This window comes from Mauremys reevesii, linkage group 10, assembly GCF_016161935.1.
Source record: "Mauremys reevesii isolate NIE-2019 linkage group 10, ASM1616193v1, whole genome shotgun sequence".
Taxonomy (NCBI): domain Eukaryota; kingdom Metazoa; phylum Chordata; order Testudines; family Geoemydidae; genus Mauremys; species Mauremys reevesii.
Window position 1 is genome coordinate 34,651,607 of NC_052632.1, and position 72,089 is coordinate 34,723,695.

Consider the following 72,089-nt stretch of genomic DNA (forward strand, 5'->3'; position numbering starts at 1 on the left):
AAGACCATTTTTTGCCCCAGATCCCTAAGTGGCCCCCTCAAGGATTAAACTCATAACCCTGAGTTTAGCAGGCCAATGCTCAAACCACTGAGCTATCTCTCCCCCTTGCTGTAAATCAATTTCCCTTTTCTGAGTTATAAAGGCTACTGGAACGTTTTGGAAGTAAGGCTATTTAAAGGAGAGTTTTTCACATTTTATTTAGATTTCACCAATGAACAGAGTGTATAAATATGTTTATCATATATTGATTTGGGCTCCATAAACCAAACACAGAGTTTTGATGCATTTTAAGGAAATAAATACCGTAGCAATTGTTTCTCTTGAAACAGCAAAATTGTGCAATGTGAACTGCAGGATCTTATGGAAACACGTCTTTCCCAAGGTGGCATAATTTTAATAATTTTAATAATGATCCTGGTGCACTCTGAGGAAAACTGGCAAGTTGTAGAAATAAATACATTTCTCTATAAAATGTTTAAACATATTGAAAAAAGAGCCAATATTTCATCAAAAGTAATGAAATTAAAAAAGAAAAGAATGTCTTCTAGAAAATTCCTAACATCATGATAACACAGGCCAAATTCTGCTCTCAGTTCACCAGTATATATCCTGACTAACGCAACTGACTTCATTGGTATTGCTTTGGATTTACACTAGTGGAACTGGGAGCAGAATCAGGTTCAGCATCCGTGTAAGCATTTTACAGTTTTAAATGAGAGTTAAGGGCTCGCAGCAGCAGAGTGGTTTTGAAAAAGTGGCTGGAGAAATAGCCCAACAGTCCCAAGGACACAAACAAAGATGAATATCCAGAGAAACAGTCTGTCCACTACCATGGCAACATATTTCCAATCTTCAATGACCTGGAAGAAAAAGCCAGTTAAAGATTCATAGCAATTTACCATGTTCATCTCCATCTCTTTTGTTGATGCTCAATATTTGTAGTTTGTATATGAAAATAAGAGAAAATAAATCTTAAGGTTCAGGATCACCACAGGGGTCCCGGACAGTTGGTGAATAACACTAGAAATAGTTTACACCTTGCTCTGAAGCATCAGGTATTGATCACTACTGAATGCTTGGTGCCAGACTGGATAGTCCGTCAGCATAATCCAGTAAACTCCTGTGTGTGAATTTTAATTTGCTGATACTATTCATCCCAATTAACAGGAATGAACAATACTTACTGCTTTTAAGAAAAGAACTCTGTAGTTGATCTTGATTCTCAGTATGCAAGTGTTTTAATACACGTTAGCACTGCTGGTTGTACTCAAATCCCTGTCCAGTGTGGATGAGATCCTGGACCCACTGAAGTCACAATGGGAAGTATGCCATTGACTTTAATGGGGCCAGGATTTTACCCCCTCTCCTTACATTCAGTTCTTACACTACAGTGACTGCAGGCATACTAGTGAGTTGTAAAGCGAAAGTGTTAATCTTTTTAAATCACTTTTCTTTTTTCCTTTATAATTGACTCTAGTTACACATGGGAACTCTTCCTCTTAACGACTTTACAGTACTTCCCAATTGACTCCTGCCTTGTACTAGACCATTACATATTTTCCCCCTCAATGCCCACGTGTACCTCCCATTGCTGCTAATGAGTGTTACATGCTTCTGAGAAGAGAATATACTGTAAGTACATGAACAGTCGTTATCAGACCATGAAATTAATGGAAAAAGCAGAGATTAGAATTCTGAATCTAGAAAACAATGGTTTGTAACTAGGCACTTTAAGTTAATGTCAACGGACTTGTGTGCAGAAAGCATTTAATTAATGTCTAACTTACAATACCTTGGATAATTGCTCTTTAGTCTAGGGTGAGGACAGGGAGTTTGTGAATCATAGGACTGGAAGGGACCTTGGGAGGTCATCTAGTCCAGTACCCTGCACTCTTTTTTTAATATCCAGTACAAGTTCTTTACAAAAGCACAGATAGTATTGAAACACCTTTTCAGCATTTTTCAGCATTTGCGCACATCAAGTCCATTTCAGTTTGTTTAAACTTAAGGCTATGTTTACAGATTTAGCATCTGATCTTTCTTTTTTCTGTTGACCAGTAATTAGTTCCTTGAAAATGCAAGAAAGTCACCAGTGTGGCTTCATGAGGGGCTCCTGCAAGATCTGAAGTTAAAAAGGAGCCAGGCTTTCAGACTACTTAACCTGTATATTAAAAAGAGAAGAGGAAGACAGAGCAGTAATGGAGAACCTAAGGCTAGATTGGGAGTTGGGGAAGAGGAGGGTAGGACATTTTTCATGGTTGCAGGGTAGGTGTTGGGGAAATTCATGGGTGTTCATCTGAGCTTTCTGAGTTTTGCTGAACATTATTCAATGGATACTTCTCTGAACTTTAATGTACTAGCTAATGGAATGTGTCTGTATGTACCACTACAGGATGGCAGCGGAACTGCTCAAATGTGTGTCATGGGTCCTATACTGCTTATAGCTGATGGAGAGTCTCCTTTTGCTCAAGTGAAAGAAGCCTCAGCTTTTGCAGTATGAATATCATGGTTCTAGCCACACTCTTGCCAGAAAGTTCTGAATGGTTTTGGGAGGCAGCATAATGACCACCATGTGTCAACCACCCAAACAGGGTATGGAGAGCTAATTGATAGAGGGCACTTTTAGTGCAAAATAATAGTGTTCCTAGAAGGGGTTTGTGCCAATCTAACTAAATGCATTTCTAAACCCATTTAGTTAAACTACTTTGTGTAGCCCAGCCCTAAGTAACTTACTCTAGCACAGGGGCGGGCAAACTTTTTGGCCTAAGGGCCACATCGGGTTTCCAAAATTGTATGGAGGCCTGGTTAGGAGAGGCTGTGCCTCCTCAAACAGCCAGGCATGTCCTGGCCCCCGACCCCTGCCTCCTATCCGACTCCCCCTGCTTCTTGCCCCCTGACAGCCCCCCTGACTCCTGCCCCATCCAACCCCCCCGTTCCCTGTCCCCTGACCGCCCCCGGAGCCCCTGACTGCTCCACCACTGCCCCATCCAACCCCCCTCTCCTTCCTGCCCCCCAGAACCCCTGCCCCCATTCAACCCCTCTGTTCCCCGCCCTCTGACCGACCCAACCCCTATCCATACCCCCGCCCCAGACCCCCAAACTCCCCTGCCCTCTATCCAACCCCGCTCCCTGCCCCCTTACCACATTGCCCGGAGCACTGGCGGCTAGTGGCGCTACAGCCACACCGCCCAGAGCACCAGGACAGGCAGCCTCACCTCCTGGCTGGAGCCAGCCATGCCACCACGCAGCACAGAGCACTGGGTCGGGCCGCGGCTCCGCAGCTGCACTTTCCGGTAGGAGCATGCAGCCTGCTGCCCAGAGCATTGGGCCAGGGTCTAGTCTTCCCAGCCGGAAGCTCAAGGGCTGGGCAGGAGGGTCCTGCCAGCTGTAGTTTGCCCACCTCTGCTCTAGCAGAACCCAGCCATGCTCATGGCTGGCTTACCTGCAGTCCATTCATTATGGGCCCAATTATATGGTGTTTCCTCTGAACAGGTATTGAATGTTAACCCTCTCCCTGCCACACACTAGCTGGGGTCTACACCCCGTTACCTTGCTGATGTGAAAACACAGTTTGTTTAACGTTAACTCATCTCCATCTCCCTTCACCCCAAAGCAATAAATGTTTGTGGGCTTCAGATTCTTGCCTGGCACACTGTTTTTTAGAACAATATCAGCTTTATCAAATTGTTATTCATAGGAAATTTATAGGAAAAGAAATGTATTATACTACACAGTGATTGACTATGAAAATTATAGCTAGGATCTCTATAAAAATTAACACTAAGGAAGAGGGTTGTGTTCTTATTTCTCTTCTGAAGAAGAATACACTTATTTGAGACATCAAAGGAAAGAAAACTGGGGTTTGGAAAGATGGGAATGATTTCTCCTGCTACTTACACTCTGGTCGTTGTCCTCATTTTTCATGTGGTCTGCTATAAAACTGACTCCATCAATTGCTTCTTGGACTTCTGGAGAAAACTTCATTGAAGATCTTAACCTAAAATCTTGATGGCCACTGATGTTATCCAGATTCTCAGTAACTTTCAAATCGTATTTTTTGGCAGAGGCTGTGTTCACAAAGTAGGTGGAGTTTTTGTACAGGTTGGCTGGATCAGTGCATAGATGATCAGATTTATTCTTTCTGTGCTTGCTTAACCTTTGCCTTGCAGAGTTATTCTCTGGGCGTCTCATGAACAGAAAAGTTGGAAGTTTCTGAAGGAAAACCACCTTTACCCATGGGGGCATAGTGTGGGTGCTGGGAGATCTGTGATGGACATTCAGTACACAGACACTGGTAACTATTGAGAATGTTACTAATACCATTGTAAACATCAGATACTTCCCAATCAGTGGGACATCCAGTGATGTTGGAGGGACAATTTTGGAGATCAGCAATAAGAACACAGTCAAGGCAAGCAGTACAGATATGCATAAGGTCATCTTTTCCCCACAGTCTGAAGGCAAGTAGAACACCAGGATAGCCAATGATGTAATAAGCACACAGGGAATTATAAGATTGATGGTATAAAAAAGAGGTTTCCTTTTAATAATAAAGTCGTATGTCACATCAACATACTTTGGGTCTAAGGGGTTTACAGTCCTTCTTCCTGGAAGTGCTACAATATCCCATTCTCCGCTTGGTGTAAAGTCATCCATGCTTGCCATGGAAGTTTTAAGTACCATATCAATTTCTGTGTGATCATATGTCCAAGAGCGGAACTTCAGTGTGCAGTTTTGTTGATCAAATGGGAAATGCTTCACCTCAATCTTGCAGGCACTCTTGTAGATGGCTGGAGGCAACCAGAAAATGCTTCCATTGTTCTTTACAATCACATTTGTGTACAGGGAAACTTCATATGTACCATCCGCGCTGAGAAAATGGGAGAAAAAATAAAGAAACGGTGAAGAGACAGAACATGGGTTCAAAATACAGAAAAGGACAAACTAGTACATTCTCAGCCCCCTCTGCTGAATCCAAAAGAGGTCCCACTATCTCTGCTAGAATTAAACTTCTGTCCCCTTTCAGTGATAAAACCCAATCCTCAGGTATCTATAATTTGACAATGAAAATTACGTACACATTTTTCAACCTTTTGCCAATATTTAGACAATATAATTTATTAATGATAACGTGCATGTCTAGGGCCTGTTTCATCCAATAATCACAAAATATTTTATAAACAATTAATTATGCATTATTACACCCCATTGGGATGTGTACAGAGATGTAAAGCTAAGATCACCCATCACCAAAATGCAGCCACCTTTGCTTTGGAACAGAGCCATTAACAGCACATGGCAACAGTTTTAAACAGTTTTGAGCAGGAAGTGAAGAAGAATGCTTTATTCACTTGGGAATACAGGGGGAACAGAGGCAGAATGAATGCAATTACATGAGCTGTAATTTAGGCAGGATAATTTTGATTACAGCTCCTGCTCTTACTCCTGTGGGATTTTTAGTGCCCACAAATTCTCTTGGTTTTGTGTCTCATCCAAAAGACTCAAGCTGTACCAGAAGAGTGTCCTCCATCACTGAGGTGGGTCACTGGTTCAGTGGGAAGAGTGTTCCCTAAGTAATGCTGAACATCACTTCCTGACGCACTTTAGTGCTTCTTGGACTAACAGCTTGATGCCGCTTAGCTTATGATATTTGGTAGGGCAGCAATGCAAAATGGCATGACTACAAATAAATACTCCTGAAAGTATAATCAGTCTGAGATTTAATGGAAAAGGCTGTTAAAATGATCTCAAGGTTATTTTGCTTAGATATGTCATTCACTCAAGCAGCGCTATTTCCCAAATAAGTATCTGTTGATAAACTTAACTGATCCTGTTATTGAAGGACACGGTGAGACTAGAAAAGAGTAACTATTCATCACTTTATTTCTCTGTAAATTAACAAACATGAATAAAACCTTGAGTAGGACAGTCATTTTTAATAAAATTGGGTTAGTCAATTTTTAAAGTTAGATAAGAGAAAATATAGTAAGAGAGAAATTGTCTGAACTACAGTACTTTTTATATTTTTCCTTTTCATTTTTATTAAAGAAAATAAGGGGGGAAATATATAATTTAGAGGCAATCTGTCTTGAGCAAAAAAATCAGATCAGATTCACCACTGATGTAAATAGCTCCATTGACTTCAACTGAGTTGCACCTACTTACTGAAGCAGAAATTATATGCCATAATTTTTAGAAATAGGCATAAGTAATTATTTACTGTTAATAAAGAGCCATGAAAGTATTAACATTTTTCTTCTAAGTAAAGTGTGAAACAAATAAACAGCCAAATAAATTCTGCACATCAATACAGCATGTGACACAGAGTACTGATGTGCAGAGTATATATATAATTATATAAATATATAGAATTCTCCTAGTCTGTTACAGTTTAAAGGTGCGAGTCTGACAACTCCAGAGAACAGAAGTCAACTGAGACCACCAAAGCCATGTTATGTAGGTAATTAACAGCCACCAGAGGCAAGCATGTTTGAATCACTGACAGCTTGGGGCAATTACAACTAGCAGCATAGAAGTGTAAGGCTCTTTAATCCATTGCCAGTCCTGGTACTGAGCAACATAGAAACTCTTTACCTTATTCATTTTATCTCTTCATGCTAGTTCTATCGGCCTGGATCTACAAAGGACTCTAGGTGTGACCCTAAGCATCACAACGCAGAACTTTTAGGTGTCTAGAAAATCACAGAAACAACACTGTGACCCACAAAACCTGAGTTAGGCACCTGCCACTCTATACAATGAATGGGGAGAGAGAGGGTCCTTAGAATACAATTCACAAAAGCCAGCATGCTAGGTGGGAAGCCACCTATACTAGGCACTGGGAGATGCTGACCAGACCAGAGGAGTGTGTCCTCTGCCCTGCTTTGCTCTCAGAGAGAGGTTCTTAAGTCTGGGCTGCAGGGAGCCGCCTATCTGTGCTAGTGATCCATGAAGTGGGAGGAAGACATGTTCTGGCACCTAAACTGAGTGCAGGACCTGATCCGATATGTGGGCTCAGCGGTCACCTAATTCCACACAAAACAGCTGGGAGGATAAGGAGGAAGACCACCCGTATAACCTTTAGCCCAATGGTTAGGGTAATCACCCTGGATGTGGGAGACAACTGGTTCTAGTTCCCCCTCTTCCTGATGAGAAGGGATTTGAACAGGGATCTACCACTTTTCCTTGGAGAGATTTTTTCACTGTGAAGTATACAATATTATTCATTTAAATAATATTCTAAGCTTACTGTAAGCTTATTTTCCCTGCAAAAGAAAAAGATTTGGGTTTTTTTTCCTTGCTAAATCAATAGGATTTTTGTTTCTGTTTAAAATCTTTGCAACATTTTCTGTATCAAGACTTACTTATTGTAAAGCACAATGTCTGGCAGCCAGATGTGCTTAGAAGGGATTCTCAGCTTATTTATGCCTTCATAGTCAGAGGGCTGCCAAGCCAAACGATAGTCAGTCCATTCCTAGAGAAAGTATTGTACAGCAGTGATGTAAGTTATTTTGTGTCAGTCAAGTCATACTGACAACAAGAAAGCAATGTGTTGATACATGGCAATAGCATCCGCACGGGATGGTTACCTGGTTTAGCCAGACATTTGTGGTCATGATCTGTTCACGTTCATTCTAAAGAAGGAAAAAACATTTATAAATCTATACTGTATAAAGTTAGTCCTATTATTAGGATTTATTCATTAATCTTTCAGGAATACCTCAAACTCCTGGCTGCCTAAAACCATTGCATATAATGTAAAATCTACCTTTTATAACATTAGAAATCTTTCTGTGTCTACTGGTCTATCACTAAAATGCACAATTCTGACTATATTAATAATCACATAAAATATGACATGGTACAGTATTTCACGCAATTATGTTATTCATTATAACTATTAACTAAGATGGACTTGGGTATGTGCAGATTTAAGAAGCTGTTTTAAAACCCCAAGAACAAGTAATGGGTAAAGTAATAGTCTTCTGACAATCTTTTTCTATTAATCAGGCCAATGGAATTGTTATTTTGGATTATACCACTATTGGGGCTAGTACAGGTGGGGGCTCTCATCCACTCTGAACTGGATGACCTGCACCTAGGAGTATTAAAAGAATTGGCGAGGAGCTCTCTGAACGACTACTGTTGATTTTTAACAAATCTTGGACTACTGAGAAAGTTCCAGAGGACTGGAGAAAAGCTAATGCTGTACCAATATTTGAAAAGGATAAATGGGATGACCTGGATGAGTGCAGGTCAGTTAGCCTGAAAATGATCCTAGGCAAAATCATAGAAAGGCGGATATAGAACTCAGTCAGTACAGAATTAATGGATGGTAGCAAAATTAATGTCAATCAACATGATTTTATGAGTAATAGGTCTTGTCAAGCAAACTTGACATAGATTTTTTTGATGAGATTACATGTTTGGTTGATAAAAATAACTGTTGACGTAATATACTTAAAATTCTGCAAGGCATTTGACTTAGTCCCACATGTCATTCTGATAAAAATAAACAGCGATCCTAGCAATATGCAGAATCAATGAGGCCCATATTAAATGGATTAAAAACTGGTTAACTGATAGATTGCCAAAACTAATTGTAAATAGGGAATTCTGATTCTGTGGGGATGTTTCTAGTGGGATTTCAGGGGGATCTGTTCTTGGCCCTACGATGATTTGGAAGAAAATATAAAGTCATTGCAGATAAAATTTACAGATGACATAAAATGAGTGAAGTGGTAAATAAAATGAGGATAGATAAATTATAAAGAAAGATTTCTATCAAGCTGAGATTCCTGAAGCCACACCAGCTTTGACATTACCATAAGAACCAGAATGATCCCAGCAATAGATCTAAGGCTTATTCTCACTGCAGTTTTGTGTTGATTCAACAATGTAAATAATTCTACCACTGATCCAAGAGCAGCAGCAGACTTAATGACATGGATGATGAAAAACAATAAAGCTGAGAGAAGAACAAAGGAGTGTAAAGCAGAGTGACCTGTGACAGTTACTAATGTCTGAGTGAGGCTGGCAGGGAGAGGACACTGTCAAATAGCTGAGACCCCAAATATTGTTGCACATGAAAATGGCGAGAAGTATTCAGATTCTAAATATATTTATTTTAAAAATCCATCACGCCATTGAAGAGATTCTATTTTCAAACTGTTGAAGGGGTATTCCAAACAATAAACAGTAGTAAACTCCTCCCTCCACTATTCCAAGAGGCTTGATGTCTTGGGAGACTGGTAATGGGTAACAGACCTTTTCACTACTGGGTTACTGATTCACATCTAGACCAGGTAAATAATGACTGCAAGAAGCTGTTAACATATGATGGTCACTCAGTGTTCTATCTAAAATCATTACATAAGAATGGTGATACTGAGTCAGACCAATGATCCACCTAATCCAGTATCCTATCTCTGACAATTGCCAGTGTCAAATGCTTCAGAGGGAATGAACAAAATAGAGCAATTTAGAGTAATCCATCCAGTCCCAGCTTCTGCCAGTTGGAAGTTTAGGAACACCCAGAGCATGGGGTTTCATGATCATCTTGGCTAATAGTCATTGATGGACCAGTCCTCCATTAACTTATGTAATTCTTTTTTAACCCAGTTATACTTGGCCTATGCAACATCCCATGGCAATGAGTTCCACAGGTTGAATTTGTGTTGTGTGAAGTACTTCCTCTTGTTTGTTTAAACCGTCGTTTATTAATTTAATCAGGTGGCCCCTAGTCTTTTTAATCTCTTGTATGGAAGTTGTTCCACACCCATAATCATTTTTGTTGCCTTCTCTGCGCCTTTTCCAATTCTAATGTATCTTTTTAAAGATGGGGTGACCAGAACTGCACAAATTATTCAAGGTGTGATAGTTCCTGTTTTATTATCTATCTCTTTCCTAATGGTTCCTAACATTGTTAGCTTTTTTGACTGCTGCTGCCTATTGAGTGAAAGTTTTCAGAGAACTATCTACGATGACTCCAAGATCTCTTTCTTGAGTGGTAACAGCTAAATTAGATTGTATGTATGGTTGGGATTATTTTTTCCAATATGCATTACTTTGCATTTATCAACACAGAATTTCATCTGCCTTTTTTTGCCCAGTCAATTTAGTGAGATCCCTTTGCAGTCTGCTTTGGACTTAACTGTCAAGTAATTTTATATCGTCTGCAAATTTTGCCACGCACTGTTCACTCCCTTTTCCAGATCACTTATGAATATGTTGAACAGCACAGGTCCCAGTACAGATCCTTGTGGAACCCTGCTATTTACCTCTTTCCTTTGTGAAAACTGACCATTTATTCCTACCCTTTGTTTCCTATCTTTTAACCAGTTATTGAGCCATGGAATGATCTCCCCTCTTATCCCATGACTGCTTAGTTTGCTTAAAAACCTTTGGTGAGTGACCTTGTTGAAGGCTTTCTGAAAGTCAAAGTACTCTATGTAGATTGGATCACTCTTGTCTACATGCTTGTTGACTTCTCCAAAAAATTCTGATAGATTGGTGAGGCATAATTTCTATTTAGTAAAGGCATGTTGACTCTTCCCCAACATTTCATGTTTATCTGTGCATATAATAATTTTTTTCTTTACTGTACTTTCAAACAATTTGCCTGGTACCGTAGTTAGGCTTACCAGCCTGTAATTGCCAGGATCACCTCAGGAGCCTTTTTTAAAAATAGGCATTACATTAGCTATCTTCCAGTCATCTGGTGTGGAAGCTGATTTAAGTGATTAGTTACATACCACAATAAGTAGTTGTGTGACTTCATATGTGAGTTCCTTCAGAACTCTTGGGTGAACACCATCTGGTCCTAGCGACTTATTACTGTTTAATTTATCAGTTTGTTCCAAAATGTCTTGTATTGACACCTCAGTCTGGGACAGTTCCTCAGATTTGTCACCTAAAAATAATGGCTTGGGTGTGAGGATCTCCCCCACATCCTCTGCTGTGAAGTGGTAGATGGTCTCAGTCCAGTTCCTGGTGGACACATCACAAAAAGCCAACATAACTCACATGTTAAGAGTAACAAGAAGGGTTTCTTCAGGTATGTTAGCAACAAGAAGAAGGTCAAGGAAAGTGTGGGTCCCTTACTGAGGGAGGCAACCTAGTGACCGAGGCTGTGGAAAAAGCTAATGTACTCAATGCTTTTTTGCTTCTGTCTTCATGAACAAGGTCAGCTCCCAGACTACTGCACAGGGCAGCACAGTATGGGGAGGAGGTGACCAGCCCTCTGTGGAGAAAGAAGTCGTCCATGACTATTTAGAAAAGCCGGACGAGCACAAGTCCATGGGGCCGGATGCACTGCATCCGAGGGTGCTAAAGGAATTGGTGGATGTGATTGCAGAGCGATTGGCCATTATCTTATTCATAGATTCATAGATTCTAGGACTGGAAGGGACTTTGAGAGGTCATTGAGTCCAGTCCCCTGCCCTCATGGCAGGTCCAAATACTGTCTAGACCATCCCTGATAGACATTTATCTAACCTACTCTTAAATATCTCCAGAGATGGAGATTCTACAACCTCCCTAGGCAATTTATTCCAGTGTTTAACCACCCTGACAGGAACTTTTTCCTAATGTCCAACCTAAACCTCCCTTGCTGCAGTTTAAGCCCATTGCTTCTTGTTCTATCCTTAGGGGCTAAGATGAACAAGTTTTCTCCCTCCTCCTTATTGACACCCTTTTAGATACCTGAAAACTGCTATCATGTCCCCTCTCAGTCTTCTCTTTTCCAAACTAAACAAACCCAATTCTTTCAGCCTTCCATCATAGGTCATGTTCTCTAGACCTTTAATCATTCTTGCTGCTCTTCTCTGGACCCTCTCCAATTTCTCCACATCTTTCTTGAAGTGCGGTGCCCAGAACTGGACACAATACTCCAGTTGAGGCCTAACCAGCGCAGAGTAGAGCAGAAGAATGACTTCTCATATCTTGCTCACAACACAACTATTAATGCATCCCAGAATCACGTTTTTTGACTCATATTTAGCTTGTGGTCCACTATAAGCCCTAGATCCCTTTCTGCCATACTCCTTCCTAGACAGTCTCTTCCCATTCTGTATGTGTGAAACTGATTGTTCCTTCCTAAGTGGAGCACTTTGCATTTGTCTTTATTAAACTTCATCCTGTTTACCTCAGACCATTTCTCCAATTTGTCCAGATCATTTCGAATTATGACCCTATCCTCCAAAGCAGTTGCAATCCCTCCCAGTTTGGTATCGTCTGCAAACTTAATAAGTATACTTTCTATGCCAATATCTAAGTCATTGATGAAGATATTGAACAGAGCCGGTCCCATAACAGACCCCTGCAGAACCCCACTTGTTATACCTTTCCAGCAGGATTGGGAACCGTTTATAACTACTCTCTGAGTATCCGATGAAGTGGGCTGTAGCCCACAAAAGCTTATGCTCAAATAAACGTGTTAGTCTCTAAGGTGCCACAAGTACTCCTGTTCTTTTTTCTCTGAGTATGGTTATCTAGCCAGTTCTGCACCCACCTTATAGTAGCCCCATCTAAGTTGTATTTGCCTAGTTTATTGATAAGACTATCATGTGAGACGGTATCAAATGTCTTACTAAAGTCTAGGTATACCACATCCACCACCTCTCCCTTATCCACAAGACTCGTTATCCTATCAAAGAAAGCTGTCAGATAGGTTTGACATGATTTGTTCTTTATAAATCCATGCTGGCTATTCTCTATCACCTTTCCGCCTTGCAAGTGTTTGCAGATGATTTCCTTAACCACTTGCTCCATTATCTTCCCTGGCACGGAAGTTAAACTAATTGGTCTGTAGTTTCCTGGGTTGTTTTTATTTCCCTTTTTATAGCTGGGCACTATATTTGCCCTTTTCCAGTCTTCTGGAATCTCTTCTGTCTCCCATGATTTTCCAAAGATAATAGCTAGAGGCTCAGATACCTCCTCTATTAGCTCCTTAAGTATTCTAGGATGCATTTCATCAGGCCTTGGTGACTTGCAGGCATCTAACTTTTCTAAGTGATTTTTAACCTGTTCCTTTTTTATTTTATCTTCTAAACCTACCCCTTTCCCATTAGCATTCATTATGTTAGGCATTCCTTCAGACTTCTCAGTGAAGACCAAAACAAAGAAGTCATTAAGCATCTCTGCCATTTCCAAGTTTCCTGTTACTGTTTCTCCCTCCTCACTGAGCAGTGGGCCTACCCTGTCCTTGGTCTTCCTCTTGCTTCTAATGTATTGATAAAAAGTCATCTTGTTTCCCTTTATTACTGTGGCTAGTTTGAGCTCATTTTGTGCCTTTGCCTTTCTAATCTTTCCCCTGCATTCCTGTGTTGTTTGCCTATATTCATCCTTTGTAATTTGTCCTAGTTTCCATTTTTATACTCCTTTTTTATTTTTTAGATCATGCAGGATCTTGCGGTTTAGCCAAGGTGGTCTTTTGCTACATTTTCTATCTTTCCTACCCAGCGGAATAGCTTGCTTTTGGGCCCTTAATAGTGTCACTTTGAAAAACTTCCAACTCTCCTCAGCTGTTTTTCCCCTCAGTTTTGATTCCCATGGGACCTTACCTATCAGCTCTCTGAGCTTACCAAAATCCACCTTCCTGAAATCCATTGTCTCTATTTTGCTGTATTCCCTTCTACCCTTCCTTAGAATTGTGAATTCTATGATTTCATGATCACTTTCACCCAAGCTGCCTTCTACTTTCAAATTCTCAACAAGTTCCTCCCCATTTATTAAAATCAAATCTAGAACAGCTCCCCCCCAGTAGCTTTTTCAACCTTCTGAAATAAAAAGTTGTCTGCAATGCAGTCCAAGAACTTATTGGATAGTCTGTGCCCCACTGTGTTATTTCCCCAACATATATCTGGATAGTTGAAGTCCCCCATCACCACGAAATCTTGGGCTTTGGATGATTTTGTTAGTTGTTTAAAAAAAGCCTCATCCACCTCTTCCACCTGGTTAGGTGGCCTGTAGTAGACTCCTAGCATGTCATCACCCTTGTTTTTTTTACCCCTTTTAGCCTAACCCAGAGACTCTCAACACCTCTGTCTCCTATGTCCATCTCCACCTCAGTCCAAGTGTGTACATTTTTAATACATAAGGCAACACCTCCTCCCTTTTCCCCCTGTCTATCCTTCCTGAGCAAGCTGTATCCATCCACACCAACATTCCAATCATGTGTATTATCCCACCAAGTTTTGGTTATGCCAATAATGTCATAGTTGTATTTATTTATTAGCACTTCCAGTTCTTCCTGCTTATTACCCATACTTCTCGCATCTAAGATACTGGTTTGATCTTGCCTCCCAGTTTTGCCCTGACCCTCCTTTCTCTCTGCCATTATAACCCACGCTCCCTCCTATTTCTGACCCATCTTTGAAAACTCATGGCGATTGGGGGAGGTCCCAGATGACTGGAAAAAAGCTGATGTAGTGCCCATCTTTAAAAAAGAGAAGAAGAAGGATCCGGGGAACTACAGGCCAATCAGCCTCACCTCAGTCCCTGGAAAAATCATGGAGCAGGTCCTCAAGGAATCAATTCTGAAGCACTTAGAGGAGAGGAAAGTGATCAGAAACAGTCAGCATGGATTCACCAAGGGCAAGTCATGCCTGACTAATCTAATTGCCTTCTATGACAAGATAACTGGCTCTGTGGATGAGGGGAAAACAGTGGACCTGTTATTCCTTGTCTTTTACAAAGCTTTTGATACCGTCTCCCACAGTATTCTTGCCGGCAAGTTAAAGAAGTATGGGCTGGAGAAATGGAAGATAAGGTGGATAGAAAGCTGGCTAGATCATTGGGCTCAATGGGTAGTGATCAATGGCTCCATGTCTAGTTGGCAGCCGGTATCAAGCGGAGTTCCCCAAGTGTCAGTCCTGGGGCCGGTTTTGTTCAATATCTTCATTAAGGATCTGGAGGATGGTGTGGATTGCACCCTCAGCAAGTTTGCAGATGGCACTAAACTGGGAGGAGTGGTAGATACGCTGGAGGGTAGGGATAGGATACAAAGGGACCTAGACAAATTAGAGGATTGGGCCAAAGGAAATCTGATGAGGTTCAACAAGGACAAGTGCAGAGTCCTGCACTTAGGATGGAAGAATCCCATGCACTGCTACAGACTAGGGACTGAGTGGCTAGGCAGCAGTTCTGCAGAAAATAGGGTGACCAGACAGCAAATGTGAAAAATTGGGACGAGGGTGGGAGGTAATAGGAGCCTATATAAGAAAGACCAAAAAATCAGGACATCTGGTAACCTTAGCAGAAAAGGACCTAGGGGTTACAGTGGACAAGAAGCTGGATATGAGTCAACAGTGTGCCCTTGTTGCCAAGAAGGCTAACAGCATTTTGGGCTGTATAAGTAGGAGCATTGCCAGCAGAGCAAGGGACGTGATAATTCCCCTCTATTCGGCATTGGTGAGGCCTCATCTGGAGTACTGTGTCCAGTTTTGGGCCCCACACTACAAGAAGGATGTGGAAAAACTGGAAAGAGTCCAGTGGAGGGCTACAAAAATGATTGGGGGCTGGAGCACATGACTTATGAGGAGAGGCTGAGGGAACTGGTCTTATTTAGTCTGCAGAAGAGAAGAATGAGGGGGGATTTGATAGCTGCTTTCAACTACCTGAAAGGGGTTCCAAAGAGGATGGATCTAGACTGTTCTCAGTGGTACCAGATGATAGAACAAGGAGTAGTCGTCTCAAGTTGCAGTGGGGGAGGTTTAGGTTGGATATTAGGAAAAGCTTTTTCACTAGGAGGGTGGTGAAGCACTAGAATGGGTTACCTAGGGAGGTGGTGGAATCTCCTTCCTTAGAAGTTTTTAAGGTCAGGCTTGACAAAGCCCTGGCTGGGATGATTTAGTCGGGGATTGGTCCTGCTTTGTGCATGGGGTTGGACTAGATGACCTCCTGAGGTCCCTTCCAACCTGATATTCTATTATTCTAATGTGTACCCTAGTAGGAAGTCTCAACAAGATGTCAAAGACTGAATGGATATGGAGACCTATCTGGTTTCTTGTCTGTAGAGGTGATTACTCTAGCTGTGGGAAGAGGCTCATTAGTGGAAGCCTCCTCTGCTCCTTCTTATGCTCTACCCATTCTGTGGATAAACAGAAGTCTCCTCAATTCTGCACCTTTCCCCAGCATTAAATTCATGGGTACATACTCTCTAGAAATAGGTGAGTCGCTACCTGGCAACTAAATTGACCAAATCTCATTGACTCTGTTTTTCTTGTTAGTTGGCTGTAAACACAAAGGGGTCCTTTAAATTAAGTAGCTTGGCAGCCAGCATAAAAGCAATTTGGATGGAAGATAAGGACAAAAAGGTAATCAAGCTGTCCTTAGATGTTGCTGCAGACCTGCAGGGCAACAGCAGAAAGTGGAGCTGGAGTGGCTTTTCAGATAAGAGACACCAGAGAAAAGGGCCAAAAATACAAAGATAAACTAAATCAGTTAAGACTCAGTATTGTCCCTTAGCAATATTGCTAACTGCCTTTAAATTCCCAGCGATTGTCCTGGGTTAGCCTGGTCTCACTAATCTCAATGTCATATTTATCTCTAGAAATTGAGTCTGTGTCTTCAAATTAACAATGTTAGGTAAATAGAATACTTATAAGTAATAGCTAGATTATTATTTGTTTTTATTTTCGTTCTTGGTCTTCTGTTTATTTTATTGTCTGTTCTGCTTGGGACTCAGTTGGATTCAATAAATCCATTCCTTCCTTCATTATTCGTCTGATGCCATACTAGTTGGTCAGTGAGACTCTTGATCTCTCATTTTACAGGAAGATTTATCATAAAGATGCTCTAGATTAAATCATGTGAGGCCCTGTATGGGCCTGGATCCTGGAAGCCATTTCAGGATAGGAAGCAGGGTTGTAGGGTTGTTGTGTTACTGTGACAATGTGAGTGGAGGCTATGCATGAGCAATAGTACAGTAACACCTCTCTTAAAGTCGTCCCGCTTAACGTTGTTTTGTTGTTGTTGCTGATCAATTAGGGAGCATACTCTGGTGCTTGCAGAGTAGGGGAAGCTGCCCTGGAACCTAACCCCCTCTATTTACATTAATTCTTATGGGGAAATTGGATTCGCTTAACATCGTTTCACTTAAAGTCGCATTTTCCAGGAACATAACTACAACGTTAAGTGAGGAGTTACTGTACATTTCAGGCTCCCTGCACTCTGCTCCCCATAGGGTATGTCTACAGTGCAAATTAAGGTATAATTGTGGGGTAGGTAGGCATACCCAAACTAGATTTAATCTTGATAGCATGGGTAATGATGGCAGTGAAAACTTGATGGCATGGGCTAGCCACCTCAGTATATGCCTGCTGCTGACCCTGGGTATGTACTCAGGTTGTTAGCATATGCTGGGGTCCATGCCACTGTGTCTTCACTGCTGTTGGTATGGGAGCTAGTTAAATTAGAGCTAGAGCAGGTATACCGTACAATTGCACTGTAATTTAGTGAGTAGCTGTATCCTAAGACTGTGTCTACACTAGGAAAGGGTGTTTTTAACATATGTTAACTAATGTGTTAAGATCTTATGTAGACAATACAATTTAACTTGTGAAGTAGTCCAGGAAACTACAGCTTGCCTTCTCTTCCCTAAGATCTTAACATGTTATCTAAGGTGTTAAAAACTTCTTTTTCTAGTGTAGATATCGCCTAAGAGTTTGTCCGCACTAATGTTTTTTAATGTTAGGTAAATGATTGCCAATTCATTTGCATTAGATAACATGTTTGTATGGTCAGGTCTGGATACTTCACAAATACTTGTGGTTTACCTTATCCTGAGCTCTAGGAATAAATATCTGTGGAGTGTTCAAGGTAGCTAATTTTATCTGTCTGTGCATTGATACCATGCTCATCACCACAGTGTCTGATAAAAGGAAAACACACTGCTTTACTCCTACACAGAACCATAGTATGGCCTTATTTCATTTGCACCCGGCCGTTCAGATATACTGGGTGGAAGAGAGAACCAGATTGGTCATGAGACACCAAAGTGATCGGGGGGCAGAGGGTAAGTTGTTCCAGAAGTTGTGAAAAGCCTTGTGTCTTTATACAAGCTGCAGAGGCAGTTGTTGAGAGCCTCTCTAATAGTACAGCAAGCTGTGTCAAGAAGGTGGAAGTCGCATCTGGGCTAAATATCGCCAAGTGTAGGCACTTTGGCAAATTTAGAGCAGATATCTTACTGCATGAAGGACAAGGAAGAGCCTTTGGATAGGATTCCTTCCACACTTAAGAGTTATATCATTAGCAATATAGTATGTATAAGCTTTCTGGGTCTGGAGCTCCCCTCCCTGTGAGCAGATGTGGGCATGTGTGTCTCTGGCACAGCTTGGATGACAGGGAGGGGGCAGTGGCTTTGCTGCACATACCTTCTCTCTGTTCGAGCATGTGGAAGGCTCCCTGGCATGGCTGGGCCTCCAAAGACGGGAGGGAAAGATTCTGGAGGACTTCTGCTAGGAAATCCCTGAAGATGGAGCTAATGCTCCTAAAAAGCACCATTTACTCTCTTAGGAAGCATCTGTCCCTATAGAAGAAGTGGTTGAAGTTGATCAAATGGCAATGCTGTGCCTAATCAATTCTTGCCACCATGTGGGAGGAAGGCTCTGGAGGAGCTGCCTAACCCAAATGATGGGCTGAGATCTATGCACTTAATGTTTACCCTATTGCTCCTGGGTTCTGTGGGGTTTGCAGACCATGCTCCCCCCTATTCTGTGAGTCTGCACCCTTTATTCTTTGTGGGAGGACCATGGGGACACTCTGGAAGGGAAATCTCTCAATATGTCCAGATGGAATCTCCTAGCAGAGGGGAACATTTGACCTATAATCCCTTTGTTTATATTACAATATCTGTTGGGTAAGGACTTCCGTATATTCAAGCATATCCATTCATGCAGCTTCCTGTCACTTCCATCGGTGTCTTTCCCCTTCCTCTCTTATATCAAAATTAGAAATATGTCACTTTCCAACTTCAAAGTACCTTATAATTAATCACTAGTTCATCAGGTCACTCCTATCCCCATTTTACAGCTCGGGAGACTGAGGCAGAATTCAAGACATCATCCCTATTTATGGGCCAGATGCTCTTCCCACTGCAGTCAATAACAAAACCTCCATTGCCTTTATTGGTACAGCATCCCGCCCTAGAATAGCTCTTAGGTAGTGTGTACAAACCCCACCTGGGCAACAAGGGGTTAAGGTCCTACTTTGGACCTAGACAGCCCTACCCTGCCTCACCTGTAGGGTATGCTCCAACTGGAGGAACAGTTAAAAGGCTGGGGATCAGCTAATTTGGGCAGACCAAGGAAGAGAGCAGACTCTTCAGCAGAGAGCAGAAGGAAGGCAGAAATTTCTCCCTAAGATAGCTGCCCAAAGGTCCCTCCCTGAGGGGAAGGGAGGACCTGCCACAGAGACAGCCTGAGAGGGAAGCATTTCACTTTCCCCCTCATATGAGCTCTGGACTTTGGTAATTCCCTTAGTTTTTTTGGTTTGGCCTACCCCAGCAGGGAAAGCCCTTTGGACTGAGCTGGCCCAGGAGGGTGGGCCATACCATGGGAGAAGGCAGTTGCCACCTGAGGAAGAGAGATACCATGCTGCATGCCACCACCAGAAGGTGCTTTGTGGTGAACTGGCAGCCTTCATGCCGCCTTATCCCAGACGGTGACTTGGGACAGGCGTGTGGGGGAGACAGGAAGTGGCCCAGGGAGGGGAGCCTTAAGCAGCCTCCGCTGTCAGATCACTGATAGCCCTCAAAGGGCCTTAGGTCAGAGCCCAGTGGAGTGGGAGGGCCCAGACTCCCCTACAAACAACCCCTCTGCAGGTCATGGGCCTTAGCCCTGACCACTAGGTGACACTACCTGACCAACCAACCCCTGAGTGAGGACCATCATAGGCACATATTTAATTTTAAGAATGTGCTTGAGCTCCATTTAAATTAATAGGACTAAAGCTCATGCAAAAGTTAAGCATATATCTAACTGCTGTCCTAAATAGGGATTGGGTAAATCCTTTCCTAAGTGATTTGGTCTAGACCCCACAGAGATTCAGAGCTCTTGGACAGGAGTTCCTGGCCCTCACTTCTGTTCTCAGATCATACCACATTTTTTCACTGTACTCAGGAAAAGATAATTTATCATTATATACATTATGGAAGAGAGCCTCATCTGATGTAAATTGGTGTAGCTCTATTAAAGTTGATGAAACTATGCCAGATTGTGTCAGCTAAGGATCTGTCTCTGTATTTTTTCAGGATTTTATAGTTTGGGAGTAAATAGATCTCCTTTTGCTTGAATAAAGGTTATACTTACACATTCTGAATATTGCCTGATAGACAAATAGATAATAAAACATATGTATCTGCCCATGTCACTTACGATTATATAAACCATATAACAACAGAGAGACAGTCATGCTAATACAATCTGTCACATACAGAGTGAGCTACCTCTTCTGTACAAATAGTAATGAACGAAAAGGCGCATCTTATTCAAACTTACCACACTGATTAGCTGTGCCAGGGAAACCTGCAGTTCTATAGATACCAACTGCGAGGAGTTGACAGCAGGGCGAATTAACTTATTATACCTGGCAGGGCTCAGTAGGTGGTTCATTAGCTTCTCCTCAGCATCTGACGCGTCGCTTCCTGTAAAACAGCACAGATCAAGATCCCAGAATGAAGAAGAGATTACATTATGAAGCGAGCATTGCAGCACAGAATCCTCATTCAAATGAAATAAGAAAAGCTCTGGATTTTTGAAAGACTCTAACTGAATGTGAAACAGAAAGAGCTGGGTTTATTATGAAAGCCCTTTGGGACAAATTCTGCTCTACTGAAGTCAGCTTTGTTGGACAAGGCATAAATCAAGGGAGAATTTACTCCTTTGCTTTTCATGTTAAAACTGGAAACTGTTTCTTCATCAGTGCAGCACCAAACCAATAGGTACTCTCTGTGGTAGGGTGTGAAATAGAAATTGGAAGTCCTTTTTCATGTTTTAGGAAGACATTTTTGAAGACACAGAAGACAGATCTCCAATCCCATTTGTGACTTTAAAATCTTCCCTTTAACTGTCCTAGCAGATGAAGGAGGAATCCCAGGCACATGTATGGTAGGAAAAGAGTGTGCTATGTATAGGGAAGAGTCTGGGGATAAACTGTAGAAAGGTTTTCAAATGATTAAAGAGCACTGTGTATTTCTGGTTCTAGACTATTTTGCTGAAGTATAGCAGAACCAAAAGCACTGTTCTAGACTTAGGCCTTCTGACACTTGGAAACAAAAACTGAGCTATGGAGTAGCCATAATATTAACACTTTAAAATTCTAGGTGACCAATCATTTAAGTGACTGTAAAATATAACATCCTAGGGATTCCAGGTTATCCAGCAACCCAGAACGTTTTCTGTTAGTTGACGTAGTCTATGGCACAACTCCAGAGATAATGAAATCTGTTATTAGGCTCTTGCTTATGTTCTCTAAGCTCCCAGTGTTGTCCTCTGCAAACTACTGTTGACAACATAACAGATTAAGAGGCAAAGTCTGCTTTTAGTTACACAAGTGTAAATCTGGAGAAACTCCATTGACTTCAGTGGGATAACTCTGAGCAGAATTTGGGCCTAACAGATCAACACTGTTGCTGTTATAGACACCAGCAGCTTCCCATAGGGATACACATCCTCTACAGGAAGCAGGCAATTTATATAAGGGCTAGATTATTTTCCTGGTTACAGTGGTAAATGTAGAGTAACTCTGTTGAACTGGTGTGACTCCACTGACTGACGTAAATGGAATTTATACTGGTGTGAATGAGGAGACATTCTGGTCCAGGGGATAGAAATATCAGTAATGTAAATATCTTCTCCCCTTCCAAATAAACAAGTAACTCTATCTCCCAAAAATCTGGGGAGGGGGGAGATAATCTGACCCTGGGTAATATTTCTCCCACTTACATCTTCTTCACCCACATTCCCAATATTTCTAAAAACATAGGCATTGCAAAGCAGTTATATGCAGTAAAAACCATTAAGCATTACAAATATTTCACATTTATAATACATTAGGGTAGCATGTTCAATACACTGTAGCATGTCAGTAAGACCCAAAGAGGACCAGACATCAGAAAGCTTGTATCCAATAATCTTCTAAGTGGTTGAGTTGCTTATATCTGAAGAGTTGCTTAATTTGACCTAGAATTGGGCTAAAATCTCTTAAGAACAGGCTCTCTCTTGAGAATCCTGGTACTTTTGGATTATACCAAGGTTAGAAATGCTACAAGAAGAGCTTTTCAGCATTTCTGCTTCTGATTTAAATGAGGAAAATGTAGGCTATAGTCAACCAAACACTTTCACATCTAAGGCCTGGTCTATACTACGCGTTTAAACTGATTTTAGGAGTGTTAAACCGATTTAACGCCGCACCCGTCCACACTAAGAGGCCCATTATATCGATATAAAGGGCTCTTTAAACCGGTTTCTGTACTCCTCCCCAACGAGAGGAGTAGCGCTAATATCGGTATTACCATATCGGATTAGGGTTAGTGCGGCCGCAAATCAACGGGATACCTCCGGGCGGTATCCCACAGTGCACCACTGTGATCGCTCTGGACAGCAATCTGAACTCGGATGCAGTGGCCAGGTAGACAGGAAAAGACCCGCGAACTTTTGAATATCATTTCCTGTTTGCCCAGCGTGGAGCTCCGATCAGCACGGGTGGCGATGCAGTCCCAAATCCAAAAAGAGCTCCAGCATGGACCGTACGGATGTGATCGCTGTATGGGCAGACAAATCTGTTCTATCAGAGCTCCGTTACAGAAGACGAAATTCCAAAGCATTTTAAAAAAATCTCCAGACAGAGGCCACAGCAGGGACTCAGCACACTGCTGCGTGACAAGCGTAATGGAAAGCCAAAGAATCAAATGGACGCTCATGGAGGGAGGGAGGGGGGACTGAGGACTCAAACTATCCCACAGTTCCTGCAGTCTCCGAAAAGCATTTGCATTCTTGGCTGAGCTCCCAATGCCTGTAGGGTCAAACACATTGTCCGGGGTGGTTCAGGGCATAGCTCGTCAATTTACCCCCCACCCCTACCCCCAGAAGGAAAAGGGAAAAAAATCGTCTCTTGACTCTTTTAAATGTCACCCTATGTCTACTGAATGCTGCTGGTAGACGCGATGCTGCGGCACTGAACTGTAGCATCCTCCCCCCCCCCGCCTCGGTGGCTGATGGTACAATATGACTGATATCCATCGTCATCATCAGCCTTGTGGCAGATGGTGCAGTACAGAAGGACTGGTATCCATCCTCATCATCAGCCCATGAGTGCTACTACTTCCCAGTAGATGGTACAGAATGGCTGGTAACCGTCTTCATCATAGCAACAGGGGGCTGAGCTCCATCAGCCCCCACCCTTCATGTGTAAAGAAAAGATTCTGTTCTGCCTGGACTATCATAGCAGCGGGATGCTGGGCTCCTCTCCCCCACACTGCTTAATGTCCTGTCTGGACTATCATAGCAGCTGGAGTCTGCCTTCCCCTCATTTTATCTCACTAACAAGTCACTGTTTCTTATTCCTGCATTCTTTATTACTTCATCACACAAATGGGGGGACACTGCAACGGTAGCCCAGGAAGGCTGGGGGAGGAGGGAAGCAACAGGTGGGATTGTTGCAGGAGCAACCCCTGTGAATGGCATGCAGCTCATCATTTCTACGGGATCTGACATGGAGCAGCTGTGCTTTCTGGTTCTCTGATACACTGGTTCTCTAGTATACTTGCCTCATACTCTAGGCAGGACTGATTCTATTTTTAAATACCATAAAGGAGGGATTGACTCATGGAGTCATTCCCATTTTTGTCTTTTGTGCCCCTGGCTGACCTCAGCCAGGGGCACCCATGATAGCAACAGAGAGTACAGTACAGAAGGACTGGTAACCATCATCTCATTGTCAATTTACAATGGAAGCAGATGGTACAGAACGGCTGATAACCGTCTCTGCTATCATGCAAAAGCAAATGAATGCTGCTGTGTAGTGCTGCTGAATCGCCTCTGTCAGCGGCATCTAGTACACATACAGTGACAGTGACAAAAGGCAAAACAGGCTCCATGGTTGCCATGCTATGGCATCTGCCAGGGCAATCCAGGGAAAAAGGGCGCGAAATGATTGTCTGCCGTTGCTTTCCCAGAGGAAGGAGTGACTGACGACATATACCCAGAACCACCTGCGACAATGATTTTTGCCCCATCAGGCACTGGGATCTCAACCCAGAATTCCAAGGGGCGGAGGAGACTGCGGGAACTATGGGATAGCTACAGAATAGCTACCCACAGTGCAACGCTCCAGAAATCGATGCTAGCCTCAGACCGTGGACGCACACCACCGAATTAATGTGCTTAGTGTGGCCGCGTGCACTCGATTTTATACAATCTGTTTTACTAAACCAGTTTATGTAAAATCGGAATAATCCCATAGTGTAGACGTACCCCTAAGAGTAGGATCTATTAAAGCTTTCAGGAGAGGTTGAGGGAATTCGCGTTGCTCATTCCCTTAAGAACCATCATCTAGCAAGGCATTGATAGCGTAGCAAATTTACACAATGCATGACAGAAATGTACACTATCTCTTTCTCTGCAAATATGTCCATGGTGCACACTCACTAGCTTAACCTCACACCTTTAATTAGTTTACTGATGTTTCCATGGGAGAAGATGAGATATAGAACAATCAGTGATCAGTGCCTGTGTTTGAAAAGATGAAGCTAAGCAAAATGCCAAGTATTTGCTTTGCATATTTTCCACTGTGAAAAGAGAGAGATTTGTGAAATTTTACAAAAGCAAAAACTGCAGAAATGTCAACATCCTATGCTCACAACATTCTTTTTGCCAGTTAAAAAAAATTATTCAGATCCAACCTGATTGGCATTGACCCAAAGAGGAAAAATCTCTGGTAAGCCATGAGTCTTCTAGGGCAGTGTTCTTTCCATGCCTCAGATCCTACTTTGCCAGTCTGGTGGGTCACCGAGACCCAGATGGGGTTGGTAGAGTGGTGTATGATGCCAGTGGACTGCCTAAGATGACATTGCAGTCTCAAGCATTGGAATTCCCAACAGTCAATAGTGTTGACAGCAACAAGGTGTTTCATACAGGCACTACAATTTTCACTCTCTAAAAATTCAGTGAAAAGTTGGTGTCTTCATCAAGGAGGATTTTTTTTCCACAGAGCCCTAAGAAAAAGAAATTATACCTCCTTTGGTGATCTGTGTAGCCTCTGGTGATTTAAAGGTGTAATAGTGATAAAAAGACAAGATGCCAAATTATCTTCACATTTATGTCGTTGCTACCACATTGAAGATGTACCATTGTAAGTGAGAGGACAGTTTGGGACATGTGGGTACGTAAGTTAGGGCTCACATATAGGTCATGGATTTGACATGGTAGTCACTACAATCGGGTGATGGGATGTTCAAGAGCCAACTTGAGTATCCACCTGCAGCGTGTTAACAATGTGGACAATTTATTAATCTTTATATTGGGCTCACAGTATGCCTGAACTAGGAATGCCATATAAGAACACTTTTGAACATGTCCATTTGGTTAGGAGAACCAGCTTAGACCTGAATTCAAGGCAGATGCAATATACTGCAATATACTGCATAGGATCTTCAAGATCATTGAAAAAAAGTGGAGATTTCACCTACCCTTTAGAAACAGCTCTGCTTGTCATTTAACATCTTGCTTACTTTATGAACTAGAAGTGCCACTTTGAGATGATGTCTGTTGCAATGACCACTCAGTGTGTGTTCTGTAGCTCTCCAGCTCTGAAAATACTGTCATAACAAGAGACAACCATGTGATCAGTTCCCAAAAGTGATCAAAATAATTCAGACTGAATTGCTCAGGTCAAGAACTTCCAGACAAGTAGCAGCCAGGTGGGAAAAGATTTTTATTTACTGTTGAGTTATTACTTTGTATGTCATGGTATCCATTTCTACAAAAATGTATATGATAAGAGTAACAGTCATTCAAAATGTTTCACAAGACCTTATTATCTAATGCAGATGGTAAAAAGCTGAGTTAGCAGTTCATTCCTGTGTCTGTCTCTTTAGACGCAGTCACAGCAGCAACAGTAACAAATGTAAGCCCTATACTATTTCACCAAAATGGAAAACTGAAAACATACATCAAAATTGGTAGCATGCTGCCCTTTCATCCGTTACTCCAGTGCATGCTGGGACAGCTTCAAATGGGTAGGGAAAGAGTGTGATTTGTTCTCATCCAGAAGAGCCTTGATGTTCCACTGCTGTTCTTAAGGAACTCACATTATAACATGCAATAGTAAAGCCGTTTTTTCTTGTTCATTACTGTTAATGAACTATTACATATAACATCACCTCTTTGGCAACAAACCACAATTCTCTCCTTTCTTCTTGTGGAAGTGATGGGCCGGTACCACTGGTGTTTCTCTTCCCTAGGGCTGAGTTACATATTCTGGCAATTGACTGCTATCTGGGTAGACACAGAATAATAAAGTTAATGAAGAAGATGATGATCATACCTAGCCTTTCTACAGCACGTTTCAGTTGAGTGAAACTCCCATTGATTTCAGTGAGAATTACACTGAAATGACACACTCAAGGTCAAAGAGAGTCAGTAACAGAACAAAAGCCAACATACTATCTGGAATTAGGCACAGGATCCTTGACACTCCTCCCACCTACTCTTCCCCTGTCAACTCTAACCCCTAGCTCATGCTCCAGCTTGGGAATGGTACAGAAAAGTATCATTTTCTTTTGAATGTCATAAAGTTTGTTCAGTTTGCCTCCTTTCCTCATTATTAATAGCTGCCTGTTCCTAACTGCTGATAGTCACAAAGCCCTGCAGTGAAAAATTCCACCAGGTTTATTGTACTGTGATTAATTTTACAGCAGGGATGCTTTCAGGGTAATTTTTCTGTTATGCAAATGTTGTGTTTGGTGTTTTTTCTAATATGTTATGGACATGAAAGGCCAGATTCTGCCCTTCAGTAAGGCCCCTGAGCTTCTCTGACACTACAACAGAGCTGTAAAGCTGCACTAAACTGGCAGCTGAAATTTCTCTGAAATAGCTGCCTTTGCATCAGCCCCCTCAGACTGCCAGCTGGTGTAGGGGGTGGGCTCAGAATATGAGGCTAGAGTGCCGATCCTCAGCCAGTGTAATTGAGACTGCTCTAAGCTACACGAGGGCCAGACTGGTCCCTAGCTGCCCCAGCAATTGGTAAGCACATGAGTGGCTTTAAGCCACCTTGCTCCCTCTCCTCATCCTCTGCTCTGGAGCTGCTGAGGATCTAATCCAAAGAATATAGCATTCCACTACCTTATGCCTAGAATTGCCACTCGGTGAGGTTTTGTAATGAGACAGAAAACCAACGGGGTTACTACAAGTTCAGAAAGGGAAGTTCTTTCAGTGGCACCATTCAGCTTTTTCCACCCCAAGACTCATTTGAGAGTCACAAAGCACTTAGCTAGCTTTTCTTTTTCTGTATTCGATGAAGTTGGTGAAATTCAGTTCAAATACATCAGTGGGATTTAAGTGCATATTTAAACTAAGCATGCATTTGAGTTTTTTGCTGAATCAGCATCTCACCTGACCTACAGCACCCTTGCTGCCTCTGTCCAGGGCCTCTCTTGAGCAAAGGCTATCAGTTGTGTGGTGGATACATGGTAGGAGAAGACTGCCATATTTATTTTGAACAGTCATGGCTTGAACCCAGGGCTCTATTCTTGAAATACACTAACCTACCGATGTTAACATGTGTATTAGCATCAGCCATAAAGACTGTGGGCTTTTGGTCCATCAGAAGCAGCAGGGCAGCATGGATAGATTATAGTGAGGCTGTTCTATTTCCTAGGAATCCAAGCAACTCTAATATGTTACAGTGGAGGCTGTCTCTTTGTGCCAGATGACCTTCTCCCATTGATGTCAGTGGTGCAGGATTGCACCAGAATACTGTACAAAGTGGATGCTTTATGTTGCAACTTTTGTTATTTCCTCGTAGGCTCCAGAAAGAGAATTGTAATGTCCACATCTGAAATCACTATTCAGATATAACACCCCTGATCACTCCCTTCTCACAAGTCTTTCTGTGAGCATGGATTTTAGACAATCTTCAGTTAGAATATCTTGAAACCTGTGTTTTCTTTCTCCCATAATGGTTCTTATGAGATGAACCACCAGAAAAAATAAGATAACTGTAGCTCTGCACATCAGAACAGAGTCCACAAAAATGTTCCAAACTATTTGAAAAGTTTTTCAGACCAATGCGTGTGAGTGGCTGTTTTTGTTCTGTTTTCGGTCAAAAACCAGAGTACCATATGAGATTTTAATACCATATTCATACTAGCTGTGGCATTTCTAAATCCAAATCTGTCTCATCAAAGGCCTAACAAGATAGAATTGTGCTGATCCATGCTGAACTCTGGGCTTGCTTTCTTTTCTTTTCTTTTCTATTATATCTTCTCACTACCATAGAGTAAAAATATTTATATAGTGAAGAAAGTGAGAAATACTACAGACCCAGAGTGATTAATTTTAATTGTGTGTTTATTAGAGGTGATGTCTTGTGGTTGAAAAGAGTATTTCTGTTTAAACACAAAGATAATATTTTAAAATCAGTGAGGTAATTTCAATGTATAAATAGTCTCAGCAACAAACCCAGTGCTCTAGCTTCTTTGCATAAGAAAGCCAGATAGAAATTGAGTGCAGTTTGGTATGAATTAAATGGAGCTGAGTGACCTCTGCTAACAAATTTCAGTGCTTATATCTTTGTTAATTCACGATATTAGTGTTTACACCCATCTGAGATTATTCTAGCAAATGAGTTTACTCCTTGCAATATCTGTTCAAATGGCCAATGGTAAATGAATACTGCAGAATATTTTCAAAAGGTAAATTTTGAATTTGTGTTCATGAGTATTCTCCATTGGAAATCTGATTCTAAAAACCTCATCTGCTTCCAAGTGGGAAACCAAAACGTCCCATGGGACTTGAGTCCAACCAGAACAGCTCATAGTTGGAATATCAAATATTTGCAATGAATTGTTCACAAATAAGTTACAGGCTAAGAATTATTTTGAGAAATTCTTACGCAAATATTTTCAAATAATGAGTACATTTAAGAAACTATCAGCTGTTCCTGGGCAAGTCACAAGCAAGGTAACGAGAAGGAACTTTTTGAATACATTATTCTTCTGAATTATCCGTTCACGTCTAGCTTTAAATGACAATTCATCATCATTCAGATGCACAGATAGGATGCCACTAGATGTCACCAGTGCATTGACTTAAAGATTCCAGGATCAAACTATGTCTGCAAATAGTGTCTAAAAATTATTTTTGTTGCTGAGCTGTTTTTATAATCTACTTTCTGTTTGCCAAACTACATATTAATTAGATGGTGCCTAATGAAAACAAAGTAGCCAAGTGGACAAGGTCCTATATATTTCACAATGTCAGTGGCAATGTATTTCAAAGCTAGTTTTTTTTAAGTGCTTCTTTACTTGACAAAATGTTTTCCAAATGGCAGTAACCAACAAAAATGTTGCATTTGAGTAGACAGATGCTTTTAGAGAAATGATTGTAACAAGAATAATCAAGCAGCTCTAATTAGGAGATGGACATATTTTTTTCACATATTGAACACAGAAATGGGAAAAACAGCTAGGGCCAGATCCGCAGCTGGTGTAAATTGTCATAACAGCAGTGGACATGCTATGGTACAATGAAAGAAAACCCAAACTGGTATGTAATTTACAGTATACCTTTCAGCTGCAACGTTGTTTCCCACAGCTCATTTGCTACGACAAATTCCTTCCATGATATTTTGCATTTCATACTAAAAGAAACAAAATCATACGTTTTATTAAAGCATCAGTGTAAAGTTTCTTTTTTACACAATCGAGTAATTAATTAATAATGCAAAATTAGATTGAAATAGCTACTCACCACCTTCAACAGCTGGTCACTTTGAGAACATGACAACAAACGTGTTGGATCGATTTCCACAGAATGAAGTAAGGAGTAAAGTTGGCAGCTACAGCTGAGTGCGCTGTGAATACCTTCTAAACGGCAAAACTAAACATAAATCACATTTCCTTTGTTTTCCTGACTTTTAAGACCTTTTAACAAATGTTGAGTCATGTTTAGAAATGGCATGTTGTTCCATGAGTAGAGTAACTTCTTTTGTTTTTCTTTCCTTCCCCCTGCAAAATGACTAAATGGACCATGGTAACTTGCCAGATTCTCTCCTACTGTCAGGGAAGAGAAATAACAATGTTCCATTGTCTCCTCGTACATTATTTACTGATATTGTTATTACTTCTCAAAATATTCTATGTAAAATTATTTATTTATGTAAAATCCATTGCCGTTGCAATATGCTGCATTATAGTGTGGTATAGTATTAATGCTGGTTGTTCCAATACAGAGTAGCATCTACTGGAGCCTCGTTTTAAAGTTTGTTTTAATTTCCAATAAAAAATTAATGCAATGCAATAGCAAATATTTACAGGGATCAAAGCTTGTCTTAATTTCTTTTTTTGTTAAATCTAAACTAGGCCTCACTCTTCAAATATTATGTTTCAAAACAGTTTTTTTTAAAACTACATTTTAAGAATAAAGTAAGAAAATGCTGGGTGCAGAAATAACAATGATCATAAGGGAAGGTTAGTCATTTGGGAAGCAGACTTTCATATCTACCATCACCACTAAACTAATGCTCTTGCCTGATTTTTGTGTATGGCTGTGTGCTGGCTAATTTCTGTATATAAAAATACTGGTAGGCTATACTAAATGTTCTTAGTATAAGATTGACTGCGTTAACATATATTTACATAAACTTAATTGAAACAATATTTAAATACTGTTAATCAAGTACTTAGGTAACAAGAACTTTGGGAAAAAAAACAAATCAGAAAGCATAAGGAAATATTTGCCTTGTAATTGTAGAATCAGGTGTGGGATACATTATTTTAAGCCACGCTTCTCTCCTTACTATTCAGTCACTCTAAACACATCCCCATCACTATCACAGATGATCCAGACAGCGTCTACAGCAATATTCTTCCGTGATCATAGTTTCTTACTGACTTTGGCTTTTATTGAGTTATGTTAAATCCAGGTTACCATTGCTATATCCTGGTTTCATTAATACCACACAAGATAAAAACAGCACTAAAATAACAGATTTAATGCATCTTTCTACAGACTGTAAACTATCCCCCTGGAAGTTAGAGGCATTTTGAAATCAATAACCCCATTGCTCCCTCCTCTTCCCTGAATGTCACAATTGTTCTACAAACTCTCCAAAAAGACACTCACCGTTAAAAGAAAAAGAAACCACTACAAAGAGAAAGAACCTGTGTGTATTCCTCATGGCAATAACAAGAGGTTGTGAATTACTGTTCTTCAATCGAGACTGCTGAGGATAGGCGCAGCTGTCCGTGTTGCACAGGCATGAGAGAGAAAAGCAAACCTGAGCCTGGGAGATATTAAATTGCTGGAAAGAGAGAGACAGTAGGACCCAGCAGATCTCTCATCTGCAAAGTGGAGTTTTCATGAGCATGGGGATCCCTCCCCCTTTGCAATTGTTTAAAGAACCAGAGCAAGAGTAAAAGCATGTGAAAAGAAGAAACAGAATGTGCTAATATGAAATAAGCAAGAGGGGATTATAACGGCCAGTAAATAAACAAGGTCTGTAATATATAATAGCAAGAATTATGCATTTGTCTAACATTTAAATGGCTTTCTCATTAGTGGATGCATTGGAGCTGGCAGGGGTGGCTGGCTCAGAAAGAGCTAGAGATAACTGTGTTCCAGAAGCCCAGCTAATGAAACTCACATAAGTGAATTATGGCCCAAATATTAGGATCACTTTTTGCATTAGTGGAAAGGGTGGTGGTGAATGACCAACTTTTACACTATTTCCTCTCCAAAACCCAGACTGTATGTGGTCTGTTTTCAGCTAGATCTCTGAAAGCCCAAGGAAGTTGCAGGAGGAGTATGGTGAATTCATTGTGATTAACATTAATAGGATTTTAAAAGGGAGGTTAAATCAGCCCAGTGAGAAATAATGGTACCAATAACAAAGACACTGTTGAAAGGTAGTAGGGGAAGTTGGAGAACTCTGTGCCTGTCATTGTTACTGTTTGGAGAGTTCACATCTGATATCAGTATATGAAGGGTAGAAAATGTTATGTATTGTGGGATATACAGTGAAGAGTCATGAATCAGGGAGCGGGGGAAGGAGAGCTCACCTACCCTTTAAGGACAGAGAGAATGAATGATAGATTATTACTCTCTAATTACTGCCCAGAAGGCCAAGTGTATTGCCCAATCATTGTGCCTCTTAATCTATTTTAATTGCTGAACTTCTTACATGTATAGAAGGTAACTTTGTGCATGATCTGATTTTTACTCTCTTCTTTATTGATATCTTAAAGTTTGTATAAGGAGCTTTGAGGATAAAAAACTCTATGTATGTACCAAGAATTACTGTTGTGTTAATGTCCATATCCTCCAAAAGTAGTCACTTGTAATGCGTTTCCTCTTATCTAGATCCTTGCCTATGCCTCGGTAATCTCTTGTTATTTATATTACGGGAATGTCAAGAGGCCAAATCAGGGATCACATTACGCTATGTGGTGTGCACTGTAATAGTTGTTATATCACTCTTATTACTTTCTCCCTCCTTTTTATTCCCTGTACGTTGTATCTAAGTTTAACTGATTTGAGCAGGAGTTAGTAAATGAGGTTTGTGCTTCAAAAACACTGTAGGAATTTTAGAGACGGCGACTGAGAAGAGAGAGACAGGATGGAGGAGCTGTGAATTTATCTTTGTCTGAGTGGATAAAAAAGCCACTGCAAGCCAAGTGATTGCATTTTAATCCTACTTATTGCAATCAAAATATAACACTGTCCTTGCCCCTTTCCTGCAGCCTCCAATTAAGCTCTTCCTTACAGTTCTAGATGTTATTTCCACCAGAAGACCAGCCCTTTGTGCAAGTTGTAACCCATACCATGTGTCCCAAATGGATTTCTCATACCGTACCTTTCCACTTCACACTACCTATCAAAACATGCATTCAGACTGGTATATTTTATTGTTCCGTGTATCAAAGGCTGTGTTAGAGGCCTGTGAATCATATGACCACAGAGGTTCCTACATCTCTGATCTTATCTGGCAATCATGGCTTTAGTAATATTTAGGAAACTGTGCTCAGGACAGCTCTCAGCCTTGCCATTCTCTTCAGCTTTTGAGGTTGTAGTGGAGCAAAGTGTCACTCTGCTGGGAGAAAAACGCAAATGTTTGTTTTATTTTTATCCTCTCTGCTTCTGGCCCTCTTCTCCCTAAAGGAAAGACCTCCATCTGCCAACTGAATATAGCTCTGGGCTTTGGCAGCAGTCGTATTAGTAATGGATTTATGGAGCCTGGAGTCATCTTGCACCATCTCTGCACCTATATCCTTCCTGCAGACAGTTCATGCAGAATATTATATTACTTCATTGGTTTATGTGGTACCACAGAATGGGCAATCTGTGCTGAACAATTAACAGGCCCATGTTGTGAAGAGCTTACAGTCTAAAGCCATGAGAAGACAGAGGATATATCAGAACAAACAAAGAGTAGATATGGCCATACTAGCTGGAATACTTCAGAATGAGTGGGCCAGAATAGGGTGAATGTGAGTGGTCCAGAGTAGCCGAAGGATTCCTAATCTCTCACTGACTGTGCTACTGCTCCATAGCCGGCGGAGCTGGAATCAGATAAGGAAAGCAGAGAACAGGCAGACAGATTCTCTTCTGTTGTGTTTTGTTCCTTACTTTGCCATTAACATCTTGTGTGACCCTGAGGACAAGTCATTTAAACTCTCTGTGCATCATTTTAGCCATATGTACATTGATTCCCCACCAGGATGTTGTGGGGCTTTAGTAGTGTGTATTGAGCCTTGAGATCCTGAGATGAAAGGTCTTTCTACCAGACATTTTAGTATCTAGTATTGTAGAGTCACATACTAATGTTCTGCACACGCAGTGAAGATGTGAGGGAACAAATCTATCCATTTAATTGACCTAACTCCAGAGATCGGACCTGCATTCTTTCCACCCCCAAAACTTCTTTTGATTTCAGTGGGCAGTTTGAATACATAAGGAATTCAGGATCACAATGTGCCCAAGAAATGAGCAGGTGATCTTGGCAGATTTAGCACTGTGTTTTTAGGCTGCCACTTGCATTACTTAAGAACCAGCCACAGATACTGAAGCTAGCTCAGAGGAAGCAGCCTGAGGCACAGCTGGCATCCCTAATGAGACTAGTACAGGCAGGGCTTTGGAGCTGTGCTCTGGCTCCGCTCCAGCTCCAGGCAAAAATCTGCAGCTCCACTGCTCCGTAGCTGCTCCGCGCTCCAGCTTCGGGCTCCGCTCCAAAGCCCTGGGTACAGGTACAAGAAGAACACTGCAAAAAGAAATTGCTTCCAAGTGAAAAAACCACCATTTCCCTCAAGTAGTCATAATGTTGAACTGAAATTTAGGTTTTAGTGTGTGGTTAAAGTGAACTGAAGAGACACTTCAGATCAGCTTGGTAAAGATTGAACTAGCAAAATGGCTATCACTTTACTGCTGAAAATTGCTACAGAAAAATGTCTAATAAGAAAGTAAATATATCAATATTTGCATTTCTGTAGCACCTTCCATCTGAGTGAACATTAATGAATTAATTAAACCTGGGTCATGGCTCATCTAATCAAAGGGATGTTTTCCTCAGCTCTGTGTTCCAATGGAGAATCAGTAAAAGCAGCAGAGTCTTGTGGCACCTTATAGACTAACAGACGTTTTGGAGCATGAGCTTTCGTGGGTGAATACCCACTTCATCGGATGCAATGGAGAATGGAATCACTCACAAGTGACTCATCTTCTGAAACCTGCAATAAGCATGATGATGACTGGATAAAATTATATAAATGAGCTCATTATAAAAAGACCATTGAGACAAAGGCTCTTCAAGTCTGGAAGTTTTTTTGCACAAATGTAGCTACTCTGGTGCAAATCCCTGTTAAAGATGTGCTGTACTAGTATACGGAGGGCCTTGCACTTGAGCAACTCATTTTGTAAATTCCTCAGGTGGCAGCCAGGTGTGAGTGCAATCAGTTAATCAGTTTACCGTAACCGCTCCTGGGGATTAAGTCCTGTGATCCTCAGTGTAAGATATTCATGTCTGGAGATGTGGATGCAAATGTGCCCGTGTGTGTTGTGTTGTTGTGTCTACAGTGACTGACTGCTGGACTGTTCACATCAACATGGCACACCCTCTTGTGTTAATGAAATGTTGTGTGTCTGTGTGTGTCTGTCAAGAGTTTTTTTTTTTCAATAAAACACTGGAGTAAATTGCACTGGTGTAAGCTGCATTTTGCATTGGTGCAGTGTATCTACGTGTGGGGTTTGCCTGGGTGGAACTGCATTGGTGTAGCTGAACTACTGCAAGTTTCCCTAGTCTAGAGAAGCCCTCATACAATACAGGTAATTAACAGGAAATAATAGGATTGGTGTTATCTTCTGGAATCTGGTGCAGCGTAATCTGGCATGGTGTGGAACTGAAAGCACTTTTTCTGATTAGTAGTAGCAATTTCTATTGACAGACTAACCTGATGCCAACATTTTTCATCTGTAATGCTGGACCTTGTCTGTGTGTAAAATCAGACACTGTGAATCTACCTCTTGTGACATCTCTGTAAATGTGTTTGGATCACATTATTAATCCAAACGGTGTCTGACTAAAATGTTTAGGCAATTACAATAAGCTTTCTTCAGACACTCCAGAAGACTGGAAAAAGGCAAATATAGTGCCCATCTATAAAAAGGGAAATAAGGACAACCCAGGGAATTACAGAGCTTAACTTCTGTACCCGGAAAGATAATGGAGCAAATAATTAAGAAACCAATTTGCCAACACCTAGAAGATAATGAGGTGATAAGTAACAGTCAGCATGGATTTGTCAAGAACGGATCATGTCAAACCAACCTGATAGCTTGCTTTGACAGGGTAACAAGCCTTGTGGATGGAGGGAAGTGATAGATGTGGTATATCTTGACTTTAGTAAGGCTTTTGATACTGTCTTGCCTGACCTTCTCATAAACAAACTAGGGAAATACAAGCTAGATGGAGCTACTATAAGGTGGGTGCATAACTGGTTGGAAAATTGTTCCCAGAGAGTAGTTATCAGTGGTTCACAGTCATTCTGGAAGGGCATAACGAGTGGGATCCTGCAGGGATCGGTTCTGGGTCCAGTTCTGTTCGATATCTGCATCAATGATTTAGATAATGGCATAGAGAGTACACTTATAAAGTTTGCAGACGATACCAAGCTGGGAGGGTTTGCAAGTGCTTTGGAGGATAGGATTAAAATTCAAAATGATATGGACAAACTGGAGAAATGGTCTGAAGTAAATAGGATGAAATTCAATAAGGACAAATGCAAAGTACTCCACTTAGAAAGGAACAGTCGTTGCACACATACAAAACAGGAAATGACTGCCTAGGAAGGAGTATTGCAGAAAGGGATCTGGGGGTCATAGTGGATCACAAGCTAAATATTAGTCATGTAACACTGTTGCAAAAAAAAAAGAAGCAAACATCGTTCTGGGATGTATTAGCAGGAGTATTATAAGCAAGACACGAGAAGTAATTCTTCTGCTCTATTCCACACTGATCAGGCCTCAACTGGAGTATTGTGTCCACTTCTGGGTGCCACATTTCAGGGAAGATGTGGACAGATTGGAGAACGTCCAGAGAAGAGCAACAAAAATGATTCAAGGTCTAGAAAACATGACCTATGAGGGAAGATTGAAAAAATTGGGTTTGTTTAGTCTGGAGAAGAGAAGGGGACATAACAGTTTTCAAGTACATAAAAGGTTGTTATAAGGAGGAGGGAGAAAAATTGTTCTTCTTAACCTCTGAGGACAGGACAAGAAGCAATGGGCTTAAATTGCCTCAAGGGCAGTCTAGGTTGGACATTAGGAAAAACTTCCTAACTGTCAGAGTGGTTAAGCACTGGAATAAATTGCCTAGGGAGGTTGTGGAATCTCCATCACTGGGGATTTTTAAGAGCAGGTTGGACAAACATCTGTCAGGGATTGTCTAGATCATGGGTCTCAAACTCAAATGACCATGAGGGCCACATGAGGACTAGTGCAGTGACCCGAGGGCTGCATCACTGACACACACTCCTCACTGCCTCTGGCCCCACCCCCACTCCATCCCTTCCATTAGGCCCTGCCTCTTCCCACCCCTTCCCTGCCCCATTCCAACCCCTTCCCCAAAGTCCCCACCCCAACGCTGCCCCATGGCGTGCAGAAAGGGTGCAGGGTGTGGCAAGGGGCTCAGGGCAGGGAGTTGGTGTGTGGGGTGCAAGAGGGTGAGGGGTGTGGCACAGCGTCAGGGTGCAGGGTACAGCAGGTGGCTCAGGGCAGGGAGTGCAGGAGGGGTGCGGGATGCAACAGGAGGCTCAGGGCAGGGAGTTGGGGTGCAGAAGGGATGTGGGATGTGGCAGGAGGCTCAGGGCAAGGAGTTGGGGTGCAGGAGGGGTGCAGGATGCGGCAGGGGGCTCAGGGCAGGGAGTTGAGGTGCAGGAGTGGTGCAGCGTGCAGCAGGAGGCTCAGGGAAGGGAGTTGGTGTGGGGGGTGCAAGAAGGTGAGGGGTGTGGCACGGGGTCAGGATGCAGGATGCAGCAGGTGGCTCAGGGCAAGGAGTGCAGGAGGGGTGCGGGATGCAGCGGGGGGCTCAGGGCAGGGAGTTGGGGTGCAGGAGGGCTTCAGGGTCTGAGCTCCAGTCCGGCGCCACTTACCTAGAGCAGCTTCGGGGTGGCAGTGGCATGCACCAGGGCCAGGACAGGCTCCCTGCCTGCCTGCCCCAGCCCCCGGCCCCGCTCCGATCTATTCCAGGAAGCAGCTGGAACCATGTCCCTGCAGCCCCTAGGGGAGGGGCTCAGGGTTCCCTGTGTCTGCTGCTCTTGCCGCTCCCCCAGATACCTCCCACAAAGCTCCCATTGGCCGCGGTTCCCTGTTCCCGGCCAATGGGAGCTGTGGGGGGCGGTGCCTGGAAAGAGGCAATGCAGGAGCCCTCTGCCTCCTTCCCCCTCCCCCTCCAGACCGAAGGGGTGTGCTGCCAGCTGCTTCAGAGAGCGGTGCAGGGCTCGCAGCGCCACAGGGGGCAATCCCACAAGTAGGCAGTGGGGCACTGGGGTGCGGGGAGCTTGGCGGGCCACACGCAAGAGCCATGCGGCCTGCGGGCCACGTTTTTGAGACCCCAGGTCTAGATAATACTTAGTCCTGCCTTGAGTGCAGGGGACTGGACTAGATGATCTCTCGAGGTCCCTTCCAGTTTTATGATTCAGGCAAGGTATTATGATATCACACTTCTGCAAATGGCAGTGGCAAGTAGATTTCTTGATGCTGCCAAATGTTTAGATAACATTTTTTTGTGGGTCTGAATTATGGTGATGCCTATGAGTAGAAACCTGACACATCGCATCCTGGATATGCTCCAAACCCACAAAAATGATCTAAAGAACTGCCACAGACAGGAATATGACAGCCATGTGAAAGACCACAGACAAGTAGAGTTGCACCTGGTCTGAATTTGTCCCAGCTATCGAAATATGAATGGATGTGCTAAATCAGAAAGCATTCTATCTATTAGGAAGCAGTCATAGTTTGAATCTGGGAGTATACAAAGCAGCCCACTCCTCTGGAACAACAAATTCTTTTGCTGGTTAGATTTTTGGAATGTCATAAACCTAATTGTGACAGTACATCCCATAAGGCTTTATGGGAGTATGACATAACTGGAATATGTTTTGTGCTGTTGCCGGCCCAGAGTGCCCGAGGGGGGGCAACAGCGGGGTTCGTTGCCCAGTGTGCGTCGCACCAATAAACATACCAGGGTGGAGAAGCTAACACAAGTTTATTTGAGCTCAAATAAGGTGCAAGGGAGAAATAGCAATTTCAAATCCTGCACACCCGCACACAGGCGGGTCCCAGTATTTATACCCCCTTTGTTTTTTTCTTTCTGTACTTTTTCACTGTGTGGGCTACTTTCTTATGCATATAACCTTGATTACAGCATTTGCTTTTCACCGATCTTATCTAGTATTGGCTGCATCTAGTGCTAACCAGGCTTGCAGCTGCTAGCAGTTAGCACATAGCACAGGAGGTTACAAAAGTTTAGTAAGGCTAACAGAAGCGCTTAACATGGAGGTACTTTGGTTCACATAGGCCTAGAGCAAGAAGACTTCATCGACACTCATGGTCTTCCATCCTCCCGAGTTACCTAGATTTATGCCTAGTGACACCAGCAACTCCCCCCTTTGAGGATACTTAAACTTTTGGCTGAGTTTTTTCATACTTTGAGGACAAAAAGCGATTAAGCTCTAGGGAGCTGGGGTTATTAATGAGGGGATATAGCGGGATTTCCTGGGGAACGGGAGGTACAAATTTTATGTAGGAGTGCTTTACAGCAAGCAAGCAAGAGGAGAGTAACGATACACAACATCATACCAGTGAGCAGGAGGCGAACAATAGCACATGTCTATTTTGCAATCAAGCTGTGCAGAAATATTTACAACTGCTCTCTTGAGCTTAGTCACCCCCAACCCAGGAATGAGTGCACGGACAAAAGAGTGGAATCTTGTTTATCTAACAACTACGGGATCGGGGCTCTGACTATAAATCAGTTAGGTATACCAAGTGGTTTAATTTCCCAGATGTTTCGGTGAATAATCCAGTCCCACATTCATCCTTCCCATGGACCTGGCAGGATTCGGTATGTGGGAGCCCACACCCCCCTTACCGGTCCAAATGCTTGGAAGGAGCACTGTAAATGTTCACACTTTCACCCAGAAAGTGTCCAAGTATGTCTTCATGACCACAGATCAGATGGTTCCTGATGTGTCTGTAAGGGCAGTGGGCCAAGTCTGGTGCTCAAGATCAATTTAAACATACTAGATCCCACTGCAATGCCTTCCCAGCCTCAGTGATATTCAATACCATCTCTGTCAGTAACTTCTGGGTCATAGAACTAAGGGTGGAAATGACATGTAACTCACCAACTCCAGCCTGTACTTGGGATAGCTGAGCTCCAGAAATAAGGCTAGTGACCTTTTCTAGTTGGCCCAATTTTTCATCATGTTCTTGGCTTTTAAGAATATTCCAAATGGCTGCTGCACTATTGGCCCCAGCCCACAGGGATCTGGTCAATTTCCTCTTTTTCCAGCGGAAATAACCCAGGCTCTTTGTTGTGCTAATCTAATGGCAGCCCCTTGTGAGCAATTTGGGTATGTAGAAGTGATCTGGAAACTGGATAAGGGCAATGTTATTTAAAATCCAATTAGGGAGGGCAATACATGCTGAAGGATTTATTCAGAACACAGGGCGCAGCCTGTAGAATAAACCCCAAAATCCAATTAATACCACATTTCCAAGCAGGGGTCCCACAAATTTCTTCCTGCTAGTGTATAATTCTTTGTTTCTTCACCAGGGTCAGTTCTCAATATTCTTTTTAGTCAGGAATTCCTGGACTTTGGCAATTTTAGTGGAGTGAGTGTTCTTTTTTCCCGAAACAGTCGTGGTTTAGCATCCTACAGGGGAATGGTTACCAACACATCACCCTGTAATGGTTTTGATTCTTTTAGAAAAGTTCAAAGGCACAGTAAATCTGTCAGTGGACAAGGGAGAGGTTAACTAGCACTTTACCTTGTACTTTTTCCCTGCTGTCCAGAAGGCACAGTGGAGCTAGAAGGAGAAATAGGCTAATCATCAGTAGGAGAATTTTCCTGATGTGGAGGGGTCTTTTTGTAGTGAGAATCATGGGTACAGGCAGTCAGTCTTTGGCACTTTATAGCGGTGTTGGCAGTCAGCAGGACTTAATAAGGGCCTTTCCAGCATGGAGCCAAAGCAATCTTTTGTTGGTGGACCTTTACATTGATTCAGTCTTCTGGTTCCAAGGAGTGGCAGGGCTGCTAGGGTCTTTGGGTAGCGCTTCTTTACCTGTGAGAAAAGAAACCTAACACATTTCATTAGTGCTTGGCAGTGTTTTGCAGATCTTATAGCTGCGTGGGCAAATTCAAGCCCCCCCCTTTTCCTGGTTGTCAGCCAAGTCTTAACTGTGAGCAGTGTCCTTGAATGGAGTCAGTGTTTTATCGATAGCCTGAGCTTGCTAGCTATTTTATTTTTCCAGTTAACTCATTCCATTTTTTTTTCTTTTTGGCTTTTTTTTTAACCTACAAAGGAAACTTTCACTCTTCACTCATACACCTTTTTTTCTTACCAATGAACACATAAACATTGCCATTATACAAGACATTAGTCTTATTATTTAATGTATGCCATATATGCCCTTCTATTAAAATAACCTTATTACAGAGCTTTGGAGCAACAAGCCAGGACAAGCACACCCACTTTGATGAGTTCATTCAATACAACCTCTAGTCCAATAGCTTCCCACCATCCCCAGCTCTCTGGCTAGAAGTCTGAGGTAGCCAGAAGGATCCCATGTACAATATGGGGAGTGGGTTAACTTTTCATGTCCTTGCTTCCAAAGACTGTTGGTATGCAAATTTTAATAACAATTTTCAATTAAAAGATTTGGCCAATGAAGTTTTTTTTTCTTACTTAAGGAAATGTATTAGACTTTAGTATATTACATTTTCCTGATGTATCCAAACACTTTGTATTCCAAAGTTGAATAAAACAAGTATCTGCATTTTAATCCTTCTGTTTGATTTTTAAACTAGACCATCCTATGAAAATATTAAACACAACAATTCTGGCCACGAGACAAACACCACAAGACAGGACATAGAACACAAAACATAATTCCTATTGTGCCAGTAAATGCATGGTACGTTAAATGCTGTTCAGCTGGCACCAGTTTTCTCTGATTATCTGAAAGACAAAAGACAGAGGTCTACCCTTCTGGGCAGTCAATCATCGTTTAAAATATACAAATACCCTTGTTGATTTCAGGCAAAACAGAGGAATTACCCCATATTTTCTTGTATGTGTTTTATAGGCAGCCCAGGTTTCAGTGGCTTTTACCTTATCAGTTAGATAATTTGCATTAATACAGATGCTTTCTGGCTTGCTTTTTACTTTTAACTTTTGCTTTTAAACACTGAAAGAAAACATCACCACTTATAGTGCCCTTAGAGCCTAATAAAATTTCAATTACATAGCACTGTATACATTCTTCAGCTAATTCAACTAAATTGTTCATAGCCAAATGATTGCAATCCAATAATTTCTTTGCCTGAATTTATTTACAAACATTTCAAAGACACCAAGAACTTTTTCTTTTTAGCATTTTTACAAAGTTCAACTGCTGTTCCCTCCAGCAACTACAGAGTTAACGTCTCACTCTTTCTTAAATCACTTGCTTGTCTCCCAACAGCCACTTTTATCAACTTAAATCACCATTTCAAGTATTGCCCTGGGTATTTGAAATCCCCATGCTTACACTTACTTACTCCTTTCTTCCACTACACCCTCAAAATTTTCCAACCTGTTTTTCAATCTTTCTGTCTCTTGCCTGCCTGCCTGGGCCCGATCCTGCTTTTCTCGCTGAACCGTCCCTTCCATGGGCACCGACTTGTTCCACTACCAGTTTAGCTAGGAGGGTGGGCTTCTTAACTAGCTCCCACCCCTTCTGGTCTTTTCCCTTAAACAATTTTACTCACAAGACTACCCGAGTCCTCCCTTGTGAGGCTTGCCACCTGGGCAAAAACACATGGCCCATTGGGTAAAGGCTCTTTACTTAACATATAATCCAAACCCCTTTAGAGGGTTTACCCAGAGACCCACCCATCTGTCTGCTGACACTTAAACAGAAAAGAGAATTACACAGAGAGCAGAGGGAATTACGGTCTAATCCAGGTTTTTTTCCACTTCTATACACTGACTGCTACAGGGGACGGGACAGAAGGATCTTAATTCGACCTTAGAGCTTCATTGCACGCAATGGCTTCCACCCCGAGGAATTACAAATGAGAGGCTCAGTTTCGCCCACACACCTAACGCCCAAATGAACAGAGCAGAAAAACATTAACCGGTTAACCAAACCAGAACCAGATAACAAACCAGAACCAGATAAGAACCCAGCCCCCAACCAGAACCAGATAGTATTTCCTTATTCTATTAGGGCTCACCTTATCGGAGCACAAACCCCAGGGGCTGCGGGGAAGTGAGGAAAAGGGGTTAAGCACCCCAGTGGCATAACACACCCCAAAAGCATATTTTAAGTCTGTATAAATATTAACCCTTTTCCCTTAGCATAAAAGCAGGCTGCGGTTAGGGCTTTTAACTCTGCAGCTTGGGCACTCACCCCGGGAGAGAGCTTTTCCTATTAATACAGTCTGCCTACTAGTAACTGCATATCCAGAGTGTCTGATTTTTTCACGAACAAACGCAGATTCATTCACAACCTTTTTTTTGTTTTTTCCCAATGTCCTTCTGCACCACAATAATGACAACCACTACTTTTAACTTTTTTTTTACATCCTCTGCCTCTCGCTGCTTTTTTTTCCCCATTAAACGTTTTAGTAGCAATGCTAACTACTACAGACAAACTTTTCCCTTGCATACCATTTGGATGCTCTTTAAATTTCTTTGCAATATCCTTTGCACATTGTGACATGAAAACCATTTTAACCATCTCCTTTCCATAATCAGTTTTAGGATTTAAATTCTCATGCTTTCTAATTTCACAAATCAGTCAAGCACAAAAGTCAGAGGGGTGCTCGTCTGGACACTGAACACAAGCAATTACATTTGCCCAAATGGGCACATGAATGAAAAAGATTATGCAGAACATTTTTCCACTGCCTCAGGATTGTCTCATAAGTGAGGCATAGTGCACTGCCAGTCAAACAAATCTAAAGTTGTAAACAGGGTATGGATAAAAACCATCTTATGTTCCCCAGCAACCAGTGGAACCAGATAAATTCTCTTGTAATATCAGGGGTGTCTTAGAAACATTTTCCCTTATAGAGTTAAGTAAGCTAGTGGGGGTCCACAAGGGCGAGGACGAGGGCTGCTGTAATATTGGGAGTGTTTGAAAAGCAGTCCCTGGCCAAGAGGCTGCACAGAGGGCGTGAGGCTGCCTGATTTCTCTGAAGATGAGGGAACATTACTCTGAGCTCCCCCTTGATTCTCCTCTGTCCCTGAACTGTCCCTAACCTGCTTTAGAATCCTTGCACTCCACCAGACAGGGGGAAGAACAGGAACAAAATTGTTCTCCTCCCGGTGCGGCTCTGGGACATATGGTGGGGGATTTTTACAAGAGCTCTCCATACAAACAGCTTCAGAAGCTACCCGTTCGCTGACAAAACAGGAGTAATTGAAGGATCGTGTTATAATTAAATGATCCTTCCGGTGGCCACCTTACCTGGTCCTCTAGTTGATATTGAGGCCAGTTTACTGTACAGAACTTTTAAATTTACTCTTAGTCATCGGATCCGACCCAAACATGTTCCAATATGCTAGAATGCATTTTAAGGGCTTACACCATGCCCTGCCTGCCGTACTCTGTCCCTGCCCCATACCATGCCCTTGACCCATTATATGACGCTTTATTGTCTAATGGGAATTACAATGACTGGGTGTCCCCAGCCTTGGGCAAAAGTCCACACCACTGGACTGTTCTTACCTTATCCAAGGGACCGGTTCCTCACCATCGCCCGCAACAGCTTCTCCACTACTCGAGCACGTTGCACCGTTGTGTCCTCCGAGGTCGGCCTGACGCGTCTCTGACGAGGCCCCCGGTAAAGGCACCGGTGCGCACTGGGCGTCGGCTGCAACCGTCGTCTGCCGGCCGTCGGAGGAGTCCAGGCAAGGCACAGTTTTGCCTCGAGCCCCACGTTGGGTGGCAAGAACTGTTGCCGGCACAGAGTGCCCGAGGGGGGGCAACAGCGGGGTTCGTTGCCCAGTGTGCGTCGCGCCAATAAACACACCAGGGTGGAGAAGCTAACACAAGTTTATTTGAGCTCAAATAAGGTGCAAGGGAGAAATAGCAATTTCAAATCCTGCACACCTGCACACAGGTGGGGTCCCAGTATTTATACCCCCTTTGTTTTTTTCTTTCTGTACTTTTCCACTGTGTAGGCTACTTTCTTATGCATATAACCTTGATTACAGCATTTGCTTTTCACCGATCTTATCTAGTATTGGCTGCATCTAGTGCTAACCAGCCTTGCAGCTGCTAGCAGTTAGCACATAGCACAGGAGGTTACAAAAGTTTAGTAAGGCTAACAGAAGCGCTTAACATGGAGGTACTTTGGTTCACATAGGCCTAGAGCAAGAAGACTTCATTGACACTCATGGTCTTCCATCCTCCTGAGTTACCTAGATTTATGCCTAGTGACACCAACAGTGCTGCCTGTGCCATGTAACATAGCTCTGTAAAGGTTATGGTCTACTATAGCTATTCATCCTATTTGTACACATATATCATTTTGTACTTGAGGATAAGAATATTGGCTGTATACTGGCTTGATTTCTAAGTAAGCTTGGTGAGGCATTCGGTCAGCTTCTTTAGAAAAGAATTTCCAAGGTTAATTACCTGATCAGGAAGCATTTGGGGAACAATGCATCTTGGAATGCTCCTATCCACATAAGAAGTGGAGACATACAAGATACCATGTGTACAATGGCTTCTGCCTGTAAAGACTGTGAGTCCTCATGGACATGTGACTTGCCCAGGTGACTCCAGAACTCCATCTCAGAGCTGGATTTTGCATAGGAGTGAGGAGGGGGGTCTCCACCCAGAAGAGAAAGTCTATTTAAACCCAAGAGAGACCCCTCCATTTTGTCTTCAGCTGACTAAAGAAGGAACCTCTCCACCCCCACAGGATACTTGTAGGAAACTGGAACAAAGGACAGTAACTACAGGGTGATTGCTGGACCCAGGCTAAAAGGAGATTAGTCTGTAAAAGGAAGCATTCTGGAACTGGTGAGGATCTTATCTGTATTCAGTTTGATTAGACATAGATTTGCACATTTTATTTTATTTTGCTTGGTGAGTTTGTTCTGTCTGTTACTATTTGGAACTACTTAAATCCTAGTTTCTGTATTTAATAAAATCACTTTTTACTTATTAATTAACACAGAGTATGTATTAATACCTGGGGGAGCAAACAACTGTGTATATCTCTCTATCAGTGTTAAAGAGGGCAAACAATTTATGAGTTTACCCTGTATACGCTTTATACAGGGTAAAACGGATTTATTTGGGTTTAGACCCCATTGGGAGTTGGGCATCTGTGTGCTAAAGACAAGCACACTTCTGTGAGCTGTTTTCAGGTAAACCTGCAGCTTTGGGGCAAATAATTCAGACCCTGGGTCTTTGTTGGAGCAGATGGGAGTGTCTGGCTCAGCAAGACAGGGTGCTGGAGTCCTGAGCTGGCAGGGAAAACCGGAGCAGAGGTAGTCTTGGCACATCAGTTGGCAGCTCCCAGGGGTTCTGTGATCCAACCCATCACACTGATATTCATTTTTGACTAGCAGGTGGGATATGTTTCCATGGTATGTGAAAATATGGTTGTGAAAATATGATTGTGAAGTCTCTGACATTTGATATTTTCCACTGTCAAAGCTTTGAGCCTTCAAATTATAGAAGTGTAACAGGCACTGACAGCTTTCAAAGACTAGAGAAGAAGCAGATGTACTGTATGGAGGCTGAAGATTTTATTAAGATCAGTTTTTGCTAGATTCAGTTGTGTGGTTCAAGGTTTTTGATTCGGGTCAATGAGATGAAGTAACTTGTAGCACAGCTCTCAAATACAGCCAGTAGTTGCAGTCACTGGCTGAACATCACCAGTGTGGAGCTAAAGAATGCATGAAACTGGCTTGCAACATGCCCTCAAAAAATGCACGTAATCAAGCAAAAAAGATCTGTGTACAGAACTGTTTGAGATTCACATTTGTTGGGATTCCAGAGTGTTGAAGGCTGAGATGAACCATAGCTTGACTCAAAAGGATGGCTCAGAATATGCAGCATTTCTTGAATATGCAACTAGGCATATCGGTTTATATGATGCCTGAAAGGGCTCTGCACCTGGAGGAGCTTTGTTTGGGAAAATGGTTGAAAAGGGACCTGATGATTTAGTCAAGTTAGGTTTCTTGTCTGGGTGCAAGATAGCTGAATCCTGTATCGTTTGAGAGTCTTTAGTTAATGGTCCTTATGTAAGTCAGAGCTAAAAGTTCCTCCACTATAAAGATCTGTTACAATGACTCTAGCACTAGATTAGAGCTCCTTGTTCAGAGTTCTATCATGTGACCCAGTCTAATTAAAGTCCTTGAGGTTTTTTCAAAGAAAACGTGTTGTGAAGCTAGAAACAGTAAGAGACCTAGAGATGTCCTAGTAAATGGACTGACCCTACAAGATACTGATTTACCTTCAGCAATGGGATTTGAGGGAATTTACCACATCTCAGGATCAGGCACAGAGTTTTTGTCCCTAGCATATTTTCCTTGATAAGAATGAAAACTGTCAGACAGGATGCTTTTCCTCTTACTGCCTGTACTGCACATCTTTCTCTTCACTAGCATTTGAGGGTCTGTCCAGATAAGTCTGAGTGATCATCCCATATAGTGAATTAAGTGAGTTTAGAGTTTTCAGGATGATGTTTCATACCAATATATGTGAACGATCCCTTTTTAATAATCCAGATCGATAGAGAACACGCTAATATTTCATGCCATTATGTTCCAATGGCAGAATAACTGTCTTTCGTCTGTTGGACCCTAAAGATAGCACTTGTATATCCAAAGCAGATGCACCAGCAGCAAGACCCATCTTTTTATTTCACAGCAACAGACTTAACTAGAATGCTGCTCTCTCAAGTGAAGCATTGTGGATAAAATTGGTCCCCATCCAGACAGCTAACACGAGGCCTATGCACCACTTAAGCCTTCAAAATAAGGCTTCGTAGGGAGTTAAGTGGTGCATAGGCCTTGTGTTAGCTGTCTGGATGGGGACCAATTTCATCCACAATGCTTCATCCCAGTAGCAGGCAATCATGTTTTGGCAGTTTTAAGTACCACAAAAGCAATCTTTATATCCTGAAGAAGCAATGCATGTATGAGGACACTGGACCTGATTCTGCTCTCATTTGCATCAGTTTTACATTGGTGCAGCACCAATGACCTCCATGAAATTACTCCTTATTTACCTCACACTGAGTGAAGACTCCAGCCCAACTGGTGAATTAGAGCTCAAAGGGACAAATCCATTAAAACTCTGCGTACAACCCTTAAAGGACAGGACTGAGTTGATGCCAAGAAATTGTTTGAAAGAATATTTAATTTAAAATGAAGAGGTCATGCATCGAAGTTAAAAAGACGAATGGCTAGTAAATAATTCAGGCAGAATTTCTTTACGCAAACATTTAACTATGGATCAAATTGCCAACATCAGCAAGAACAAGATGTGGTGAACACTTTAAGAAATGTTTGAAGATGCAAATATACAGTGGAGCCATTTGCTAGCTGGATTTGAGGAATCTGAAGCTAGGATACAGGCTGATTTCTGAGGATTGCAGGCATAGACACTGATGGGCCATTTACTCTTCTTGCCAATTTGATATTTGGTTTTCTAATCAAAACAGAAAATCTAATGTGAGATGAGAAAACAAACAGAGATGGCTCGTAGCACTCAGCAGAGAGAGGATCTTCTTTGTGGAATCTCACAACATTGTGCCTAACAGCCAACCCTGACGGTTCTTACTGACTTTGTAATTCAGTCTTTACTCAGGCAACACTGCCACTGATTAGGGCTGAATAAAAACTGAGTGAGGAACTCAGGATTTGGCCCTAAATTCTGTGCTGGGTTCCTGAACACTAAAGTTCACCTAATAACAAGAGTCAATTTCTTGAGAACTTAGGGTAGGTTTACACTTACCTTCCCGGTCGACGCGGTGAGTTCGACTTCTGGGAGTTCGAACTATCGCGTCTCATCTAGACGCGATAGTTCGAACTCCGGAAGCGCTGCGGTAGACTCCGGTACTCCACCACTGCAAACGGTGGTGGCGGAGTCGACGGGGGAGCCGCGGAGTTCGACTCCGCCGCGTCTGGACCGGTGAGTAGGTCGAACTAGGGTACTTCGAACTCAGCTACGCTATTCATGTAGCTGAATTTGCGTACCCTAGTTCGACCAACCTTCTTAGTGTAGACCAGGCCTTAGTATTGATGTCTTGGGAAGAAATTATTGTTCCCCAAAATTATATGTAGAATTTCAATGGGTTGTTCCTGAGATGAATTCCATCCAAAGGGCTGTCAGAAAAGTACAAAACTTTTGCAAGAGGTTTTAAAACGCAGAGGCTATTTGCTTAGTTGTGAAAATAAACTTCTGTTGTATCAGTGTGGCCAAGTTCCTGTAACATCTGTAGAAGGCCAGGAGAGGTGAACTATGAAATTGACACTCCAGAACAACATGGCATAAAAGGAAAAACTAGGTGGTGCACTCCAGCTTGATAAAGCAATGGTGTCTTCACAAGGAGACCTTATTGATTTCTTTAAAAATGTGGAGCCAAGATGCACAAGGAGGAGTGTGATGGGGTGTCTACCCCACACAGGTGTAGAAGGGGTTAACCCTAGGAGTGAGCAGTGGAGGGGAGTCCTCCAAGTAACCTAGAGAGGCTGCATTGGGCGCAGCCAATCAGGGAAAGGCTGCAGGGAGCACTGCCAATCAGGGCCCAGCGGGCTTACATAAAAGAAGCTGCTGGACCAGAGTTTAGTCACTGCCTGGAGCTCAGGAAGGGAGGACTGGATTCCTAGCAGGTGGATGGAATCTAGCACCACGGACAGAGCAGTTGCTGGCAGGGAGCAAGAGGAAGCTCCTGGCAGGCTGCTAGGACTGGCATGCTGAGGCCGTGAGGTAAGGGTGAAGAAACAGAGCTGGTGACATGGCTGGAGGACACAGTGATGAAGAGGGCACGGCAGTTCCTGGAGAGGCTGCTGGCAGACATGGAGGCAGAGTCACGGGGTGCAAACCATGGATGTGGGAGTGTCGTCCTCGAGCTAATCCCCAGAGTGACCAGAAGAGGAGGCACCTGTCTAGCAGTGAGTGGTGTGCCCCGTGACAAAGAGATTAACTAAAATTCCCTGCTGGGCAAAAACTTCTAAAGCCTTAAAAGGCGAATGTATTGTCAGCAATGGAAAATATACAGTAGGAGATTATCCTAAGCAAGATAAACTCAGAAGACCACATCTAAACAAGGATCCATATTCTGTACAGATTCCGTGTCCAACTCCAGATCCACTTCAAGATATTGATCTTGATCTTCAAAGTCCTTACTGGACTTGGATCAAGCTACCTCAGTGACCACTTCTCCCTCTGTACCCCACCACAATGGCTGCAGCTACCTGGACAATCTGAGACCCCCAGGCTACATCTCTTGGGGCCAGGACGAGGGCTATTCTAGGTGGAGGGCTGTAGGCAGAGGAGTTCCTTAGCACCACAGTTCAAGGATGAACCTAAGTCTTGCTACTTTTAGGACACAATGCAACACTTATCTCATTGCAGAGGCCACTATAAATCAAGAAGAGTGGAGAGTTTGGGTCCTTTATAGGTGGCATCAATGCAAGGCCCATTGCTGTGGCACTTTTATCCTACAATGATAGGCAAAATAAGATTGCAGATTAGAATGGTCTCATACCCATCACTATAGTATTTGTGTATTTTACAAATTTACCTGTCAAATATACACCTACGGAGTACGGATCAGTGTGTCTATCTCCGTACTGCTCCCCACCCTTAGTACTTCATTTATTGTGAGAATGCTACACTGTGGGTATACGTTTTACATTTTATTCTGAAGGTAGTGAGATTAATGGTCAGTCCGATTTCCTTAGGCCGTGAGGTCCTCCGATGTGGGCCTGTTGCTGAGAAGGCTCTTTTCCAGAGGGTTTGGCTGGAGAGTCTTGCCCGCATGCTCGGGGTTCAGCTGACCGCCATATTTGGGGTCGGGAAGGAATTTTCCTCCAGGGAAGATTGGCTATGGCCCTGGAGGTTTTCGCCTCCCTCCAAGCATGGGGGGGGGTCACACTGCTAAGGAGAGGTGGGTGATTATGTGGCCTGCATCTTGCAGGGTCAGACTAGATGATAGATGATCATAATGTTCTGATCTCTCTCTGATTCTCTATGATCTTTGATGTTCCCTTTACCCATGTGTATCATTCTTGTAGTTGATATGTCCATTGTTTCAGAGAAGTATAACTGTAGTGGAATTTCATGATCCCAGAGTGCCCATGGGGGCCTTCTGGACTAAAAACCTGAACGTGCCTTAGTATTCAGTGGGAGCTGCTACCAAAGTTCTCAGCAGCTTGTGTAACTATGAAGCAAAGATGCTTCATCTGAACAAGGTGAAGTTTTATTAACACTTCTCTTGTAACATTAGTGATCTCATCAATTATTCTGTCTCTGACTTTGGGATTGTTATCAAGAAGGATGTGGTGAAAGTTGTCATCATATGGAGTCTTCACGTTCTCCTCAGTCTGGCTTTTGGCTTGCATATAGCACAGAGACTACATTAGTCTTGATATTCACTTCTATTAAGTTAAGTGCTATTGAAAAACCTCAGATACATTATCTCTTCCTAAGAATAGATAAAGGTACTGTCTATGCTCATTCATGCAGATCTGTCAACAGCCTTTACTAGTGTTGGCCACAAGTTTTTGTTGGCCCACCTGCAGACCCTGTCTGGATTGGATTATATCTCTCCAAAAGGAAAGAATGGAACCACAGGACTTGCAAGTGGTGATCCTCAGTTCCTTTTTTGAAGAAACTAGAATGCTATCATATATGCAATTCATAAGAAGGCTTGGAGAATCAGGGAGAAAGGCAATAAAATTGACTTTTCTATGGATTCCATCACAGGTTGGTATATATGGAAGTGAGGTAGATGATGATTGGGCCAAAGTTGGAAGATCAGAAATTCAAGTAGGAATGACGACAGTTGAGAATATTGACACCCTGTCAAGAAAAGCATTAGCTGAAATAAATGCTCAGAAGATAAAGGATCCTCTGATTGATATCAAAGCATCTCAGAAAATAATATCCAGTATTGTGAGACTACAGACAGGGCGCACTGCAGGAATGAAAATCAGTAGAGATGGGACCAAAATGTATCCACTCTGCAAGTTGTGTCGGAAGCAGGGTGTAACACCTGCCTGTGCTTTTGAATGTAATATTGTAGAGAAAATGACACTCTTTAGATCTGACAACTGGGATCAAGCCCTTTCAAAGGACCCTACAAGAGTCACTGAATTCATTCTTGAACATCATGGTCTGATGTGATTTATAATGGGACAAGACAACAACAACAGAATGGAACAATTCAAGAGAGATTCCAGAGAATGGTTTGGGCCAGTTGCTAATAAGGAAGGGCTAAATAATGAATGTGCACAGCTGGGATTAGATTTTAGCAGGTAAAGGTGCCTTCTCATTTGTGGCTTAAGTGTACTATAGGGGCCTACTCTTGGTATCAAGAATATGAAAGATAAATGCTAAAAAAAGGAACTCCATTTCTTACCTTTAGACACCTAAGTACTTTATTTTGACAAGAGGAACTGCATTCCCTTATCTTCTAAATTCTCCTAACTGAGCCCTGTACCCATCTTTTGTATAACACCTCATGAGCAACTGATATCAGACATTCCAGCATCACCAAAAATAGCCATTTTATTCCACTTTAACAATCAGGGACGGCTCCACTTTAAAATCGGGGGCGGCCTGCCGGTCGCTGTGAGGGCAGCAGTCAGGTCCCGCGGCTTCGGCAGCAATTCGGCGGTGGGTGCCGAAGGCGCGGGATGGGCAGATCACCCGCAGAAACACTGCCAAATCCGTGTGAGATTTCATTTTCATCCCTTTCCATGCATACTAAAATGTGCATGGTATCCTAGAGTGAAATCCTGCAGAGAACACTGCTTAGTACATGCGCTACACACTCAATAGTAAAATGTACTACAGTTCCTCTTGAGATAAAACACACCTATTCCAATATTATAGACAAAAAAAGTTGTAGTACTCTGTGCTGAAACAAAACCATCATAAGATATTTAAATTCAGATTTAAATGGTGATACACTTTCACTTATGTCTTGCTGTATTTATTCCGTAACCAGTAATCTTCTGAAAAAAGCTACCCTGACCATCAGAGGCATGTGCTGTGATTCAAACACACAGAAAATTCTGAATATGTATGTGGATTTTAATTATACAGGGCCAAACCCTGCAATTCTGTAAGAAGCTGTGTTGAGTTCTTGCACACCAGAGTTCTTCAGTGATGCAGGATTGCACATTACAAACTGTCTCACTGCTTGGGGCCCAGTCCCTTGATTTTTAATGGCAGTTTTGCCCACAGAAGTCTTGTAGAATGAGACCGTGCGATATATTGGTTCTTTTTCTATCATTTATAATGTGCCTGGAACATGGAATCTGTCTGCAGTCAGGTTCAAAGGTTTTCATCTCCCACACTGACAACTCAAAGAAGGAACTGAGAACACTATATTTACTGACAGTCTCCTCAACACACACCAGAACAGGGCTGGGCTGACAATGCACAGGAATTGTGCTACTTTAAATGAGCATTTGGCCTTTGCATTTGGAGCTGCAGTATCACATGTGATGGTAGATTTTAAAATTGCAATTAGCACAGGGTGCTAGTGGAGAAGGATGGTTTTGTAGTTAGGATACAAAATGGAGAGGCAGGAGATTTGGGCCTATTTCTGGCTCTGCCATGGGCTTCCTATGTCTCTTTGGGTATGTCCTTTACCAGCTCTGTGCCTCAGTTTCCCCAGTTGTAAAATGAGGATAATGACTTACCTACCTTGAAAGGCTTATCCAATGTTTCTAAATGCATAGGGATCCAGAGATGGAAACTGTTACCAAACTATGAAGTGTAATTATATTATGATGGGATTCATACCACTGCTTCTATTAGCAGAGGGGAGGGAGTTGTCTGTTTTTAATATATTGTGACAGGGTCAGGCCAGCTGGCTACAGGAGAGTGATAGAAGGCAGATATATTAGCCCCAGGTTAAATAGGTCCCCTTTCCCTGGGTAAGGTAACAGGGAAGGTTCCAGAACAATCAGGAGCTTTCTGGAAACAATTAAGGAGGACAGGCTGATTAGAACACCTGCAGCGATCAAGAAGCTGCTAGAATCAATTAAGGCAGGCTAATCAGGGCACCTGGGTTTAAAAAGGAGCTCACTTCAGTTTGTGGTGCGCGTGTGATGAGCTGGGAGCAAGAGGCAAGGAGCTGAGAATGAGAGGGTGTGTTGCTGGAGGACTGAGGAGTACAAGCGTTATCAGACACCAGGAGGAAGGTCCTGTGGTGAGGATAAAGAAGGTGTTTGGAGGAGGCCATGGGGAAGTAGCCCAGGGAGTTGTAGCTATCATGCAGCTGTTACAGGAGGCACTATACACAGCTGCAATCCATAGGGCCCTGGGCTGGAACCCGGAGTAGAGGGCAGGCCCGGGTTCCCCCACAAACTCCCAACTCCTGATCAGACACAGGAGGAGTTGACCCGGACTGTGGGTTCCACCAGAAGGGATGATCTCTGTGGCGTGCAAATCCGCCAATAAGCACAGGACCCACCAAGGTAAAGGAGGAACTTTGTCACAATATGTACAGAAAAAGAGGCATTCACTGAAATGTCTGCTGTTTTGAGCATGATCCTGTAAGGTGATGAGTGCCCTCAAGACTTGCTGTAGTCAAAGAGATCAGACCCAAACAGCAGATTTTCCTAAAAGCAACTCATAAAAACTTTCAAGCAGCTCACATGACTGAATCATTTTTGATATCGCAGTTGGCTACTCCAGTAATTATTGCAGACTAAATTCTGCCTGGCCCTTATATGGCTGCGCAGTGATGGGGACGGATTAAAAAGCTTCTTCCTCCTCAGTCCCGTAACTTAACTCTCTTAACTTTAATGAAGACCCTTAGGGTACAATGGGCCTACTAGAAGTAGATACCCGTCCTGCTTAATATCAGGCCAATACTTCTAGACCAAGGAAAGAGAAATGCAGAAATAAATACATAGACAACTGTATTTCTACCTACTGGGCAATGTTAGAATTATAGCAGTTTGAAATGGAAAAATCCTGTTAGGTCCTCCAGCCATGGCCAGACCATTCTTAAGGCTTTGTCCATTCTAGTTTTAATGAGTCTCCTCATACTTCCAGCATGATGGGCTTTTCAAAAACACTTTGCACTGGTCTAACTCTGCTCCCATTGAATTCCATGGCAAAACTCCCATTGACTGTAATGGGAGTAGTGTTAGGCCAATGCTGAATCCCCACCACAGGAGAGTGGTCCACTGTCCAAAGTGTCTCACACCTGGAAAGATTTCCTAAGATTCAACCTCTATTTTGCTTTCTTATTTTCATCCCATTTCTCTTAGTTAAATTCTAATGCACCACAGATTGTGCCCAGCCCTCCCATAGATGTGAAATAGATTTGGATGTGCACAGCTCTTCTCCCAACTCATGTGTGACTCATGTAAGTGCCAGGAAGAATTGTAGCCCTGTGCTCTGGGAAGTGCCGGGGCTGCATCCTGTCTACTACGCCCTCAGAGCACTCAGCACAAGGAATGTGGGGAAGGCTGGCTGGAGGAAGAGCAGACATGGCTCCAGTCCCCCCCAGTGCATACATCTGCAGGAGAGAGCAGGATTAAGTAAGATGTACCCTGCAGACGGGGGCCACGCAGCCTCTGAGAGGCTTGGAACGCCAGGGGCCATTCTGCTTTCCTAAGGCAAATGCCTCCCAATAGCACAGTGGGCCACCCTTGGCCATGCAGCTCCATGCATCCTGCAGCACAGCACAGCATCTAACAGGCACAACAGCGTCTGAAAAAATTACTCCATCTCCTTTGGATCTCAGTGGAGGGGCAGGGGAAGGGCTGCGCTGCAGTGTGACCCTTTGGAGGAATTCTGACTGACTTGGACACAATTCCTCCTGGCACTTCACATGCCAGACTGGCAGTGTTTGAAAGTGAGGGGCATGAGCTCTCCTTCCTTCTGGGTCTTCATAGGTCCCTGCTCTCCAGCCAAACTGTGCCCAGTTCCTTGCACACAGGAGTTGGGGGGAGGCATTAGCACAGTTGCAATCTAGCCCTCTGTTTACATCTTTCAGATATTTGCAGATTGTTTCCTGCCTGATTTCCAGTTCTCTGTGGGGATTCAAACAGCCGTGTAAGAGCAGTAGACACATCTAAAATGTAAAGTAGTATAATAGTTCATAACTCTAGTTTGACAGCAGTCCTAGGTAAGGGCTAATTGTCAGAAATGTGCTTTTCACATTATTTTTTTAATTGGTGGCTAAGAGAAAAAATGTGGTTTTAAAACCTGCTAAATTCCTGATAAAATACACCCTGAGAAATAGCCAGCATCATCAATGATTCAGAGTGAACAACATTAAAATTACATTAAGGGTTTGGCCCAAACCCATGAAATCAGGGACCACAGGGCTTCTAACTTCCATTTTCCATGTTTCTGCGTGTTGAGTGCTGCTGATCCTCAATGGTCTTGTAAAGTGCATCACAAAGGGTTTTTATTGAATTTCCTTTGTATTTTTATTGTGTTTGGGGAGGATTTTTTTAAAATCCAATTTCTTATTCTGCTTTAACAGTAAAAGGACAAAGTGGGATCATGAAGATAGATGTTGCTCCCACTGAAATTAAGAGATTTGTGCCAGTTATTTCAACAGGAGCAGGATTAAGCTCAATATCACAATTTTCTGTTATGCTTTTCTGTACACAAAGAGCAACCAAAGCGCTTCAGAAAAAAAAATGTACAAAAGTGAAGTGTATTGGAGATGTGTAGTATGCAGTGGGAAAAACAGAGCAACCAAGGAGCAGCTTTCATCAACAGATCCCTGGGGTGAGTCCCCCTCACACTAATGCAGATGCAGGGTCTGTGAAAGGAGGTCATTTATAGGTAACCCTCAGGAGTTGTCAAAGGAGATACCAGAAAATCTAGTGGCAAAGAAATCTCCCAAACGGAAACTACAGGAGAAGGAAGGTACTCAGAGTGGAACCACACAAAATGGAAGACCTGTGAAGTTACCCAGTGATTTCAAAGAGTATGCATGTAATTAATATTGCTGGGTTTCCATTATAAGAAGAGAGAAGTTATGAAAGGTCTCTGTAGCCATAGATATGTAAATTGTTGACCAATGAAGAGTGAGTAGATTGCTCTCAATAATATGTAGCATAGTTTCTGGGTGTATAAAACTTGTTGTGCCCTGCAAATGGCTACCTTTTGTTAAGCTCTCTATGTTGGCTCTTAACACACGACTGATCTCTGAGCTCCCTGCACTTTCAGCAGTTAAAAGGAACCAGAAAGCAATTGGGGGGGGGGGATGCCCTTTTATACTCTCAGAACCCTGAGTGGTGGGGGAAATCTCCTTGCCCATCCTTTCTAGAAAATTCCAAGCTCTCTTGCCAGGGGATCATTTGTCTCAATAATGTAAGCCTTTATGATCAATTCTTGAAGGAGAACAAGTTACCTTTTCTTTGCTATATGCACAAATAAAATCAGTTTTCCATAAGCAGAAAACCAGTGGTTTTCTACAGTACATGTTCATTTCTTACAAGCACCATAAACCACCTGCCATTCAATAGGGGCTACTAGTGAGGGGTTCACGTCATAAAACCCAGTGTGGGGTGGAAACACTCATCTTCTATGGTGTGCTTTGTGCTCCCAAACTATTCTACCATAGGTGCTCGTTTCATGTACAACTCAAATTAAAGGTATTGTCGCTGTCCCTTAATGCACCATTGGGAAAGGTTCCCGAGGAAATTTCCCCTGGAAAAGTTCTGAGGAAATGTTACATTTGGAAGTTCGTGCTAAAACAATGGCGGAGAGAGACATTGTGAGGGCAGCATCAGGGGGATGTAAGCATTTTTTGAGTGGGTGTTGTAGCATTGAGATCCACCTCTAGTAACCAAAAGTAGAAAATTATCTTATTGAAAACAGCTTACAAGAGTGAGCAAGGGAGTGCCTGGAATAATTAGTTCAGCCACCTCATCCACAAACACACACACAGGTATAGCCCTCCCTCCATTGCCTCTTCTTTCCTTTCTGGAGATGTGGGATGGGAGTTCCAGAGACCTAAAGGAATTGGGAACCCAGCTGCCATTGGATGGGACTTCAAGATCCACCTAGAGAGGGGACTGTGTGTGTGGATTTCCTCCACCTGGGGAAATGTTGTGTCCTGTGATATATAGGAGGTCAGACTAGATTATCACTTTTGGCCTTGGAATCGACGACTCTCCCATCCCCATGGAGATTCCCTGGAAATGCACTACACTCAGGAGGAGGGTGAGGCATGTGTAGCAGTGATCACAATTTTGGACTGTGTTTTCCTCTGATTTAGAGCAAGGAAGAGGAGTTTTATGTGTTCCTTTTTTCTGTCTCTTTCAAATATTCTCTAGTCACACTGCTCTGCACTCTCTGATTTTACTCAGACATTTGGCCAACAAAAAGATAAGGCCATGTCTACATGGGCTGGGGGAGGGGGTCATTTCCACCTTGGGTAGAGGCACCCGTGCTAGCTCTCATTAAACTAGCACACTAAAAATAGTAGCATAGTCACAGCAGGACAAACTAGCCACCCCGAGTATGTATTTAGGGTTTCAGATGGGGTCGTATTCAGCATACCTAGCCCATCCTGCTACCCATGTAGCTGCGGCCACACTGCTGTTTTTAGCATACTATATCAGCTAGCATGTGTATGTCTACCTGAGCTGGAAGTGACTAGTGTAGATAAAATCTAAGAAAGAGAATGGTTGTGCTCTGATGGACTGTGCCAGATCTTGTCCTGTGCTGTGTGGATGCATTGCGGAGTCAGACAGAACAGGGAGCTTTTCCCCCACAGCACATTCAAACAGCAGCAGGACAGGCTACCCTGTTAGTACTCTGTACACCTAGGATGGAATCCTGGCTAATGTGCCCATTGATGCTCCATGACCCAAGAGGACATGATTTGCTGTTCTGGAGGTGCAGTCAGACTCTTGACCTCTTCACACACACCCTCTCCCATGCACACATTCTGTGGCCTGTAGCACACACTAGAGCAGTGGTTCTCAAACTGTGGGTTGGGACCCCAAAGTGGGTTGCGACCCCCTTTGAATGGGGTTGCGTGGGCTGGCTTAGACTTGTTGGGACCCAGGGCTGAGGCCTGAGCCCCACTGCCCAGGGCTGAAGCCAAAGCCCAAAGGCTTCAGCCCTGGGCGGCAGGGCTCAGGTTGCAGGCCCCCTACCTGGGGCTGAAGCCCTTGAGCTTCAGCTTTGGCTCCCCTGCCAGGAACAGTGGGGCTCAGGCTTTGTCCACCCCCCCGCACCCGAGGCAGTGGGGCTTGGGCAGGCTTAGGCTTCGGTTCCCCTTCTAGAGTCCTGAAGTAATTTTTGTTGTCAGAAGGGATTGCGGTGAAAAAAGTTTGAGAATCCCTGCACTTAGAGGGGCCACCTTAACAGGTCTCAGGTTGAAGACTCATAATCAGTGGTGCTTTTGGAAGTTTGGGGCTGATAGCATCTGCACACAGCAGTGTTACTAACCCCAGATATCATGAGTCATGCCTGCCACATTGAGACTTGCTTAAAAATCCTGAGATTTTTAAATACTAATGTGACAAGTGGGCTGGCCCTTTAAGGGGAGTTGGGCTCAGCCTTGTCTGTGGTTTAGCAGTTAATCCCCCCAGCTGATCTTGATCTGGTGACTCAATTACAATTAGTATTCCCAGCAGTGAAAAGCTCATGGAGGAGTAGATAGGAAAGAGCACTCAGGAAGGAGTAGATCCCAGGGAGAGGAGCAAGGGGAGTTCCCTCTCTCTGGGAAAGGCCTGATGAAGACTGGCTGGAGAGAACCACAGGGAGCAGGTTGGGCTTTGGTGGGAAGGTCCTGAGATAAGACCTGTAAAAAGCAGGGAGGTTCCTGGAAGACACTGCCAGGGTCCCTGTAGAGGGGAGATGGTCGGGAAACCTACTAAGAAGACAGGTCTCCATGGAAAAAACTCTGGAAGTCAGTGCTTAGTCAATGGAGCAAAGAAGGAACTCTGTAGTCCCTGGGAATAGGGATGAAAAGCAGGGGACTTCAATACAGCCTGAGGGGGCAGAAGGATCTTCTGTTTGGATCTTGCTGTGGATTCTTTAGTTGGACTGTTGCTACCTTGGAAGGGGACAGAACTGGAAAGAGGTGACTGGTCTTGCGGGCTGGGCCATGGAAGACTGCAGGACTAAAGAAGGATTATTGCAGGACTAAAGAAGTGGTAAACAAGGAGGTGCTAGGGATGAAAATGCCATGGTCCAACACCAGGGGGGTGCTATGTTAGTGAGTGGAATCACGTACAACTAAACATCAGGTTCCTATTATCTGTCTTCTGGTTTCTGAGTTTTAGGGTACAGTTGGGTCACATTTTCACTTTTTCCCCACAGCTGTGAACCCTAGAATCTTAATTACATGAAAATCTCAGTGCTCATGTTTAATCTTCTGACTCCAGGTGAAGTGGCTTAAGGTACGAGAAGGTTGCGATAGTGCAGGAATGTCTATACCAGCCACAGCAGCTGAACACAGCTCTCTTGAATCCCATCCCAGTGCCCTAGTCACAAGATGATCCATGGAAAACCTAGGGGATCTGCAGGGTTTGTGGGCGGACATTGGGGCTTGTTCTGCAGTTGGGCTGGGGCGAGAATGATTGGGGAGTGCTTCACAAAGAGAATCTCTCAGAGGCTTCTTACTATATAGCTCTCTTTGGCAGAATTTCCTGCAAAACGGGTATTTGTGCCTATAGTTAACAATCCCCTGTAAGATTTCTTGTTATGGTCCATTCTCTCAATCATAAAGATGGAAATGTAAACAATGAAACAGCAGGTGGCAACCTAGAGCTTGACTTTTAATGCAACACAGTACAGGAATCAAATGGTAATGAAGGAAAACTGTGAAGGATAAGAGAGTAATTTCTGACTCTCAAACTAATTATCAGTAAATCAAGTGACAAAGAATGCTATGGAATTTGTGATTCTTTCACTGATACGTAACTTCCCTATCATTCCTTCTCCTTTTTCTTCAATTGTGCCCCACTGGGAAAGGCCCAACAAATGGAAGACAGGTAGACAAGCACGTTAAATAACCCTGCATTCGTATTCTGGTTATTTTGACAATTTACAAAGCCAGAAATAAAGATTTCCTGTTTAGCCAATAAAAATGCTTATATACTGATATGTAGTAGTGGTATAATATCCAGTGTAGAATTGAAGCGAGATCTATAAAGATAGAGACATCAATTGCTCTTCTATTATCCTGCGCAAGTATCTAAACTTCATTTTTGATTTTTGATTACATGGGGGTTATAAAGTTTCTTGGTGACCCAGATATTTTTCTCTCTTGGCTTATCCAGCATGCTCTTACAAATGTTTGTTATTTCTAAGTTAAGGAGAGCGGTTCCTTCTGTCTTTTCTGATTTGGTTTTCTTAAGCTTCTTTAATGCCTCTGGTCCCATCATCTACGCTGTATGGAAAGCAGTAATTTGTGCTGACATTATCTAACTGCCTTGCAGAAAAAATATGTTCCATATCAGCAACTAAAGGGAGAAAGTTATCTATAATTTAGGACAATAATGGGGTGTAATTCCTGAAGTTTCACAGTGTCTTGAATGCCGACAGAATCTGCTATCATTAGACTTTTCTCAGGATTCTATTATGTGGATGTAATAAGTTATGACTGAAAGGAAATCATTATCAGGACTTCAGCTCTGTAACCCCTTTATTTTCCTTCATGCCAGTTTTGCTTATTCGAACTCATGAGTAATTTTTTTAAGTGAAAAAGGAGCTCACAAATTATTGATACCTCAAAAATCAGAGGCAATAGTGTGATTCTGTATTGGGGTCATCCTTCTGATAAATACTGGCCCTTACTCTCCTGTCATGCCAATTTTAAACTAGTGTAACTCCACAGACGTCACTGAGTTACTTCTGACTTACACCAGTTTAAGTAAGAGCAAAGTCAGACCCATGGCTTAGACACAGGAGGGTATTTGCCCTGATTAAATTGGGGAGCAGGGAATCCTTATGTTTTCCATTTTGCTTTCTAAAAGAAACTATGGTACATACTGCAGTGAGGCTATTTCTAATACGCACATGCACACAGGGCAAAAAGCCTGTCCTTGATGTTAGTAGCTGCACAAAAAACCAAAGGGTCAGCTCTCCAGGAGTCCCTGAGCTGCCATCCTGACACAGCACAAGAAGGCTCAGGGGAGGTTTGCAGGAGGCACTACACTCTGGAGAGTGAGCACCTACCTTAGTGCTGCTCCAGAGAGTAGTAGTATGTGCTCCCCATCCAATATGTACTGCAGACTGTACCATATGTGCATGGTGAGGACAAGGACATGGCTGCACCTCCAAGCCGCCTTGGGTCATGGAGTGCCAGTGAGCTGGAACCCATCCTACTGCTAGCAGTTATTCTGCCCTGTTGCTGCTTGAGTGTGCTGGGGAAAGGAGCTCTCTGTTCTGACTCCACAGGGCATCTGCACAGGACAAGATCTGATGTGTGAGTAAAATCAGAGTTTGCAGAGCCAGGTGTGAACAGAGAACACTTGAAAAAGACACCCCCCCCAAAAAAAGAGGGAATACACAAAACTCTTTTTCCTGGCTCTAAATCAGACAACAGCAGCAATGGGCATTGCAGCCTCCCTGCCTCGCTCTCCTGGCTTTTCAGGTCTCTCTGTGCCCACGCTGGCTGATACCAGCTTCTTAGCTGCACCTGTCATGGAAGGGCGCTGTGGTCCCCTCACCTGGTGCTCCCCTTCCTAGCACCTGCAAGACTTAATCTATTTCTACGTCCCTTGTGGTCAGCAGAAAGCTCTTCAGGTGTTTTCTGGCCTTAATGTCTTCAGGTTTTTGCTCTGATGTCCTTTTAGTTCAACAGAAATTATGGCGCTATAGCTCAGACTTTGTTCTCACTGAAGCCAATGACAAAAGTGCCTGCCATTTACTTCAGTTGGGTGTAATTGGCCAGTAATTCGGTATCTGTTCCTCTCATGCAGGAATTTTAGGTTACTCTGAAGAAGATCGTTGGCATGTGTCTGACAGGACTCAAAGGCCTGTGCCCTCACTAGAGCATTGAACCATTGCAGACTGCAGTAAGGGCTGGAGCACTCCCACTAGCCATCCTTTTCAGGTGCATGCAATGCACCACACACTATATTCCTTGCTGAGTGTTGTGTCCGTGCTACAACTCCCAGGAGCCAGCGCAGACTGTCTGGGGGTATAATGTCTTTGTGCACATGATCACACTTTTGGTTTGTTCCAGTGGATGCTTTGAAGGTTCTAGGGTGACCAGATGAGATGAAGAAAATATTGGGACACATGGGGGGGGGAGGAGCAAAAAAAAAACCCAAAAACCCCAGTGCTGCCAGCAGAGCGAAATATCGGGACAAATTGCGTCCCGACCAAAGATTGGTCAGGACGCGGGACAACCACTCAAATATTGGGACGGTCCTGATTTTATTGGGATGTCTGGTCACCCTAAATGGTTCTGTCCTGCCTGTGGAGCCATATGTATGCCACATGTATCATGATGAATGGAACTGGGGAAAGGGGCTTGGGTTTCTGGAGGGACATAGTCTGGTGTAGCCACAGGAATGCAAGCTGAGTCCAGACTGCTAGCTCTCAATCTCGAGACCCCTAGCATATAACTGACCACACAGCCTTCTGAATAGAGACCTCTTTCCTACAATACTGCCTGCTGTGGCACCACTTGTTGCCAGTGAAGCACCATGAAGGGCAAGGGATATCCCCTCGTGCTATCTATGTAGAAACCATGATACAGAGCCTGCCATCTACTACCCCTGAGCTTCTGACTCTGGAGGCCCAGCATATGCTGTGATAAGGCATCTTTTGGTGATGATGTGCTTAGAGGTAGGAGCTTGACTCTGTGCCCAGCTTTCATGGATTCAGTTAGTTTTATGTTTAATTTTGTTCATGTTCTTGTTTTCCTGCTTTAGGCTTTGTTTTGCAGCTGAGCTAACAGTTTCCTTCTGTCTTGTGTTCCTCCTAGAATGTCAAGTCCAGACCAGGTTCTGCAGAGAAGACAGCCCTTCAGGTTCCTCTTTGTGGCCCAGAGAGATTTTCCCCAACCCTGCTCTCCCCCATCTAATGCAGTATGTATCTTAAGGGATGTATCGCTCCTCAAGACAGTGATGAATGGGAGCTGGAGCTCCCTGGTGAGGTAAGTGGATTTACTTGGGGGTAACAGAGTTGTGTATGACCACTGAATTCCCTCTGCAGTTCTAAATGTGTATAGTATTCTTCACTTTTCGTCTTAAACTGATGTGTAGACAGCTGCGGTGTTCCTCCCCCGAGGTGTCTTCGCTTCAGTCATGGCAAAATTATTCCTATGCAAGTGTATAGGTGTTCATAGAGTGCTTTGGTGCTGTTAATGAGATTTGGTTTGTTTGAAGGACCCTTGACTGTGAGCTCTTTGGGGCAAGGGATGACTTTATACTGCATGTCTGTTAAGGGCCTACAATGATGTGGCCCCGATACTTGGTTCCACAGCAATATATCCAATAATAAAACAAGCCCTTAAAAGTGACAAGGAGACTTGTGCAGAATGGCTCTGTTATCCCTAGACAAGAAAATATAAAATGGGTGTGTTAACAGGTGGAGTCCTCACCCTGGCCAACACGAGTGTGCACAATCTGGGTCAGCATCTTAACTCACTCTCCTTCCTCAAGCTTTTGTTCTTGAACAGGAAACATAAATTTGAGCTAGAGTTGGCTGTTTATAGGGATTTTTCCTGCAACATTTATCTCACTTCCTTCCCCCTCTTATGAGAAGCTCTCTTCCTTTTATCATCCTAAATTGGATCTAATGAAACGTACCACAGTGAGTCAGCTCACTAGGTGCCACAGTGAGTCAGCAGAATGGCTCTGTTTCTCCATGCAGGGTCTGTGCAGAACATAACATCCTGTCACAGAGAGGTCTGCCTGATAGCTATGGTTTGTTTCTACTAGCGCCTTACCATCTCTCTTGAATACTTTCTCCCTTCTCTTCCCTTTATACTCCTCCATGATCTTTTCAATGCTATTATCTTTTCTTAGCTCCAAACTTAATAACTTGAAAAAGCATCCATTTCACTTCTGCAGAATCAGTTCCTATACACTCACACTGCAAAGGGAGTGAGTCCAGAATTGTTTCAGAGATGTACTGGTTTTCTTTTGTAACTTGATTTTTTTAATTTGTATGAACTTACTAAAATAAAAATTAAACAAAAGGGATGTTTCTTACTATGGAGCTGTGGGTGACCTGAACATTTGCTGCAGCAGTTTGACATTAGACCAAAGATGATATAATATTTAGCACTTGTGTAGAACTTTTTAGCCATAGATCACAAAGCTGTCAAGTTTTCATTATTTCCCTCTTATATATTTGGAAATGGAGGCATGTGAGTTTCAGTGACTTGCCAGGTCATGTTCCCTTGACCATCCTGTCTTCTCAGGGGATGAGATGGGCTTGACTCATGGAACCCAGATTAGGATCCAGATCCAAATCCAGACTTTCCTGTAAATTGTGATATGTGTGTGTTTGTATTTGGAATTCCAGTTCAGGACCACCTCTGCTTTCAAGATGAGAAAAGTGTGTGCTGGTGAGTTGATATACTGTATTGGGTTTACTAATTATTGTACCCTAGTTCTTTCAGGATTTGATGTATCAATACAGAGCTGATGCAATGAGTTATATTTTTAGCCTACATATTTTTATATACATACACACTTCACAAGAAGAATATATTTCATTCTATATCAATGTGATGTTTCATAGATAAAGCCAGAAGGGACCATTATGAGCACCTAATCTGACCTGCACAACACAGGCTATAGAATCACCCAATGATTCCTGCATCTAGCCCATAACTTCTGGTTAAGATACAGCATATATGTTTAGACATGTAATCTTGATTTAAAGACTTCAAATGATGGAATCTACCACATCCCTATATAAGTTATTCCAGTGGTTAATTACCCTCACTGTTAAAAATCTCACCTTATTTCTAGCTTTGAGCCATTGGATCTTGTTATGCCTTTATTTAAGAGCCCTCTATCAGAAATCTTTCCGCCCTGTAGATGCTTATAGACTGTGATCAAGTCACTTCTTCACCTTTTCTTAGATAAACTAAATAGACTGAGCTTCTTTATTCTCTCACTGTAAAGAAGGTTTTCCAGGCTTCTAATAACTTTTACAGCTCTTATCTGAACCTTTTCAGTTTGTAAACATCCTTTTTAAAGAGGGTTCAGTTCTGGTGTTCACAGCATTCCAGTACCATCTCGCTAATGCCAAGCAGTAATAGTACCACCTTACTTTTCTACTTGATCTTCCTCTGCTTATACCTCCAAGGATTACATTTGCTTTCTTTCCCACTGTATCACACTGGGAGCTTTGAGTCTGGGGATGTTATCTTACGTTAGCACAGATTAGTATACAGCATTGTTATCTGACATGGAAGGTGATGTATTGCATCTGATTTAAGAAGGGATGTGTCTATTACAAGAGGTGTTGTATCTGATTCAGTAAGCAGTATATCTGAATTCAGCAGGAAATAGATCTGATTCACTAGGTGACTTGTCTGCTTCTGCAAGTGGTATATAAAAATCTAATGAGTGATGTGTGTTGCTCAGTAGGTGTTCTGTTTCCCCCCCCCTGAATAGTTAATTTGTGTATATGTGTGTGTGACTTACCTACAGAAGCCCACATAACCTATATCAGATTTGCTTTATGACAGATTTATGTTAGTATTTGGTCCAGTAGAATTGTTAGTTCATTCAATGCCATATGAAATATCCAAATTCAGAATGATTGCTGATATATCGGTTAATATCTTTGTAAATAAAGCCTGGATATATTTATAGAGAATAACTTGGATATTACAGATTTAATATATAATTGCAAACCTGTAGACGGCATAATATCTTGCTTAGTTGAAAATCTATTTTGAATTCTACCAGGTGAGAGCTAAAATTCCATCTGCTTGTTATGTCTTACGATGTGAAGTGTGACACTGGGCAAATGTCTAAATTGATTTTATTTACTCTAGGGTAGAGCTATGATCTGGGATTGATTTGGTGTAGTCACTTGTGCAAATTGCCCATGCGCAAGGAATGGGCAGAGGGGGGAGTCCACTTCCTGCATCACCAACACATTTCATCTGTGACAAGCACAAGTAAATTCTGGGCTAGAACTTTTTGCCTCTCCTACATGGATTCTAATTACCCCTCTGTAACTAGGTATCACTATATATGAGAGCTCAAGCTTATTCCTAGGTGTAGTATATGATGTAATTTTCAATAATCTCTCTCTCTCTCTCTCTCTCTCTCTCATTCATATATACATATAAAAATAATATATGCTGTGACCGGAGTCCCAGGGGAGCCAACTGAGGTCACTCAATTAGGGTGAATTGCAAAGAATGGGGCAGGCAATCCCCAAAGCTGGTGGATATTCCAATACTTAGATTTACCAAGCCAGCACAAAACAGCTTCTATAATACCTCACTGGTTACCCAGAAGCCAATAACACAGTTCCCTTAAAGTAACCCAGCCTTAAGCCTTCACCCAGACAGCCAAGTCAAATATGATGAAGATTACTGAAAATCTTATTCATCATACAATAAAGTTCTACCCATCCCAAAGGATGGGACACATTACCTCTTATGTCAATGAATATTTCAGATCTTACCCAAATACAGGCTTAAAGCCAGTTCTTATTATCTAAACTAAAATTTATTAAAAAAGAAAAGAGTGAGTATTAGTTAAAAGATCAGCATACATACAAATATGAGTATGTTCTTGAGATCAAATTCATAGTAGAGATGGTGCGTTTTGTAGTTGCAAAGAGTTCTTTCAGAAATAGTCCATAGGTTATAGTCCAATGTTCATATTCAGGGTGATTCCAGATTAGGCCTGGAGATCTCAATTTTGGGTTTAAGCTTCCCCTGCATGAAGCATCAAGCAGATCTGAAATAAAAAGGATCAAGACCCAAGCCCTCTTTTATACAGTTTCAGGCCTTCTTTGACAGCTCGGAGTCCTTCGGCGAACAATAAGCAATCACAGATTCTTTGATGTAGACCTATTTCCTAAGAATCACTGGTAATTAGCTATCCAAATTACCACAAAGGAATTTATCCATTAGGCAGTCTATCACAATTTTTAAAGAGACATAGAGACAATGACATTATTTCACCCAAAATTAATCTAAGTGTTAATTTTCCCTTTTTTGTCTCTGAATCAATAGCTATAGTGACAGACAGGAACTGTCTGTTTACATGGCTAATATTCAACAAGATATGAGTACACACATACAATTAGTATCACCTGTAATATCAACAATATAGGTTTGCATTTCAAAGTTCTAGCCTATCTACCATAGAGTGGCCCTAATTACTACTTGTATACTTTGCTAACATGTCTCTAAAGGTTGAATCTGGGTCATTTATCCTGCAGAAGCAACAAAGAATCCTGTGGCACCTTATAGACTAACAGACGTTTTGCAGCATGAGCTTTCGTGGGTGAATACCCACTTCTTCGGATGCATTGACTTGCATCCAAAGAAGTGGGTCCCACTTCTTCGGATGCATTGACTTGCATCCAAAGAAGTGGGTCCCACTTCTTCGGATGCATTGACTTGCATCCAAAGAAGTGGGTATTCACCCACGAAAGCTCATGCTGCAAAACGTCTGTTAGTCTATAAGGTGCCACAGGATTCTTTGTTGCTTTTACAGATCCAGACTAACACGGCTACCCCTCTGATTTATCCTGCAGGATGCTTAACCCTTTCCGGCCATGCATCACATTTTGTTTAAGATTTGTTGCAGTTATATAACAGTGGTAGCAACAGTGACTTACATGGTCATATTTTAATTAGACAATGTCACATACGCGCTGACAGTCTCTGAAAGATTCTGGCAAGCCACACCCAAGTGGGTTTTGTTAGCTACAATAGAATGTGCCTGACATCCAGAGGGATCCACAAGAGCAAAATGCAACAATCTTGACCATGTCCTGTATTTAACTCCCGCTCCAGTTGTCCTCCAGGCTGTTGTGTCCTTTCAGAAGCTTTGATGCATCTTGATATTTCTTTATTGCAGTAGGTCTCAATCTTTCCAGAGTACAGTACCCCTTTCAGGAGTCTGATTTGTCCTGTGTACCCCCAAGTTTCACCTCACTTCAAAACCACTTACTTACAAAATCAGACATAAAAATATAAAAGTGTCACAGCATACTAATATTAAAAATTGCTTACTTTCTCTTTTTTTACCATATAATTATAAAATAAATCCCTTGGAATATAAATATTGTACTTATAGGGTATATAGAGTAGTATAAACAAGTCATTGTATGAAATTTTAGTTTGTACTGATTTTGCTAGTGCTTTTTATGTAGCCTGTTGTAAAACTAGGCAAGTATCTAGATGAGCTGATGTACCCCTTGCAAGACTTCTGCATACCCCCAGGGGTACACGTACCCCTTGTTGAGAACCACTGCTCTATTGCGCTTAATAATGCAGCACATAAGTGCTTAGGGTTCATCATACAATCTTTACAGTCACAAAGCTGGTCACAATTAATTTTCACATTCCTAATTACATTTTGGGAAACCTGGACTGCAGTGTTACTAGCTGCTTCTGGAGTCATTGGACTATATATTTTCTTGAGCAGCGTGTACACATTTGCATTGGTGCAGCAGCTTCCTTTGATTGTATTGACATCACTGGGAAGTGAAGCATTATGAGATTCACTTGCCTACCTAGGTTCTTAAGAGTGGGTGGATCCTCAGAGTGGGGCAGTTTTTTTTTTTAACTTAGTGTTACCTTGGTTATGTATGAATGTATGAAGATTCTATTCTGTTTTGTGGGTTTGTGCGTCTTCTGCTTCTCTATGATGTATAAAGCATGCTTGAAGATTTCTGGAGGCTTCAGAGAGATGATGTTTTTTTTTTTTTTTTTTGTACAAAAAAAATATATATATTATCTGGAAAGACTCTGATGACTGGAGAAAAAGAAAAAAAATGATATCAATGAATGAATGAAGAGTAGGAGGAGGGGGGGGTTTTTCAGTTTAAAATTAATTGATTTGATGGGGGGTGGGTGTGTAAAAACCATTAATTAAAAATATATAATTAGCATTTTGGAGAAGGGGGCCAGAAAGTCATCTCTGTTGAACCGATCTTATTGCATGAAGCTTGGTTTTTGTTTCTGCTCAGTCACTCTGCCAGTCTACAGTGCTATACCTTGCCTGAGTCTTACTGTTGGTTCAAATCCCAAGAGCTTTGCTTTGTCTCTACTTAAGCTTCAGTGGGAGTTGCTGAGGCACACACCTCTGAGTCTGCATCTGCTCTGCTGCCTTCAAGGAGAGCTTTTTGACTAAGGGCTTCAGGATTAGACCCATAGTGACAGAGGAGAACCAACAATGGCTTTGAATAGTTCATAGTTTGTTTTGCAGAGCAAGCAGCAGGATCTGGTTGACTGGAGGGTGGTAAAATGTTCTTCATAGACCTTTGACCATCTCAAACTTCAGTGTGCCACAGAAACCAGAATGTAGCACCCAGAATGCTGAGGTGGGTGGGGAGAGGATTAGATGAAATCTGTTTTCCCATTCCTTATAATGGTGGTGTGACTCGTTAGGGTGTGTGCCAAGTCCTGGACGCTGTAAGATTAATAACTTTTGAGTAATCTGCATCCTGCTAAAATCCCACTCCACTCTCAGTGGAAGTAAGTGTTCTCAAATTAAAGTAATTGAAATAAGCAGCCATCATCTGTAACTGGTTATTTTTTTCATTTGTCTACTGTACATGAAATAAGCGTACATGTTGTTGCAGAAGAATGAAACACTTTACTGCTTCCACTATGTGAGCCATGAAGGGTTCTCCTCTTGAGGGGTTGGCCATATACCATCTCCTTCAAATTCTCTTGGAGATTTGAGCTCAATGGATGTTTGTGTTGCCAGAAAGTATATGCCTGAGCAGTACTCTTTCTCTTCTAAAGTCTCTTCTTCTAGCTGTAGAGGGAAAATGGAAGGGATTGGGATTTGGGTGCTTTCAAAACTGTCCTTCCATCAGATCTTACTAGGGATCAATTATGTTCAGTATTTGCTGCCCAGGGTGAGGGGAGAAGGGAAGGAGATTTCTTAGGGAGCTCTATCCTGTTTTCTACCTTAAAATCTACCTTTTTAACCTTTGATTTCTTTCTTAAGGCCAAAATCTTTCAGGATGGAGAATTAAAAAGGCCTTTCAAGTATGTGTGTTAAAAGGAAAATGGATACATAGAGGGTTTACTATGAGTGTTCCCAAGCATCCAATAGGAATTTTAAGGATTTAAGCAGCAGATATGATATATATCAGCAAAAACAAATGTAATGGTTTGTCTGTCTGTATGCATGACATCCAGTACCTGATCCCTTCAGAATACACATATTCAGTACAAGTGACCTTCTCCAAGTGACCTGCAAAGAAAAAACGTAGTGGGTTTGTGCGTCTTCTGCTTCTCTATGATGTATAAAGCATGCTTGAAGATTTCTGGAGGCTTCAAGCAGAGATGTGGCTTTTGCTTATTTTTGTACATTAAAAATTCATATATTATCTAGCCTGGAAGACTCTGATGACTGGAGAACTAGAAAAATGATAGCATCACATGAATGAAGAGTAAGAGGTGGAGGGGGCCTTTTCAGTCAGGCTGTTTAAAATTGATTTGATGGGGGTGGAGGTGTTAACCCCATTAAACTTCAATGTATAATTAGCATTTTGGAGAAGGGGGGCAGAAAGTCATCTCTGTTAAAAGATTCAGCATCATCACCCCTTCAGCTAAGGTGTGAAAGCTAAAAATAAATGTCCCTGAGACCTTCCAAAGCCCCTTAGCAAAGCCAAGGAAAACTAGAGTTGATGCTCCTAATATTTCTATGGTTAATCCCTCCCTCCCCCACCCCCGACTCCCCCAAAACCCCAGCAGCCTGAAAACAACTGAATTCTAAGGCCAG

The 72,089-nt window shown here is 42.5% G+C and overlaps 1 protein-coding gene across 3 annotated transcripts; it reads right to left on the reverse strand.

Moving 5' to 3' along the window:
• Nucleotides 1–229: 229 nt before the first annotated feature.
• On the reverse strand, nt 230–31,492 carry CHRNB4 (cholinergic receptor nicotinic beta 4 subunit). 3 transcript variants are annotated; one of them, XM_039493357.1, is made up of 8 exons: nt 29,970–30,070; nt 29,786–29,859; nt 26,381–26,495; nt 20,499–20,644; nt 7,590–7,634; nt 7,365–7,474; nt 3,898–4,870; nt 230–860 (listed from the first exon to the last, which is right to left on the reverse strand). In XM_039493357.1, the coding sequence occupies exons 4-8, from the start codon at nt 20,610–20,612 to the stop codon at nt 720–722; spliced, it is 1,383 nt and encodes a 460-aa protein (XP_039349291.1). In that variant the 5' UTR covers nt 20,613–20,644; nt 26,381–26,495; nt 29,786–29,859; nt 29,970–30,070; the 3' UTR covers nt 230–719. The 3 variants fall into 3 exon arrangements, with proteins under 3 accessions (XP_039349291.1, XP_039349293.1, XP_039349290.1); XM_039493359.1 differs by lacking the exons at nt 26,381–26,495; nt 29,786–29,859; nt 29,970–30,070 and adding an exon at nt 18,375–18,529 and having other exon boundaries at nt 20,499–20,630; XM_039493356.1 differs by lacking the exons at nt 26,381–26,495; nt 29,786–29,859; nt 29,970–30,070 and adding an exon at nt 31,344–31,492 and having other exon boundaries at nt 231–860.
• Nucleotides 31,493–72,089: the final 40,597 nt, after the last annotated feature.

Bases quoted from the DNA above. Each gene is read 5' to 3' on its own strand.
- CHRNB4 (XM_039493356.1), bottom strand. From the start codon at position 31,398: ATGAGGAATACACACAGGTTCTTTCTCTTTGTAGTGGTTTCTTTTTCT. The intron at 20,645-31,343 runs GTGAGTGTCTTT...GCTGTTTTACAG, and splicing joins GGTTTCTTTTTCTTTTAACG to GAAGCGACGCGTCAGATGCT. The intron at 4,871-7,364 runs GTAAGTCTTGAT...CCATTTTCTCAG, and splicing joins GACATTGTGCTTTACAATAA to CGCGGATGGTACATATGAAG.